Here is a 59,756-nt window from a genome sequence, read left to right as displayed (position 1 = left end):
GCGCCGAGCGGTTGCTGAAAACGACCACTCGTCACCCCTTGGGACCCCCTGACTGCCAGAACTTCAGGGCCCGGTCGCACTCGCGACCCCGGTAGTTCCGCCACTGCTTAAATGTCAGTATTTTTTTATTTTAGGGGGGCGGATATCTGTGTTATGTGGGTAGAAACCATCATATCAGTAAAGCCTTTTCCTAAAAACCTGATAGTAAAGAACAATTAATCCGATGAACCAGGGGTAAAGATGGATAATTCCATGCTTTTCAAATAAGGCAGGTTTATAATAACTATTTTTTATTTTATATATAGCACCATCATACATAGCACTGTGAAAATGGGTGAAGAGGACACATATTATTTGTTTTGGTTTGTAAACCAACGCAGGTTTATTGTACTGTATTGCAAAATGCATTAGATGGGAAAAGTGATCGAAACTCTTTAATATGAAAAATTAAAAAGTCCACAAAAATGCAAAATGCCATGACTGAAATGGTTAATGCAAATAGTAATACATTACTCAGGGATTTACAAGATGCATCCTATAAAGTGTCCCCACTGTGAGCCATTTATGTCATTAAGAGGGGAACACATGATGGCATTATGTTAAGGTTGTATTTATATAAAATCGTCTGTTGGGTTTATTCACTCTTCCAGATTGTAAACTTGTTGGTGCAGGAGTCTCATTTCTTACCTTTCGTTTCCATAAGTCCAAATTGTTATGTGAGGCACTACTTGTTATTTTTCTGTTTCCTCATACAACGCTGTGGAATATGATGGTGCTAAATAAATAAATAATATTAAAGTGGTAGTTGGCAGGCTGGGAAGGGCTGTCCCGGGTGGCGGGGGACAACTGCCCTGAAGCTCGGCCTCAGACCATTTAAACATTGAGGTCTGGCTTGGACGAGCCCACTTGTGGAGGCAGGAGGGCAGTGGGGCCACTAATATGATGCTCACAGTAGTATGGCGCCTGCACGCAACATTAGCGAAGGGAGACCTTCACAAGGTAAAGTGTGTGGTGATATGTGATAGAATGGGTTTTGGTTGTAAGTTTGTATGCGTGATAGTAAATGTGTGTGTAACGGTGTGCTAGTGTGTATGTTACAGGGGAGGGGGCCTGGTTGGGGGACCTCAGTTGTAAGTGTTCGCCGAGCCAGAAAGTGGCTGCCTTGCCATGTTGGCTTCACCTCGATGGCCACCATCCTTACTGCTGAACTCCAGAATAATACATATTATTATTATTATTATTATCTTTTATTTATATGGAGCCAACAATTTATGCAGCGCTTCTTACAATACATATATTCAAGGGGTACGACAAGAGGAGAATTGACAGACTAAGACAAACCGATACATTAGGTGGAGAGAGCCCTGCTCGCAAGCTTACAATCTTGAGATCATATCCTCATGATCCAGCTCTGTGATGTTGGGAGCAGCATCCTATGAAGGGTATGTGCCCTGATCTGGAGAAAACCTTTTATACATATATATATATAAATATATATACACATATATATATATACACGAGAAGATGTGCTTAATGTTTTACAAAGTGCAAATTACGTACCTACCACTAAGTCAGCTGTATGTGATGTCTCTCTCTGTTTGAGGATGAGTGTGAATCAGCAAGGCAGATCCGGAGACAATGCCTGTATTTAGCAACCTCTTAATAAGCGCAGCTGATGTAGGATTCCCCTCAGCAAAGTGTGCATTCATATAAAATGCTGACACCCATACATTTAGTTTTGGAGTCGAATAAAGAACCAGACTAGCCTTTACACTTATACAATGCACTTGCCGATCCAAAGTCATTTTACTGACAGCATAAGAATGGCAGTTGTTTTGTCCTCACTATCTCATGCTCAAAGTCCCACCTGTTGATTCAGGCTGGGGTGTAAGATACATTGCTAAAGGAATGCAGAAACACAGGCCTGTCCAGGCCCTCCCAGTGGGAAGACTTAGCAGACCCACCCTGTAATATTACTGCCCTGTAGTCTACGCACGTTCACACTTCTCACTTTGTAGTTTTGCAGTGGGTTCTTCTTGAATCCATATTCTGCTTCCTTATTATCAGGTGAAGTTTAACCATGTCTGAACCTGAGCCTAGTGGTGGGCATGGGGGTCTCGAGAGGTTATCAAGCACCAGATCGGTGCTCAGTATGAGCTCTTTGTCCTCAGACATGCTTGTGACTATGAGTACTGCCAACTGTGAGATGGCTTTACTGCCACTTAAACTACTGCTGGAGCTGCAGTCTCCGTACCTGACGATGGAGGATGACACCCTTACTTCTATCAATCACAACGGAGGCTACAACATAATCAGCGATGAATCTGTCCACATAAATGGCCGGCCGTGCAGAATCAGCAACTACATCGAAAGGTAACTTATTGAAGTAAGAAACTGTTGGAGAAAGCGAGCAGTGCACTATGTTGTTCCCATCTCTGGAATTATAAGGGTTAAAAATGCAAAGGGCTAATATCTCAAGATTGTAAGCTTGCGAGCAGGGCTCTCTCCACCTAATGTATCGGTTTGTCTTAGTCTGTCCATTCTCATCTTGCCATATCCCTTGAATTTATGTACTGTATTAAGCGCTGCTTAAATTGTTGGCGCTATATAAATAAAAGATAATAATAATAATATTGACCATAGAAAGCAAAGGGTTAAGTTCACTCCAGAAATTAAGCGGTTAATGTTGACTGTGGAATGACGAGTGTTAAGTTTGGCCAGATGGTATAGAAAGAGTTAACGTGGTAACTGTGCAGGATGGAAAGTTTACTTTGCAGTATTTTTTTATAATGTAAAGTGTTACTCTTAACATTTTTGTGTTCAAGAGTGTTACATTCTCCTTAGATCAGAATTCAGTTTGGGGATTATGTTATTCCCGCTAATATTTAATGTAAATAATGTAAGTTTTAAAGCATTATTGTTTGCATCAACTTTTTAAACAAGAAAAATGGATGTAAGCAGGCCCGGACTGGGACAAAAAATAGGCCCGGGCATTTAAGCCTGAGCAGCCCATATTTATTTATTTATTTATTGTTAAAGCCCACCCTTCATGTACATCTTTGCATTTAATCATTCAGACAAATCATTAACACATTCATTAATGCAGTCTCACAAATCAAGCAATTCATCCGCACATTTATTCATTAATTCTCATACGCATTCACACTACCCCCTCTCTTCATCTTATCTGCCCCTTCTCACTATGTAACCCCCTTCCCCACTTCTCAATATGTACCGCCTCTATCTATCCCCTCTCCCCCTTTCTCACTATCTAACCCCCCTCTGCCTCTTCTCACTGCACCCCCCTCCCTCACCCTACTTACCTTGTTGCTGGAGCAAGCAGCAACTGCGACCGGGCCCGCGGCAGGGCAGGATTGACTTAGGGGCTGATGGAGCTGCAGCTCCAGGCCCCCACCTTAAAATAGGCCCAGTCAGGACCGGACTGACAGGTCCTATATGGCCGCATTAACGCAGAGCCCCTTAAGCCCGCCGCAGTTACCCCCTCCTAACTATCTACCCTCTCCCTCTTTGAAGTTCACTTACCTTTCAGGAGTCCTGCGGTGGGGGTGCAAGGCCTCTGGCTCCCAGCTCTGCCACTGTATGGAACAGTATAGAGTGATGGGAGTTATGATGTACTTTTAGAGCATAATTAGATCATGAAAAAGACATTGGAAATGGTACAGCATAACACCCATCACTCTCACGCGCTTACCAATGCACACATATACCAATCCACACATATACCAATCCACACGTATACCAATCCACACATACACACCAATCCACACATATATACCAATCCACACATATATACCAATCCACACACATACACCAATCCACACATATACACACCAATCCACACATATATACCAATCCACACATATACCAATCCACACATATATACTAATCCACACATATATACCAATCCACACACATACACCAATCCACACATACACACCAATCCACACATATACCAATCCACACATATACCAATCCACACATATATACCAATCCACACACATATACCAATCCACACATATATACCAATCCACACGTATACACCAATCCACACATATATACCAATCCACACACATATACCAATCCACACACATATACCAATCCACACGTATACACCAATCCACACATATATACCAATCCACACACATATACCAATCCACACACATATACCACACACATATACCACACACATATACCAATCCACACATACACACCAATCCACACATATATACTGATCCACACATATATACTGATCCACACATATATACTGATCCACACATATATACTGATCCACACACATACCAATCCACTCTCACTTAATGCTTTCCTACCTTTCCTTTCTTCTTTCAGGTTCTTTTCCTCTTCTTCAGTTCTTCTGTCTTCTCTGTCTTCTTCCGGGTCAGAGGGCACGGACAGCGGTGGGCGCGGCTTCAGTGTTGTGCGCCGGGATCTGAAAACAAACCCCGGCGCACAGCAGCTGTTGCCGCGCAGACCACAAGGGAGCGGTATCGGAGGTCTTTAACAGACCTCCGGCTCCCTTGAGTGATTTTAAGCCGGGTTGAACCCGGCTTAAAATCACTCAAGGGAACCGGAGGTCTGTTAAAGACCTCCGATACCGCTCCCTTGCGAGCCTGCTTCTCCAGCGGCGGACATTACTGTCCGTCTCTGGAGGAGTGCCGGGTGCCGCAAGTTGGAGTGCCCCTGGAGTGTGGCGGCCGCACACCCCAAAGGTCGGCCCTGCCCTAAGGGGCCGGGAAGCCCCCACCAGGGCCGTCCTTAGGGGTCTGCGGCCGCACAGGGTTTAAATTAAAACATCGGGTTTTTTTTTTTTCAACTTTATTTAACATCCTCCATGTTAAATAAAGTAAAAAAAACCCCGATGTTTTAATTTAAGCCCTGTGCGGCCGCAGACCCGTAAGGCCGGCCTTGGTGGGGACTTCCCGGCCCCTTAGAGTGGCGGACCCGGTCGCAGTTGCGGCGGGCTTAAGGGGCAGGTGCCCCTTATGCCCTGCGTTAATGCGGCCGTAGGTAGGGTAGGGGCCTGGAGCTGCAGCTCCATCAGCCCCTAAGTCAATGCGGCCCTGCCGTGGCCCGGCCCACCGGGCAAATGCCCGGTGTGCCCGATGGCCAGTCCGGGCCTGGATGTAAGCGTCCAAGAGTAGAGTCTTTGTTCGAACTAGATACCTTTTGTTGGGCCACCATGGAAAAATATGTAAAGTTACATACGTTTTTAGGATCTTAGAAGTCTCTTGTTCAGATATAAACATCTAGAATTAACCAAACACCATTCAGCAGAAATTAATCTCTCCTAACATCTAATTTCCATCGTACTGTGGATGGCTGCACCAATTACCCTGTGGCAACTGTATTCCGTCCTCAACTCAGCCACCAGCACGGCTGGACTGGCGATCACGGCCGATCAGGTGGTTATTAGGCACCGATGACCAGCAGCCCGCTGGGGCATTTGCCAAATGGCCGGTCTAGGCCTGGCTGCCAGAATACCCTTTTCTTTGCAACACCTGTATTAAAATCTGCCCTTTTACCTTCAAGGCCCTCATCCGCATCCTAACTTAGTATGTTATAATGGCATATTACATAATAAGTGAAAAAATAAACCCTTACGAAAAATTACTGCAGTTTTTCTGAAGTAATACTGCTATTTTTTGGACATGAAAAAACTGCAATACTGCACTTTTACTGCAGTATTACTGCACATTTACTGCAGTTTTACTGCATTTGTACTTCACTGTACTGCAGTTTTACTGCACATTTACCGCACTTTTTTTTTTATATTGCAAACCTACATTTGTACTTCAATATACTGCAGCTTTATTGCATTTGTACTTCCGTACAAAAATAACTGCAGTACAACTGCAGTACAGTGAAGTACAAATGCAGTAAAACTGCAGTAAATGTGCAGTAATACTGCAGTAAAAGTGCAGTATTGCAGTTTTTTCATGTCCAAAAAATAGCAGTATTACTTCAGAAAAACTGCAGTAATTTTTTTGTAAGGGAATGCCCACATGTCTAACTGGTGTCACAATTGGCTGATGTGGCAATGCAGGTAATTAATTTCCAACCTATTATTATACTTGACATTTTAACATGTGCCTTTAGGCCTTTTACCTAAATAGTTGGCGTTGATGTCATTTGTAGATGATGTAATGGAACAGAAACCATGAACACTTATATAGCTCAGTGGTGGTTATTCAAACCACCAGACAATTACTCTTAAAGCAGCAGTCACATATTAGTGTTATCATCTAGATTGCAGAAGCATTCTTCTAGGGGTGAGCCTGTGGCTAGTGGAGCAGGAGTGGAGTGGAGTGGAGTATTTATTTGAGAATCCCACCTCCAGAACTAACACACACTCACATACTAACACACAAACTCATTCTAACACCATACACTTACACCTAGGCTCATCCCTGACACTCTTAACACCATACTCTAACACACACTCATGCAAAGACACACATTCATACATAAGGCTTAGTTATATAGCACCAGCAGATTACATAGCGCTTTACAGTCAGCAGGATAAATTTAAATCACAAACAAAAACAAACTGGTACAGCACCTTGCACACCAACACCCATAACACCAGAGAGTAACAAACACACGTTAACACCATATGTTCACACACACTAACACTAAATAGTAACATATAGATGCTAACAACACATGCTCACATACACTCTAATGTTATATTCTAACACACATACTTATGCTAACCATACACTTATACACATATACTAATTCCATGAACTAATACAAAATGCCATATAGTAACACACATAACAACATACACTAATGCACATACACATACTCTAACTCTATACGCTTCAATAAAAATAGCTGTCGATATATATATATCTATTTTGCAAACTTTATTTTTACATACGGTATGTAGTAGACCATAATTGTAAAATACTTTTTAAGTTTTATTGTGTTAGCTACCTTTTACTCTGATACCTGGAAACCCTCATACTGAAGGGGCAAAAACTACAAATATGGCTACAGAATGCTCACGTGGGAGGGGGTGCTATGTACAAAGTACAATTCTGCTGCAAAATGACAAGACAGTCAACTAAATGTCCCTGCTCCAGATTTACCACTTTCCACCAGAGTTGCATTTTACACCCACAGTGCATCGAGTTATACAGGGCCTGCCATGGCAGTATAAGTGTGGCTGACGGCTGGATATGCACAGCACGTAGCAAGTGGCCGGGCATATCCACTGCTGCACCCAATCTGCCACTATCGGCCAGCGGCCCACCAGTTTACCTGGGAACATCCAGCCTCCAACTACCTGGAGCCCTTCCTCATGTGAGTGGTCCCGCTGCCATTAGTGAGCATCAGAAAAAACTAACATGGTGGATGGGGAAGTGGCGGGAGTGGGGCATGCCTGGAGACCTGGAGAAGCAATGCTTCGCTTGGAATCTCCAAGCAAAACCCAGAGAGTTTCCAGGTATGCCCACCAGTCATTTTCCCGTTGTGCCATATGGCCAGTCAGGGCCTGCTGTTATACAACAGAAAGCATTGTGAGCACAAAACCAAATCAGAAGCATTTTAATCTAGTCTCCGAGGGGATATGATAACATTATATAAGTATATGAAGGGCCAATAGAAAGAGCTCTTTAGTGACCTGTACAAAGAACAAGACTTCACCCTCTGAGACAGGAAGAGCGGAGATTTCATAGATGACAAAGGAAGGGATGGAATTCAGTGCTAAGGGAGGTGGTGTTGTCAAATAAATTAGATGCCTTCAAAAGGGGTCTGGATATTGTTTTAGAAAGGCATGATATACAGGGCTAAAATCAGAATAACATTAATATTTTAGAGCTTCTTGATCCAAGGAGAAATCCGATTGCCTCTTGGAGTCAAGAAGGATTTTTTTTCCCCTGATGGCAGAATTCAAAGTAGCTTAATTAGGTTTTTTTTTGCCTTCTTTTGGATCAAGAATAGGAAGGTTAGGTAGAAGGGTTGAACTTGATGGACTTAAGTCTTTTTTCAACCTTATGAACTATGTAACTATGTAACATCTTGTCTGCAGTTTAGTTTGTGACCCGCTCATTTTAAAGTTTATTAAACATGTAATACCGGTAACATCAAGCATATTACAGCAAACTAAACTTCAAACTCATTGAGTTGCTAAATAAGCCTTAGTGACATCTTTCAATTATGTCCAGTGAGATGTTGGTGAAACTCCCCTCCAAAGACCAGTTGGACTGTTCATAGAGCATATGGAACTTTTGAAATTTTGGATGAAATGGTTTGCTACCCACTCTTAATATGGATAATGAATAAACAAATAATGGTTCAAGTGAAGATGGAGTATTTAATCAAAGGTGAGTCTTTGGATGAAAAGTCACACAAGTTTTGAGGATCTCATATGTCTTTTCAGATGAAAATATAGGGCTTAAATTGGATTCGTTTTATAAACATGATGGATTTTTATTCATAGTTACTTAACACAATATAAAGTATTACTCTCACCCTTGTTTCTCTGTTTTAGGAACGTCACCCTCAAAAGCCATTATGACTACAAAGATTACAGAGAAACTATTCTTGCAAAGCCAATGCTGTTCATTACTAACGCAAAGAAAATCAACAGCGACGCAGGTATGGGCTCTGGTACTCTGTACCACTTGGGTTTTAAAAAGGAATATTAACAGCTCTTTGGCATGGGGTGCCATGTACAGCATACTATGGAGGCTTCATAGTGTTAATGGGTTTGTTGTAGAGGTCTCCTTTGTAACTAACCTACTGAGTACTGAGTCCCACTTGGGATCAGGCATTATTCCCCAGGTTTTGTGGCAGAGGAGCTGTCACCTTCTCGAAGACCCTTGGTCTAGACAGCCTTCCATAAGGTTAACAAGCACCCTGAGTGCCAATCAATTATTGTGTTTTACTAATAATTGTAGCCAAATTATATTAACACTTACCATATAATATTGACTTACTATACAATAATTCATTGCTAAGTGTTTTTTTTTTTATTTTCTAGTAAATACCTTTGCCTTTATTGTAAATACACGTCATCCAAAAATGAAAGCTCAGATTGAAGGTGCTATGAATGATGTCATATCTTCAGTTATGGGAGAAAACTACCAGTTACAGGTACAGTTTAAGCCAGGGTTGCTTTAAGGGGGTTAGTAAAACTTTTTGGGACCAGTGAAGCCTTACACAAAAACATACTTTGGAGCAATGGGCTGGAGGATGCTGCTAGGCGACAAGTATAATAATAATAATAATAATAATAATAATAATAATAATGATATTGCGACTGTTCCTTGAAGACTCTGGTGGGCCCTATGCCATGATGTTAATTGGTGGGATCACCATTACATGTGTCTAGGAGACCAGAAGTCTATGTCCTGCCCTTGCTCACCAGACTAAGTGCTAAAAATATAGGTGACCTTTGAAGGCTGCTTTGGGATAAATTGGTTAAACTAGATATTTTCGAGATGGTTGTATTCATTTAGCAGAGCACAACATTGTGGGAATGCGAGATATTTTCCTCCAACTTTCTATATTAGCATATACAAATCAGTTTGGCTTCCCCCCCCCCCAAAAAAAAATTTTTAATCCCACATCTCACAGGAGTCAGGATTAAGGTTTAGGGGAAAAATGTATCCTGCGAGAGATACATCATACCTAGTGTCATTTCTACAAAATATCAAACAATCTTAGCCTGTAGCATAAACAGAGTGCCGTGCAAATCCAGTTGATATGTGGGACTAAGTAGTAGGGCATGCAGGTGCCCTCCCAGAGCTTCTACATGCATACTTTTGGGACACTTTTGGTTGACCATGTTCAGGAAATTAATGTGAGATCAGGAGTAGGTAAGAGAAAACTAATGGTTCCTCCAACTATTTATCCCCAATAAATGGGACAAGGATGTAAATTTTACCCCAAATTCTACTGCCAGCTTCTATTTTCTCAGGAGGACACTTAATGTTACTTTTGTCACAATGCCACAAAGACTGGTGGATGTTTGGGTCATTTTTTAAGCATTGCAAACACATTTCTAGGACTCAGTGGGCCCTCAGATCTTTGAGATTAAAGAACCAGTTATAATTTCTTGGTTTCTGTAGTGACTTTCCAAATTATTAAGTAACAAATATTCCAAATTGTTCTGTTCTTTTTCTATATAGTTTGATTTCCAAAATGTTGTCAGAGATCATCTCTTGAAAGAGAGGTTTGAGTTACCAGACAAGAGCCTCAGCTTTTTATATACATTCAAAGCGGATGTATTTATTGATTTATTTTATCTACTTGGCCTGAGTAAAAAGACGTGCAACGTAAATGGGATTGTCCTTAATCTGAACTGCACAACACCTGCAAAGAAAGAAAAGGTCAAGAGGTTCCTGTCAAACATGTCCAACCTCCTCATCCGAATGGGAAGCAGTGCTGACCGTAGGTTCAGTGCATTTTCTTTAGGTAAGTTTGGCTCATAAAGGCAATCAATTCTTACATGCAGGACGCAGACACTATGATGTCACAGGTATCCCCATACATACGTTTGCATGAAAACTACAAATCGCATAATCCTCAGGCATAATAATCATGAGGATCATTGGAGTAATCCCCTGGTATAATTGGGGAAAATACCGGTATACTTCTTAAGCCTAAATTGTATTTATTTGATAAAATGATGGCATGTAATGGGCATCTTTTATCTTTCTGCCTTAAGACACGTTTTGTACTGTCACCTACATGGGCTTTGTTTGCATTCTACATGTATCTACATATATTTACTAAGGCGTTAGTTATTTTGATTATTTACTTTGCTATATACTGGAAAATAACTGCTGACATGTATATGACATATATATATATATATATATATATATATATATATATATATATATATACATTTATTTATTTATTTATTTTGCATTTGTGCCATTATATCATGTAATGTGTTGCACAGTTGGTCTGTATAAAGTTGTCACTAAAATATAACCATGGTGAAAGCCTGGCCGCCCAGCAAAGCGCCTATCCTCTTGGGTTTGACAGCTGCCTGCATGCACTAAACGCTCTTTGTAATTCATATTTTTAGATGTAATCTCTGAAGATCCATTTCCGCCACCTGAGGGTCATCATGAAGAGTTCTCGCAAGAAATTCCTTTAACGCCATAAAGGCGTAAAGCCTTAAAGTATTATATATGAAGTCTTTGTACACTTTGTAACATTGTACACACTGATTTAGTAAAGAAGCCATCTTTTTGTACAGGGAAAAACAGTTATGTCTCAACAGTGCTACTGTAACAAGTCAAAATTGTAATATATGTATAGTTGGTATGGTCACCCGCACTTTACTTACTTGTTATCATACCTGGTAAGTCTCTGGGTTAGACCCGGAGTCTTGGATCAGTTTCTTCTTTCTCTGGGCAGGGACCACTCACATTTTGCCTACTCCCACCCACTTCTCCTGATCCCAGTGGCTCTCACCCCATTGTGTGTTTAGCCTCACTCTCGCATAGAGTTAGCCCCACCCATACAGAACGCCACTCCCCCAGAAGATGGTGAGCTCCATGAATAAGTTCACAGTTATGAATGTAAGGTGGTGATGTTAGAAATCTGTGTATGTTCCTATTGTGTCTCCTCGCTCCCTTTGCTCTTCTAGGGTGTATTTATTAAGCTTTCTAGGTATTTTAGTTTGTAAGACTACTAAGAAATTAACTTTAGTGGCATGTTGCTGAATGTGTTTTAGATTATTCATGAATGGATGGTCTCCAGAACTGGACACCATTTTCTAAATGAGGTGTCACTGGTGATCTATCTTGCAGAGTGAGAACATGCTAGCGGTACCCTTCCTATATAACCTAGCATCCTGCTTGACCTTTCCTACTGCTTCATAAGCTCAGTCAAGAACATACATGTCATGTAATGTATGATCTCTGTATTGTAGATATTCAGTTTATGACATTACCGTACTGAGCTTCAAACCTTTCTAACTGGACTTCTTTCACTGTAATGTTCCACCACCCGAAAAGGCTCCACTTTTTTGTAGTGTTTCTGAATACTCCATATGTGTGAGAATGCATGTCAAATGAGTTCATGTCCATTGCCAATGCCAGCCTATGATAGCATCCTCCAATAAACTAAGAAGTGTTCCTTAGCTGTAATTATTGCATTACTGCCCTTATAAAGAAAAAAAACTGTAATTGAAAACTAACTTTGTAAATATTAAAATAAAGTGAAGATAATTTTTTTATTATTATTACTATTTTAGCGGAGAGAGCTAGTGAGGTGCATGCTTTCTCTTCGGTTGTGTCTGATGTGTCATGGACCAGAGTAAACTATAAGACTGCATAAGAAATTTGTCGTTAATAATCCAGTTTGGCGATTTGACTGTAACACTGCTTTTTTTACATGACTTTTGTATATTTGACTTTTTAATAAAACTTTTGAAACCTCTCATTTTTATAAGGTGGAGTTTTTCATTGGTGTAGAGTCACATAACCTTGTGGGTCTTTTCTTCAGTGGAAAAAAAGGATGTTTTATCTGAAGAAAAGACCTCGAAGGTCCCAAAACTTTTTGTGACTACATAGTTTTCCAATACTGGGTATCGCTTTCCAGGGCTGGCCTTAGGGGCGTGCGACCTGTGCGGCAGCAGGGGCACCTGCCCGGGACTTAAATGAAAACATCGGGGTTTTTTTTTTTTAACTTTATTTAACATCCTCCATGTTAAATAAAGTAAAAAACAAACAAACAAAATAAACAATGTTTTAATTTAAGTCCCGAGCAGGGGCACCAAGCGGTCGCTCGTGAAGATTTCAGCAACCGTTAGGCGCCCCTCACTCTCCGTGACTCCGTCGTGGTGCCTGCTGTAACATGCGCACCGCAGCAGAGCGGGAAGACGGACGCCTCCCGCTCCCACCGCAGGACTCCGGCAACAAGGTAAGTAAGGATAATGAGAAGTAGGGAGAGGGGGTAGATAGTGAGAAGGGGCAGAGGGGGGCAGTGAGAAGGGGCAGAGGGGGGAGGCAGTGAGAAGGGGCAGAGGGGGGAGGCAGTGAGAAGGGGCAGAGGGGGGGAGGCAGTGAGAAGGGGCAGAGGGGGGCAGTGAGAAGGGTTAGGGGGAAGGCAATGAGAAGGGGCAGAGGTGGTAGATAGTGAGAAGGTGCAGAGGGGAAGGCAATGAGAAGGGGGGAGGGGATAGATAGTAAGAAAGGGGGAGAGGGGTTAGATAGTGAGAAAGGGGGAGAGGGGTACATAGTGACAAATGGGGGAAAGGCAGTGAGAAGGGGGTACATAGTGAAAAGGGGCAGATAATAAGAAGGTGAGGGGTAGATGGGGTAGTGTGAATGCATACAAGAATGAATTAATTAATGTGTGGATGAATTGTGTGAATGCGTAAGAGAATGAATGAATTAATGTGTGGATGAATTGCTTGTGTAAGTGTTTGTGTCTATCATGAATGTTTAAGTGATTTGGGGAAATGCAAAGATGGCACATGAAGGGTGGGCTGTTTGCTGACAAAGATGTCTTACACTGGGCTGTTAGGGGACAACCAGGGCTGGCTTTGGGGTGTGCAACCTGTGACCTATGCTTGTAATTTAGGGGGTTATCTATACCTTAATGCTGAGTTTATATGTGAATTCCAATTGATTTATACCTGCAAAAGCTGGGTGTGTGTTATGCTGTTTGTGTGCATATACCCAAATGAGAAGGAAAGAACGGGTTAAACGAAGATAAAAAGCAGTAAATAGCCCGTGTTCTAAATGGGATTAAGGGTGACTTTTAGTTTTAGGGGCGCAGTTAGTAATGATAGGGGGGATGGATTTTCCTATACTGCCTGCTAATAGCTTGGTATAGAAGAATCATGCTTTGGGGGATTCCAGCACACTTTAATGTATTCATAACCTGCAAACATTCTGTGCTCCTACAAAAAAAGGGACTCTCCTATTTTGAACAGGGACACTTGGGAAGTATAATGCACAGAGGCATATTATGATGACCCGAGGGTCACACAAGGCGAGCACCGGAACAGCCCCGACATGGTTTGCGTTGTACCTTCGCAGCCGGTGTCTGGCCTTCCGGACGTAGCAGTGCTGGGGGTAGACCGGATCGCCTGACCGGATCGCCTGACCTCACCGTCCGGTGCCATTTATCTCCCACTTTTGTCCGCTAAGTGTCGGATGAATCACGTGACTCCCGCGTTGCCTGGCAACTCACGCGTCCCGGCTCAACAAACTGAAACTAATCCGGACCAGACGGAACCTGAGCCGGACTCGGCAAGCGCCCTTCGTCCGGCAGCCGCTGAAGGGGCCCTTGTGGCTATCCAGTCACCATGATCTCCACCCAGGTGGGCAGCTACAGTACAACCCCTCTCTGCGTCCGGGCACCTGAAGGGTTAACCGTCTTGCTTTTAGTATTGTGTTAAATATGTGTGTTTTTTCAATGAATAAAATGCGAAATTTGCACCGAATTACTGCAAACGGATGCTGCTGGCAAATCCGATGAACCCTCATGTCTCAGTGTTCAGTGTCTTTGTGGCTAGATATTTCAGTGTTCTGGTAGATTCTCCGTGGCCTGAAACTTTTGTGTGTCTTGGACACAGCTTTACCGTGTTTAGTAGATATGGCTTTATGCTATTTCCTATTTATTTAATATTGTGTTGCAGTTCTGTGCTGTGTGTTCTGAAGTCATACTAACACCCAATATGATATTAGTTAAAGGGTTACTGTGAACCAGAGAGCTCCTATGGACCATCAAACACAGCGGAAACCGATCAACTACTTGTATAGGACTGGCCGGTAATATGCGTAATATGATTAGGTGCATGATATATCTGGGCAGGCTGGCATAAATTTAAGCCAAGATCAATCCCAAAACGCCCTTGGCTTGGCGTCCAAGCTCGTCAAGAGTGGAGTAGATGGAGCTGACCATAATTCCTCCAATTTTTTTTGTATTTTGGTCTTCATGTTTCCTTATATCGCCAATAAATACAGCATGTATGACCCTAAAAGTCCAGCCTGGTCCTGACTCACCCCTGGTTGATCCAGGATGTGCCTCCAGTCTTCTCACTCACCTGTAGTGCAAATAGTAGCCCATCACCCAGCAAAAACAAAATGCAATCGTGCAAACTCTCAAATGTACAAAAATAGCTTTACTTGTTACAAAGATTGAAAGCATCTGCCATATGTATAAGTATTATTATTCATTTTTTATATAGCACCAAATATTCAGTAGCGCTGTACAACGTGTAGGCAGGAGATTACAAGTAGTATATGACATAACAATTTGACTTACAAAACTGGTGAGAAGGGCCCTGTCCAAACAACCTTGCAATCTAAAATAAATCTGTATTAAAGTGCATATGACGGCTGGAGTATCCGTCTAAATTCAGCAATTTAGATGGATCACCTCTGTGTATGGAGGCAAACATGGAAGAATTGCTAACGTAAACTAAACAGAAACATTCTACAATAATTAGGGATACAGAAATATGTATTGAGAAGAACATTTCATTCCAATATATTGGAAATAAAAGATGTCCGCTTTCTTGCTTTGCCATTCTTCAGCTTGATGGTGATATTTTGAAGCCAGCGTTCATGGAGCAGTTGACGTATCTAAAAGAAAGAAGCAAGTGCATAGAAGACAAACAAAAATGTGACCATCTGGCTACCTGTTTGCGCCTGTCCTCCAAATTTGGTGAAACCCAACACTCAAGACCCAAAGATAAAACTCCAAGGCCCAAGACCGCAATGGCAGCATTAGGTAAGATTAATGAAGATATTGATTGGATTCTCCTGTATAATGCTTTGCAGAGAGGACTGGCAGCATCCAATATGGGGGCCCAAGCCAACCAAGTAACCTACAGCAGCCCAAAATATATCGGCTAGAGAATATGCTCTGTGTGCACTATCCGTTTCTGTCCAAAACACATTTACAGAAGGAGAATCCAGAAGATGATGCCACATAAATCTACTTTTATTATAGACATCCTGGTGGTTACTCAGAAAAAGCTTTAGGTAGGGGCCCAGAATCTTTATAGCAAAAATGCCCCCTTGCCAGCCTTCCCTTGAACCTTTGGCTGTATAGAATCATTTTTGTGTCTCCCAATTTCATTATGGACTTAATACATTAGAGAACACACAATTTGTATAAAAGTATAGAGACGTATCTAATGATTTGAAGTGATGCAATAACTTCATATACCACACCTAATAATTAACTAGAACATGAGATGACAGCATTCAGGTCACCATAGCTAGAGGCAACAAAAATTAGTTTTGCTAGTTAAATATCAATACACATATTAGTGAATTTTAACTAAAGAACATTCCTCAGGACATGCCATTGAAGGCATTAGAAAGCTTCATACGTAGAGAAGAAAAAGCCTGTGGTTAGTCGTTTTTACTGTTGCCATCTACAGTTTGATTGCTTTTTATGGGTGATTTTCTTCCCGGCACCCAAAAAGCTTACTGGTTTATAAAAAATTCTACACAAAACACAGCGAGAATTCAGCACATACCGAGCGAGTATCATTCAAAAAACACCTAAGGCATCTAAGGCTCTATTTATTTAATATGCCGGATCGGCTTGCCATATTAAAAATAAATAAATAAAGTATTAAAGTAGCGCCGGCCGGCAGCATCAGCACCCAGCGGCCGTTTAGATTTGATTTCCAACAATCTGATGGCCGCATAGTGATGGGAGCAGCGTGAGGGGTGAAAGGTGAGTGCGAGGGGGCGGAGCTTTCACCCCTCACGCTGCTCCCATCACTTGGCGGCCATCGCATACAGCCGCTGGGTGCTGATGCCGCCGGCCGGCACTGTTTTAATACTATTTTTTTTTTCATTTAATAGCCGATCCGGCTTGCCATATTAAATTTTAAAAAAAGGTATTAAGGTAGCGCCGGCCGGCGGCATCAGCACCCAGCGGCCGTTTAGATTAGATTTCGGGCAATTGCCCCCCTGCCCCCCGGCCTAGCCCGCCCCTGAACGTGGCCCTGTGGATTATGGCCAAACATCTCCAATTTAGTCTCGTCTTTCCAAAGGATATTGTTCCCGAAGTTTATTCAGATGCAATTTTTCAAACCTAAGCCGTGCTGCCATGTTCTTTTTATAAAGAAGAGGCTTTCTCCTGGCAACCCTTCCAAACAAAGCGTACGTGTTCAGTCTTTTTCTAATTGTACTGTCATGAACTTTAACATTTAACATGCTAAGTTACGCCTGTAGAGTCTAAGGTGTAACCCTTGGGTTTTTGCAATTTCTCTGAGCATTGACCTTGGGGTGAATTTTCTGGGACATCCACTTCTGGGAGGATTGGAAACTGTCTTGAATGCTTTCCACTTTTGAATAATCTTTCTCACTGTAGAATGATGGACTTTAAATTGTTTGGAAATTGCCTTCCCAGATTGATGGGCAGCAACAATTGCTTCTCTAAGTGTCTTTTCTCTTTGGCATTGTGTTAACACACCTGAATGCTCCAGACCAGCAAACTGCTAAAGGTGGTCACACTTGTTGATGATCAATTAATCAAGGGCATTTGATAAGCAGCACCTGCCTGCTACTCAGCATCTTAATTCCTATGGAAGCAGTAAGAGTGTTCTTAGTTTTTCACACATGGCTTCTCCATTTTGGCTTTTATTTTGTTGAATAAATCATGACACGGTGAACATATGCCAAGTGCTGTTGTTCATATGTATTGACCACATTTTTAGACCTACTAAGGAACAAATGATTGTTATTATGTCCTGATATGTGAAACCATAGTTTTCAAAGAAGATGTACTTTCTTTTTCACATGACTGTACATAGATGGTTTTTCTGCCCTGAATGTTCCTTTCAGTATGTGATTACAAGTTAACAACATGGATACGTGGGCACTGAATTATTCCGTTGAGGTTGTCACAGTTCATTTATTGTTCTTATATGTCACTCCTGTTGCCAAGTAACCATCTCATATAAAGAGCAGGTTTTTATGTTTTTGTGACATTCTGGGAATTTTGGAAACTCTTGAAAAGCAACTTTGAATGGGTAAGAGTGTCTTTTCTCTTTCTGCTTTATGTGTTATGCTTTATCTAATAAAATATGATATACCAAAGTTATTGCACTATTCATTTCATACTTTCTGTTTTATGTAGAAAAAACAATAATTGAGTTCTGTGGCATGTTATAGAGATGCATCTTAGTAGATTTTTAATTTTATTAATTTGTCTGGAGGAATACTCACAAACACACAGAAACATTTAAGAAGACTTTTTATCAGTTGTTGCTTTTGGGATACATGATAATTACATATTCGAAAAATATATATTCATTGATTTATTATATAGGTTTTTTTAATATAATATTTTTGCAAAAAAGGCAATCATTTGCAAAAACCCTCATTTCTACATTCCAAACATTTTTAGAATCTTAATGTAAAAATAAAAATAGTTTCTTGATGATGTGGCTATATATAAAAGTGAAACATGAAGTTCTTGCTACAAAATATTCAATTTCCATTTAAATTATGTATAATTTTGCCCAGTGAAGTCTGACAGAATACTAGCAGAGTGACCGAAGCAAACATTGAATATATCAAATGCTTCTATGTCATAATTTCATGTACAAATTCACTTACCATTCCTTTTTTGACTGTCATGAAGGAGTTAACATGTGGGACCCATATGAAACCTCAATGAATCGTGACTACACGTATAAGGATTGCTCACCTACACAAGCTGTACGGTAAGTTTTAAAACTCTCCATGGTTCCATTTTTGTAAATATTTCTTCCAAGCTTGCTAATACATAAGGATTTGAGCCAAGATCATCATTTTAGACCAGAGTAGTTCCTTAAGTATCCCTTAAATGTGAATGTTTCTGTGTTTCCTCATAAAAGCACAAGTAGATCAGATAGAGCAGAACTTTTTTTTGACATATCTGCGCTAGGAAATGTCACTATGAGAAGTCCATGAATAATGGCTGGGTCAGCATGTAAGCAACTAATAAGGATGCCAGTGGCGCTGACCTTTGTGTCTTCCACCTGGCACAGTCATGAGTTATCTATTTTTTCCTTTCTGAATCAGTTGTTTCCTCTCTTCCATGCTGAGACCTTTTGATGTCTGTGCCAACTTCCACTAGTCATGTCACTGATACAACTTGACTTACTCAAGTGAAGGGCACATGGATTTACACATTGTATTGTAACTGAGGTTGGATTCCTGATGGCTACTTTTATTCCATCCTTCAGCCCCAAAACATCTAAAGGTTACAGGAACCCGTATCATCTATCAGATCCTGTTGGCATAAGCATGTACAGTGATGATTTCTGTTGGAAACCATTTTCCAAACCAGAATTGATCAGGACAGCAACATCTTCAGGGAACAGAAACCACAAACCGAATGCTGATAAGGTAATGTGTGCCACGCATGATGGTCTTTGTAATATGGATTTGAACAAAAATCACAGCTAACTATTCACACCCCACCTCCACAACTTTATCTTTATTTTCAGCCTCCGACTTAGTCAGGCTTGGTAATAGACAGTGTGCCAGATATCACATAGGGGACACTGTGTATAACTAAGCCTGACTAGCACCTAAAATGACCACCATACCCGGTAGTCTTTGCCTGGCCTCTATCCTGGCTATATTTCCCATTAAATGAGCCACACAGTTGTCTCAGGTCTAAACTAAATTTCCCCGGGCATTTATTTTACTTATTTTTTTCATAAATATAAATAAATCTTAAACCATCCTACTTTGTACATATTTTGTTTATCTCAAATACCTCCTTCTGCTTTTCTACCATTATTTGAATGATTTCACATATTTTTCACAGCTCCATTTTTCACTGTGATCTGCGTAACAAAAACCTGTAATTTATTAGTGCAGTGTGTGTGAACATTACATTTTCATGGTTAAACACCAGTGGCTTGTAGACATGTTTCTTCTGTAAGCACAGGATCCAACTTTTATTACTTGGCGGCTTCCTCGAGGAGAACAAAAGGTTTTGTTTGACAGATGTTCATCAACCATTAAACCACCATCAGCTGAAGAAATCCAAAGGGCTCTGAAAGCCCAATACTGCTCTACATATAAAGGAGACTACTTAGGAATACCACAAGGTAGGTTGTTACAGTGAACAAAACAGCTATGAGAATCTGAAGTCCATAGATATGGACACAAATTTGACTAGAAATGATGTGGCTACTTAGGTTAGTTAATTACATGATACAGAATAAGGGTAACAACATGTAACCGTATGTGCTTTTTATGTTCGATCGTGAGGCATGTAACAAACGTTTACTATTTCTATCAAATTTACAGTTGGTAAAAATATAAGTTCTCAGTGATGGCTTTATTTTTATTTCACAAAGAAATCTTATGATAAAGAATAATTGGTTGATAAATAACGCAATACATTTTCACTCGACTTTCTGACTCCATTGGGGTCACACGAATTGTCCATGGATAGCCCAGCTGTTGAAATCAGCCTTAATTCTCATTTGCCCTTTACTGTCTATCATTTTTAAATCATATTTTTCTACTTCAAAATAGATGATGAAAAAGATTATAACAGAGAAAAGAGGGCAAATATTGTGATGGATTTCATATATTTACTGTAAAGAACCATTTCCATTGCTAGGTTTTCTAAAGTGTTAAGAGACAGCTCAGTGTTCTGTAGATATTCCTTTGCTGAACAGATTCCTGGAAAGGTGTAGGTATTGAATTTGACATATTTGTATAAACGTATTATATACTACATATGATTTGTAATTATGCTTTCATGTGATTTAAATGCTAATCGCAGGATATCAAATTAAATATGCCATAAATGTCCCATCAAACTGGAAAAAAGAAATACCTCGACCACTTTGTACAGAATCCAGATTTAATTATCAGGTTCAACCAAGTGCTCCAGAACTTCGGGATTTCACCCACAAGTATGGATGTTATTCAAGTCGCCATGTTCCTGCTAAAGGAGTTGGTAAGTTTGTAATTTGCACAAATAAAATGTATGCCTCTGTTTATGGCTTTGTGCATAGACTACTGATTATACCATCCCCTGGGCATAAGTAGTACACACATATTACTTAGTTACTGATTGTTTTTGTCATTAACATTCTTGAGAATTATTAACACCCAGCCTTAAGTATATCTCCTTTTGTTTTCTTTTAGTTCCTACTGTAGTGTTTTCTCATATTCGTAACCAAGAGAATAAGAAGCAGTTGACCACCTACCAGAGGCATTTTGGGAAAGAATATATTAACTTCTCTGCTCTAATGAATTCTTTTACTCCAGAAGAACTAAAATGTTATCTGAAAAGTATGCCAATGGAAGGTAAAATGAATGGATGGATATGTACTGCATGCATAGAAAAATGTAATAGACCATTACACTTTAGTAACTCAAAGCTTGATGCGTCTCCTCTAGTGGCTTGTAAATCTCAAATATGTATGGACTACCCCACAGAAACACACGCAAGGGAACGCTGCATTTGTCTGTTTGACATTTATGGGCAGATTGGCAAACCCGTAGCAAATATAATACATTCCAAGAAAGATTAATCTAGTTTTCCAGAATAATATTTAAAGTAATAATCCTCTGTGTTGGCCCAAATCATTTGGTCGTTTGTTGATTCTTTCATTCCATGTATTCTGATGTCTAACCCCCCTTTTTTTTTAAACGTATAGAAAGAAGATCGCTGGAGCAGTTTATTAAAGCCCACAGTGGTGTTTCCAATCTAGAATCAAAGTCATGCCTGAAGAAAGTCTAAGAAGATGACAAGTTTCATGTTTGATCTACATCTTAAAAATATGCTCAATTAGTACTTCCTGTTGGGTTCAAATTACCTGTGTGTGTGTGTGCGTTCCAACAGTTCTACTTCTGAAAGGCCTTGGTTTAAGTTTTCATTTTCGGCTACCTCAATTATTTTGTATACTGCCTTTGACCGATAACACGCTGTAGTTTGGTAGTGATTTAAAGTATTTCAACGCTAGTTCCTTGCGGGAACAGGGACTACCGCTACTAGTCATTTAAAGGCAGTCTAATAAAATGTGTTTTTTGAAACCAAAGGCATGCAGTGAATTCTGGAATTGGTTGTAAATATTTTACAGTGAAACTTGATTATGGAGAAAATGGTGTAAGAATATTTGTACATTTCATGCAGTAGAGGTTTCCCTATAATAGTTGTGCCTTGGCCTATTATTCCCCTGCTCCTTGTTACATTCATTCGTCTTTGGCCTACATCCTTCCAGCCTGACTCGTATTGGTTCTATCAGTTCTCTCTTAAATAGTAACATAGTAATTAAGTTTGTCAAGAGCCACAAGTAGATAAAGTTCAACCTTGCTGTTGATCCAGAAGAAGGCAAAAAGACCCCCCCCCCACTCACATTGAAGCAATTTCTAATTGTGTCTCAAAAAGGTGAACAATTCCTTCGTGACTCTGAACATTTCTAACTAATTCTGTCCACATAACCAATTACCGTATTTGCTCGATTATAAGACGAGGTTTTTTCCAGAGCAAATGCTCTGAAAAATACCCCTCGTCTTATAATCGGGGTCGTCTTCTAATCAGACCCCAAAAAAATGGCTGGGGCCATGCTGCTTACCGGTCGCGAGCAGCGTCTCTTCCGTTAGAAGCAGGAGGACAGGAAGCTTGTAGCTTCCTCACAGAACTCTATCTCCCCCTCCCTCCTCTGGGGGCGGGGCCAGAGAAGTTGCTGGTACAGCCGGTCCCCTGCAGAAGTCTTCGAGTGAGAGATCTGCAGTTCAGGTAAGGGGGTGGGGGAGGGTTTTTGGGTAAGTATGTGTGATTAATGTGTGAAGTATGTGTGATTAATGGAATGAATGAGTATTTAAATGTTTGTGAATGTGTGTTTGTGTGTGATAGCATGGATGTGTAAGGGGGGTGGGGGTTGTAGCATGGCATAGGGAGGCTGTAATCCCACTACTATCATCCCCAGGTTCCAGCATGTACTGGCTGCCTTGGCTTGATAGGAGTGTGATTGCTGTTAGCAGCAATCACACTCCTATCAAGCCAAGGCAGCCAGTACATGCTGGGTTAAAAGGCATATCATGGGGCTGAGTGGCATATAGGGGGTTAAAATGCATTTCTGGACCTCCAGAAATGCATTTTAACCCCCTATATGCCACTCAGCCCCATGATATGCATATATACCTCCAGAAATGCATTTTAACCCCCTATATGCCACTCAGCCCCATGATATGCCTTTTAACCCCCTATATGCCAGAGTGGCATATAGGGGTATAAGGCATATCATGGGGCAGAGTGGCAAATAGGGGGGGTATAAAGCATTTCTGGGGGCAGAGTGGCATAACTGGGGGGGGGCAGGTTGGCAAATAAAAGGAAATTTAAAAAATATATTTACATGAATTAATATTTACTGGTAAAACTTTTTTTCCTAGAGGGTCGTCTTATATTCAGGCTTTTTGTTTTTTTCCTAAATTAATATTTTGATTTTGGGGGGTCGTCTTATAATCGGGGTCGTCTTATAATCGAGCAAATACGGTATATGCCGCTAAATTTTTTGCTAAAAGGCCTCTTGCCCATATTTAAAGGCATCTATCAAATTTGATAGAACATCATCTGTGGGTAGTGAATTCCACATACTTATTCCTGTTAAAAAAAAACACCTTTTTCACTACTACAATTAATGAACAGGTCATCACAGAGAAGCTGGTATTGTTCCTGTATGTATTTGTATAATATCATATTCCCTCTAATATAAAAAAAATACTTCTCTAGCCCTTCTTCATAAAATGTATTGTCTACAGTTATCCCAAGTCATTTTCATCTGATAATTTCCCTTAGACAACCCAATTTAAAGTAAAGATTACACACTTATTTATTTTCCCAGAATCCACAACTTTGCATTTTTCCACATTAAAACCTGTGATAGATCATATTGAGAATCTTTTGGTACATCTCAACCTGCAAGGAGATGGAGGAAAATGACCCAGGTTACCCAGGTGACCCTACCATTGTAGAAAGTCTTTTTTTCTTATGGATTTATCATTTATTTTCTTTGATGTAGAGATGATCTTATATATGAGGGCTAGAATCTCCTTTTCAGTGGGTGTTCGAGCCCACTTTTTCAGTTTTTCTTCTTCATTTGCTGTTTATGCAATGCTGCTTCCATTTCCGCTCTTCACTAGGTAGTATTTATTACGCTTTTAAGTGTGTTGTAGTCAAGCCACCGTATGTATTTATTTTAATTCTTTGCAAAGAAGAACCGTAAGCATTGTGGTAACAGAACAATTAGCCTTAGGTGACCCATCCCTGGATTTAACATCAGAGGTATTGCATTAGAATGTGTTTTTTGGCAGCGACAGTGAGTCCTTCTGTTATATTAAACACGTGGCCTTTTTGCTCATTAACACCACAACACACATTTAATTTGTATAGATTGTGGATTGTTTAGTATTCCAATTAACTGTTGGCATAGGGACAGCATCTTTTCGGTGGCACAATAAGGCTTTCATCTGAGCCAAACATTACTATAAAATGTTCCTTGATATCAGATTCCATGCAATTTTGTGAACTTGACATAGTATTAGAGCTTCACCAGGTACACATTATTAGGAAAAGGGCCTTAAGCTTTCCTGCACCAGCATATAATAAATCTCGATTGACAAGTCAGTTGGCCATGTTGCCCGTAAATTGTTTAAATGTGGTGATGTAAGTTGGAACCAAACTTTATTTTGCACGATTAGAAAACAGTCCTGCTAATTAGTATATAAACCAGGATGGAGAGGGTTCATGTTTAATTTAATTGTACATCCACATACACTGCGTTAATTGCATTCCTATTAATTTTAAAAAATTACAATTACAAATAGGTTTTCTTTAGTGCACATATTGGACACAGAGGGATATTACATTTTTTTTAAATAAAAGATGCTACCCCCTTTCATAAAGTGAGCCTTGCTGCTGATAACAATTAGCAGTCTCAGTAATGCAAGTTTCAATAATCGCGTTCAATAATTGATGGGAAACTGAGACTTCTAGCTTAGACAGCAGTTAGACCAGTTAGACAGCATGTTACCTATAAATGGCTGTTAGACAACCGCTCCCATCAATCTATTTCTTACATTGCTCTCTGTTTTTCATAATATTAGAAGTTGATGACCCATGCCAAGTCTTGCTCTTTGGGCTTGATTCAGCGACACATTAATGGTGGTTGAAAATGCATGGTTTGCGATTAAACGCAAAAAGGCATCGACTGTGGTATATTGAAATGAATTGGAAACAGCTTCTACAAAGTGAATCAATGAGGGCAATAAACGTTGTTTCAACTTAAACGAATACAACTTTACATATATGTTCTAGACCATAAAACACATCAAGGATACTCAAGTCATGTCTAAAGAAGCTGTGCATGTGCAACCACGCAAGTAAAAGTATACCAGTGACAATGCCAACACAAGGACTGTAGCATAAAATCATGACAAAATTATTCTACTACATCCAGTTATATGACACTTTCTCCATTATTTATATAGGAATGGCTTTCAATCCAATGAAATATTTTCATGCTGTTTTAAAAACTTTAGTATATTGGTTGACGCCAACATATAATAATCTTCTTGTCTTAATTTGGAAACCACTGTATATGCATAGAATTTAAGAGCAGATAGGAACTGTTTGGCTTATCTAGTCTGCCCATTGTTCCCACCGAAAGACTCAAACTAAAGTCAGTCCTTGGTCCGGTCTTTGTCATGCTCAGCATATCAGACGAGAGGCTATTGCAGGATAGGACACGGTTTCCCCTATGATTTCAGAAGAGTTCGTCACCATCCAAACAGTTCTGATGAGCCTCCGAGACCGAGGACAGACTCTAACAGTGTACAGGCAGGCTATACAAGATTATCCATGATCCAATAATTAAGATCCACCCGTTTGTACAGCCTGGCATTCCTTTCATAAATCACCGCTTAATAACATAGAGAAGAAACTCTGTTTTTGTATGTAGTTCAGGTTAGAAGCTAATGCACTTTCAGTGTTTGGCAAACTGTGACACTGTTACAGTCGGAGCCAGAGTTCAGGATAACAAATATATCAAAGCGAGGTCAGGATGCCAGAGTTCAGTCTAATCGATAAATCAGATAATCAGGATCAAGATGCATAAAATACTTTAAAAAGTTCAACAACGATATGACATTTACCGGTATGACCATCAGAAGGCAAGATGTAGCAGTTTACTGGGGTGTGTATAGGGCTAGGAATTAGAAAAGGTGCCAAATTCAGGTTTGCCATCTAAGAAAGAAGTGCTGCCATGCAGGAAACAGAGCAGAGGAAGAGGACCCATCGGAGGAGGCAGCTGTCGAAGGATCTCTTATGCTGTGTGGGACAGTGGCAGAATGGACCCCCCAGTCCCAGCCGGTGGTCTACACCGCTGACGCACCTTCAGGTATATAACAACCTTACCATGTAATGCCTAAAAGAAATATTAAAAAGTACTGGTCCCTGAGGCACCCCACTACAAACAAATCCTCCCTACGACTATACATCACTATACAGCCTTCTGTTTCTCACTATAAGACTATGTTTTTTATGATTTTACATAAATACGAAAAATACAATGCTGAATACTAATGAATCTAATCTAATCAATCTAATGCTAACCCACATCCCAAATAATAATTAAATTAATACCCATAAATCAGAACCAACTATTCAGCTAATACACTAGGGATGGGTGATCAAGGAGTTAAGTTTGGAACAGGGACATTTTATTTCATTATATATACCGATCAGTCATAACATTATGACCACCTGTCTAATATTGTGTAGGTCCCCCTTTTACCACCAAAACAGCCCTGACCCGTCGAGGCATGGACTCCACTACACCTCTGAAGGTGTGCTGTGGTATCTGGAACCAAGACGTTAGCAGCAGATCCTTAGCAGCAAGTCCTGTAAGTTGCAAGGTGGGGCCTTCATGAATCGGACTTCCCGCAGATGCTCGATCGAATTGAGATCTGGGGAATTTAGAGGCCAAGTCAACAACTTGAACTTGTGTTCCTCAAACCATTTCTGAACCATTTTTGCTTTGTGAAAGGGCGCATTATTCTGCTTAAAGATACCAATGCCATCATGGAACTCCATGTCCATGAACGGGTGTACATGGTCTGCAACAATGCTCAGGTAGGTGGTAGATGTCTAAGTCCCTTCCACATGAATGGCAGGACCCAGCAGAAGATTGCCCAAAGCATCACACTGCCTCCACCAGCTTGCCGTTGCCAGACAAAGCCACCTTCTTCCATTGCTCCGTGATCCAGTTCTTATGCTCACGTGCCCATTGTAGGTGCTTTCGGCAGTCGACAAGGGTCAACATAGTTAACCTCTCAGATATACCACTGTCTTAAGGGAGATGTGCAGGCAAACCCAATATTTAGTATACAGAAATGTAAAATGTAGAATTTGAGCAAAGTGACATATCAAACATTAATTATACACTGCAAAGAACGACTTCATTCCAGATATAAACATTCCAGATAGAAACTTTTGTGCTATAGGTTACTTGAGTTCAAATTACAATACATGGCAATACACATACTTAACTTTTATAGAGAGTGGTAATTTTGATTTTAAAATCAATACGAGAGGATTATGGGTAAGCGGAAGAGCTTGGCATTAAAGGTTAAACATGCACGGAACAGATGTAATGGCCATCCAGAACATAAAATAACTACAAGCACAAAGTAAGGTTTTATGCCCTACAGGGCACATTGAGTGAGGCAAATGGCTCTTACCTGTCACAAAATGCTTTATTTTCTGTATAAAGAATAATTGTCCAGACTAAGTCCCAGAGGGCTGAAATGTCCCTGGTGTTAAGGGGGCTATGTAGCACATTACTTGGTGATAAATATAGTTATGTTAATGCAGCCTGAGGATTTTCGCTTGTTTTCCCTTATTTCAAGCCAGCACTGCCAGCATTTGATGAGCAAAAAGGTCTTTAAAACCTTTTTTTTTTAATTTTCTTTCAACCGTGCAAAATATCACCAGGAAGAACATGTTGACACATAACTACGCGAAAAAAGCCTCTAACAATGTTGCCAAATGCTGATCTGTAGACTTACCAAAGCCAAGTTGCCCTTACTTAATGTGCCCTGTTTATCACCTATTTGAAAAGACATTGTCAGGCTGTGTGTTGTGTAAACATTTCTGTTGAGGGCTACTTGGAAACAGTTACTAGTTCCTAGCTGTAAAATGGAACAACAGTAGGAGGGCCACTTGTATCGCAGACAGAACAAATGATAATTAAGATCCACCCGTTTGTACAGCCTCGCATTCCTTTCATAAATCACCGCTTAATAACACAGATAACGTACCGATCGCCGACAATTCCAAGAAACTCGATTTTTGTATGTAGTTCAGGCTAGAAGCAACTGCAGTGTTTGACAAACTATGACACTGTAAATATATTATTTAATCCCTTAGGTGGCAAGTGACTCCGAAACATCTTGCAGAACATGAAAACAACAGATTATACCTGCTAGGAGACCAGAATGAATACTTACTTACATGAACTTTTTTGGTTGCCAGAGCAGATTCCTTTTCCATTTATGTCCCTGGAGCATATGTGACCTCATATGGTGTGCCTGAGTTTTAAAGTTGACAAGTTGGCTTATTTTGAACACTAAAACCTTTCAATTATTGAATTTGTATTTTTATTTGGTATGGATGTAAAATAAATGAGTACTGAGGTCCGAAATAATACTGGACTAAAATTCCATTTTAAGGACAAACTTTCCAACAGCATCAACCTCCCCTAATCAAAAGCATTTTTGGTTTTGGTATAGAAAGCTGAATAAAGGGTTGGGAAACTTTGATGGCCAAATTGTATGCAAGGTAGACAAGTACATAAATGGTGGACAAACTGAGCTTAGTCCTGCTGAATAAAAAATGTGAACGCATTTCAACAGGGCTTAGTGGTTGGGTGACCGCATCGGTTGTTTTCCAGGGCTCATAATACTCACCAGCAGTATGGGGTCATATAAGCTGATGAAAGGGATTTACTCAGTTACATAAGCCACATACTCCAAGGCAGTAGTCTACCCGTGCTGATCTGAAAAAAATGCGATAATAATGTGTCCTAGAAATGAAGGCTGACTTTTACGCTCATATAGCATATCCAGTGGCTGGCTGCACACTGCAGCACCTGACCTGCCCCTGGAGTTCCATATTGGGTATGTGTGGCGCTCTTGGCTTTGCCTGGTGTGCCAGATGTTCAGTCTGGGCGTCATCCCAGTTACCGGAGCCATTTGGTCACTTTATCATGACATGCGCAGACCACACTAAAGAGGGAATTGGTAAGAGAATTTGGGGCCGAGCTATAATTTGGGTTTTAGGTCCCCCAAACTGCACAATTCTCATTTTAAAAGACGAGCTATTTTCTAAATTCACATGTGCCCATACTGGCACGGCCATCTCAACAGCATTGTAGCCCCTGGGTTAGCAATGTACCGGGCCCCTATTATTACTGTTTTATATAGCTCCATCATATTCCAACGCATCCTCCCCCAAACAAGCATTATGTGAAGCGAGGATTAATCAATTTAACATTATTATAAGCCTTGAAAAATAACTTTTAAAAATATAAATAATAATTCATTGGTAAACCATACAGGGAGAGGCTGTTTATGTGGTGCAACAGGAGACCTGGTTCACAGGGAAAAGAATACAGAAGACAGGAGAAAGAATACAGAAGAAAAAGAAGGAAGAAGCAGTGTGCCCCCAGTATATCTGGGCTCAAGGCTGGCACCTACCTTGCTTAGTGCTGGCCATGATGGGGCCCCTAGAACTTGCACTGCACACTGGGGTTTATGTATGTACAAACATAGAAACCCTAAAAACATATATGAAAGACTAAACTGAGCAGGAAATAGTTAACTATAAATAAAATATAAACTTTATTTAATTCATTAAAATAAAGGCTTTGACATTTAATCCTGCCAGATCGGGCCCGAAGCTTCCAGTCTGGCAAAAATTAAAGTCTAAGGCTTTATTTTAATGAATTAAAGGTTATATTTTATTCATAGATAGTTAACCCTGTACTGCTTAGTTTAGGCTTTCATATCTTATTTCTAGAGTGCAGCCCATCCTTATCTATAGCAACTGCTCCACTTTTAGAAATGCTCCAGAATACGCTTTGACATTTTACTGACATTCAGTATTTTTCAGAACACTTAAGGGTAACAGCCTGCATATAATTAAATACATGATACCAGGCTGAAGACCTGTTTTAACCCTTCGTGCTAGCTGTGTGAGGTTTGTTTTAGTTACAACTAACAATCTATGCTTTAAATAATTAATACCCTATTCCTCTTAGCTTGTTTAATCCGATAAGTGAGGTGGAGAGAACTGGGAGCTGTACTGAGGGACCTCTTTTGTGGTTTAGTCCCTAGAGGCAGGTAGACTGGAAACCAGGAGCAACCTGGTGTGAGGATAAACAGTAAAGCCATGCAGAGGGAGGGGAGACTGGTAACTGCTGGGAGGGTGTGAATGGTAATCACAGGCCAGCAGTGCCCAGAGACCACACACAACCACACTGGGCACAGGCTCTGCTCCTCCATGATTGTCCCTGGCACCTGTATGAACTAACTGCACATATGCTACACATGCCACCGCTCCACAAACACAGCCTGACTGCCGCACATATCTAACCTGACCATGTATACCAGGAGAAAGGCGAGACCCAGCTCAGCCCTGGGCAGGCTAGAGACCTACAATGTGTCCAGGTAAGCAAATGAAGAAATAATATGAATTCTGCCGTCATCTGAGTTGGCTTTGAATTATGATGTTGTGCAGGCTGGTTACTGTTACCAGGGAAAGCTGATCAGCATGTTATATGTAGCACTACAGTTGTACTTGTTAATATTATACAGAATATATGTGCTGCCCCAGCTTGTTAATATTATACACTATGAGGGTGCTACTCTATGCATTATACATGGTACATATACTGTTTAGTTGTAGTTGCTAATATTATGCAGGCTAGAAGTTGAGCTGTGCATGATGCTATACATGGTAACGGTGTGTATAAAGTAATAGTATACAGAGTATAGTGTTATACTAATATCTAAGGGTGATGTTGTAGCTGATACAATTATTCATCGTAAGGGTAATATGATGTTAAACAGGGTACTATTGGTAATATTGTACAGCACTTTTATATCTGACATTATTGCACAATCCAGGCCAACCACTGTATCCGACAACATGATTGTAATATGTATCAAAATGCACTGGGAAGCTATTATACCGCTGCAATAAACTATTTTATGACAAAGCGTATTGTGGTAAAAGTCTGAAAATGTACAATACATTTTTTTAGAAAGAGTGGCCAGCGATACATTTCCGCTAAGGGTATTATCTGCCGCTTTTTATATACCACATTGCATAAAAATCCCATATATGTGGCTTAACCCCTTCAATACTGAAGGTTTTTAGTACCCCAATTACAGTATGGTTTTTACCACGTTTAACATATGTGGGTTTAATTAAGATTCCCCTTTTCCGCGTTTGATGTACCCACGCAGAAGTCCATGATAAAACCATGAGCCTTATCTGCAATTTTTATAGGGGAGGTGTTTGGGAGTATTTGTCGCAGGACAACAAAACTCATTAACCATGCAATTTATTTATAACTAACAACATGCAATTGATATTTAATATAAGCCTAAGAAAATATATAATTTATGAATATATACTTGCATCCTGTCTATAAAAGATCTCTTTATAAAAGAGAATAGTTTTTAACACTTTGCCTTAGAAACCAACCTTTAAATATTAAAAGTATTCGATTAGCATTGTAAAACTAGGGTCGCCCTACGCATAAATGGGAGAGACAGTGTTATATTGACACTCCAGACCCCAACATGCCAGGTGCCTGAGTGATATTGCTATTCAAATGCTTTTTTTTTGGATAATGTAGACAGCATTGCTTTTGTAAAAGTACCTCTAATAATCAACCTTGAAGAAATGAGGCTTCTGTTGTGTTGTTGAGTAATGAAAATCGCTACGGTAAGTCAAAGATTTTGTAAACTTTATTGGTTTCCTTTTGCCTTTTTAGCAAGTATGTTATTTTTAAATGAGTAATATTGTCAGTACCATTCTGTATGGGAATTGTGTTGGCGTTCTCTACAAAGTTGTAGGAGTCCATGCCACAGACTCCAGCATGCATTTAAGTGGTCAGTTCTCAGCATCAGCTGCCCTCCTCCTCCAGAGTCCGACATTCCTTGTCACTGAGTGGCTGCTTCAAGCAGCCAATCACAGACAGTTAGGTGTTCCCACTGAAATAAATGAGGGTGTTTTTCATGCATGCGCACAGGAGTCTGAACGGACCGCTACATTCACCAAGCCAGCACTGGAGCTGACTGGTGGTGAGTATATCATATGCACACAATATAGCTGGGGTCTATACAAGGAGCAAAGGCATGTAGTCCCTTCAAATGTTCATAGTGTCCCAGGGACCATGCGGATATCATACCCTTAAAGTGCATAGGACAGCTGGTGTGTATTTTTAAAAATAATAAACCATTTTGGACTGCAGGGTCCCTTAGGTCATTTTGGTTAATTTATATGTATTTTTTAGGCTTTTGTTAGGTTTTTCAAGTTAAAGAATTCACTTAAAATCCATCAAAGAAAAAACAAAAAAATACATGTTTTGCATGATAACAATTTTACAAACTTCTTTTTTTTAACAATAGTATTTTTAGTGAAATAAGAAAAACAGCTGTAAAATCCCAGCTCACTCATCAACGAGCAAAAACTGCAGTGGGAGCTCCGAGATTCCAGACGCTATCTCCAACTTGTTACATCGAAGAACCTGAAGAGCAGGAGCAAAGCCAACCGGAATGGCTGCAGAAGGCTCTGATAAAGGGCCAACATAGAAGACATTCACTGGGAATGGTAAACAATATAACAGATAAAGAAAGATGCTCCGATCCAGCCAAGAGTCTCAGAAAAGAGAAGGTAACAATCCTACATGCATTAAAACTAGGATTTCTTGTATTCTAGAAAGTACATGATATGATTTATAGTTTCTCTAATAGTACCATCAGTCAAACAGCATTGGGGCGGTTTAAAAACAGAAAGGGTCTGGACACAAATAACCAACATGTTCTACCCTGTGCCCTTTGCAATAAACACAAGTTCATTTTTTTTTAAAGTTCAGACACAGGTACGTTTTGTTTCCCCTTTCTTCTGCGCATTTTTCATAAGAAACAAAACTTATCCTCTCTTTTACAAACACATTCTGTAATGTCATTTACCTGCGTATATTTCCAAATGACGAAGAGTTGAAATATTTTTCTTGGTCTATTGTGCATGCAAATGTTAAACCTACACTACCATTCACAAGTTTAGAAGCGTCCTTGATTTTGAAAGAAAAGCAAGAATTACAGTGTGGCGGTTGTTAATGTCGTAAATGACTATTGTAGCTGGAATCTGATGATTTATCTTCATATGCGTCACATATGTCCTTTATCACTCCCATCACTCCTGTGTTCCAATGGCACATTGTGTTCCCTAACCAAGTTTAAGTTTAAAAGGCCAATTGATCATTAGAAAATTATTTTTCGTGAAAGCAGCTAAGTGACCCCAAACTTTTGAACAGTAGTGTACATTTATTTTGCATATCATTATTGGCAATACATTTCTGTAAAATAAAATCCAAACATTTTAAAAGGTTTTTTTGTTTACAGATCGAACACCAAATGACATTAGAGCAGCTACAGAAACTGAAGAATGCTTTTGAAGTAGGTACATAATATTTCATTCTGCTTTTATAAGTAAAAAAACTAAACAAAACAAAACAACAACAAAAAAAAAACAAAAAAAAAGAAAAGAAAAGAAAGAAAGAAAAACTACCAGCTCACAATACCAAAACTAAGAATTGGCACGTTAAATTATGAATTAATACATCTCTTTATGGTTTAGGTATTGAGACCTGGTGATATTCTACAAATAAATATAATGGATTTTTCTCCCTGTGAACCTGTGTTATAGATTGAGGTAGACTTCAGACATTACAAACATTATGTTTGGAAACAACTCAACTGAGAATGGACATGTCTTGGTGTGTGACCATGGTGTGGCCAAGCTCAGGAGCGGCTCAAGGTGTCCCTTACTTGTGCCATCACAGAGGAAAAATCTCCACCACCACCATGTCAGTCTGATCCTTTCCCAACAGGCAGTCCAAAAACAAAATCAAATGCATATTTCCTATGTACAAGGAAACCAGCAAAGCCAGATGCACATTTGGGCCTTCATGGACCTCGTCAGTGGTGCCAGTCTAGGCACAAATGAGGAATGAGGTCAACATCTTAAGTCTTTGTGTATCTAGTGAGCAGATGTTGCCGCTTTCTGTTTTACTGGAACGCAGAGCTTAATCCTTTCACTTGAATTAATATGGAATGATGATAGCTTCATTTTATTTCCCCAGTACCCCTATAGGTGCCTTGCTGTAGCACCCAGTGGCATCCCCGATACCTAAGAAGTCTTTACGTTTCTGTAATACCAAAATGCAATGCAGTGTCTTCTTGTACTTAGCACCTAACTTCTTGTTACATTATTCCCAATTTCATCAGGATCTGTTTGGGTTTCTAAAGTAGTCATATTAATAGGATGTGTTTTAGATTTTAAGGTTGTGGGTACATACCTGTATATACTGTAATACTAGAGGATTGAATGAATAGTTGACATTTAAAAAGAATTTTATCTATTGTGTGCATGTTGCAAGATAGAGGATAAGCACCGGTATCTTCCGAGAGAATAACTCATCTTATGTGGATATTCTACTGTTTTTGACATAAATAAAGGAGACAGGCCTTTCACGCGTTAGAGATTCACGTGAAGAATAACAACCTTACTCTGTGGCTAAAGAAATGCATAAACAGCATGCTGTCTAACTTGAATTTCAACCTCTGTACAAACACAACATTTCATGACGTACTCCTCTGTTAACAATGTTTAAGTCATCTTAGATGGTACGTTAGTTATCCTATATTGCGGCAATCACCTGTACAGACTTGTTGTGGTTAAATGACAGATCAGGCTGTTTTAAACTTAATTTATTTATCAACCACGCCAAAAACCATTCAATGGGTAAAATAGCCTTCCAACTATAGTACATCATGACTCGTATCTTGGCACGTTGTAGGTGTTGTAGTTTAACAGATGGAGATACACAAGCTTACCATGTGTGATTTGGTGAAATTTAAACTTGCATGGAGTAGGCATATGGCTATCCAGAACACAAGACAACACATTTTTAGGTTTTTACAAGAAAAATGGGCAGAATAGATGGGCTTAACATTTTTTTCTTTGTTGTCAAAATCTGTGTTTCTATATACCGTATATATTCAAGTTGTTCAAAGATGAGTACAATTTCTATGGTTATGGAGTATTTCTCAACCCTGGACCTTGCCATGTGCTTTAACATGAATTAACAATGTTGATTTGGTGTTTGAATGGTGAATAAACCAATAATAGCCTTTATCCAGGTCATTTAGATCTTCTTGCCATGACTTGCTCACAATACAATTGAACGTGTGGGTTCACTGAGCACAACAAAATTGCTACAATGGTTTAATAGGTTGTTACTATTAAGTAATTCAGTAGTTTTTCTTAAAATGAATGCATAATAATATCCTTTAATAACCATATTTAATTTACACAGCAATAAATGTTATATTTATCAGCTGATGTATTGATTTTTTATCTCAGGAGCTTGAACAGAAAGGGCAAAAGTCAATTGATGTAGAGAAGTTCAAACAGATTGTAAAGAAATGTTTAAAATTACAAGGAAATGTGAGTATTGCCTGGAAAAGTAATTTTGACATATTTATGCATTAAGTATATGAAATAATATCATGTATTGAAGGTTGTATTAAATATCATGTATTGAAGGTTGAACTTTACAACAGTTTATTAAATTATGTTAACTTTTAATTGGTGGATGGTTTCCAGAAAATCCGGTGAACCATAGAGAAGCCAATGGTAATCCCCCCTGACTTTTATTCTTTATACAGGGGTGTAGAGTATAAGGGACCTCTTGACCTCTTCCTCAATGTACATTGGGATGGAGGGTTATAAAATATAGCCTTTGAGCCTCCCCTCTTTTGCCACCTGCATGCAATGAGGTGTTGGGATAAATATAGAAATAATGGTGATGCCTATTGGCCCTTTGGTATATTAATTTCTAGCTCCCCCAAACACTGTGTATGACAAGGATATCACCTGTTACATTTTATATATATATATATATATATATATATTTCCCAGTCCTTGCATTGGTTTTCCATCGTGACGTCTCAGGACTCATGACTTTGACACAATATATTCTTTTCATTTTTCAGAATGATGAACTGATTGAAAAACTCTTTATGAAAATAGACTTTGCAGCCAAGGGCAAAATCCATTGGGTAAGTTACAAGACATCTAGTACAGTGCTGTCTAGATTTTAAATAGTGTGAGATATTTAATGTTTTGAAGCATAGGCCTGTGGGAGGCAGGCGATAATAATTTGGTGACACAGTTGTGTGGAACCCATGTGAACTTCCCAAGCAGGCCATTGTCTACAAAACCGACGCACAAGTGTCCAAGAAAAATTGCCATTATCTGTACACATTTCCAATGATCTGAGATGCTGGTTGTATTTTCAGGAAGAATTTTGCACCTACCTGCAGCTAGACTACTCTGAGCTGGAGGAATTACATCAGAGACGCAAACAGATAAGCTTTACATTGCCTGCTATGGTCCAGCAGATCATTCATGGCAGCCCAATCCTCCGGGTTTTCCCAATGCCAGATGACACCTTGATAGTAATGAGGGACGATGGGCATATATACTTTTGGTCTACACAGCTCAAACTGAAACGTGACAAAACAGTCTATGTAAGTACCATTTAACATTACTTTTTTGCTAGAATCACTTTGCAACCTTTAAATTTCATTATGGATCTTAAATATGCAATATTTAATTCACAATAAGGCTAAACTCAATTAGTGTTGTCCTCTTTGGCAAGCACCAGGAAATTGTCATACCCCTGAACTCATCAGAAGAAGAATGTACAGCACAGGGTAAGAATGCTGGACAGTAGAGGCTGTGCCTGGTAGGGGCCTGGTCACCTATTAGGGCAATCTGCCCCTGTTTTTGTGGCCTGTCACCCCCTTGACCTGACAGCTAGGTTAGAATTTACCACTAAATACTTTCATATTTTAAATTTGGCCCATATTGACGTATATACCACAAGTATTATTGCTAATAGAATAAGAAAATATTTACATAAAAACAAGTGTCTCCAAATCCTGATCATATTTTTTTAACACACTGACCCTTGCAATTCTGAAACAACTTTCTGCTGACGTCGGCTGTTTAAGGAGAAAATGTCAGGAAGGGTCAGAATGCCACTTCTCCAACATGGAGTTGTGACAGATTTCAAAGAAATGGAGCATGTGTATCTTCCTTTGAATGTTCTGCAGTTTCTCTAATAGAATGAGTAATCAATCTATAAGCCAAATGAGTTGCTTTGTAATTAACTTATTTCTATTTTGAGTTTTTTATTTGGGGTTCCTGGAGTAGAAGATATAGAGGATAGGGTGTGCTAGTGATCCACTCAGATCCACAGTTTTTATGTGACGTATGCACAGTGAAGTGCTGCCTAGGTTTGCCCCATGGCAATGTCCTCAGCAGGGCCGGCACTTTAGAAGGGGCGGCACTTTTCCGCCCCAAGCGTTTTTTTGGTTGTTTGTTTTGAAGCGGAGGAGAGAGAGAGGGGCGCGGAGTGGTTTTCGCTTACCCGCTCGGCGCCCCTCTCTCCTCTGCGGCGAGTCTCCCTGTTCAGTCTCGGTGCCGGCTTGTAATGATGAGCGCCGGAAGTGGCGTCAATTTCCGGCGCTCAGCATTACAAACCGGCACCGTGGCAGAGCAGGGAGACTCGCCGGCATAACTCTTTAAAGGTAAGTACCGGGGGGGGGGATAATGGCGTCAGCGAAGTTTAAAATGCCACGCCCCCCCCTCCGCGTCGGCGGGGGGGGGCGGCATTTTAAACTTCGCCCCAGGCGGCGTAAAGTCTTCGGCCGGCCCTGGTCCTCAGCCTCATCCACCATGGACGCTGTCACCTCTGGTTTTAAAGTAGTGCGTGGAGGCTATGCAGTCATTGTGTAAATGGGATGTTTGGGGAGATTAAAGATCTGTCTTACGTTATTGATTACTTATAAGTAAGTGTTTTTGTGGAAGTCGAGTCCTACGAGTGCCTCGTTTTTGTGGATCAGTATCTTAATGGTTCGGGAGCAGCACCAGGCATATTACACCTCAGACCTGTGATAACAGTGAGTGGAGGACACATGGACTATCTCTGTCTCTGTCTCTGTCTCTCTCTCTCTCTATATATATATATTGAAATGACGCAGCCACTAGCCACTGAAAAAGATACTATTAGTATTATTTTTTTGTATTTATTATTATTATCTCAGTATATATTGTACCTGTGTATACTCATCCACACTCTCTCAGTAAAGTAAATCAGTAGGATGATTAGATTACAGTAAAAGGTTCTGTAAAGAGTTAGTGGCTGGAAACCTTGAAGGTTGGTAGAACAGAAATTCTCTATTAGAATACTGATACGAGACAGACAGATTGAATGCCTCTCTGAATGGGTGGGCTTCGAGTATTTAAAGTGGGAATATGTAACAAGTAACATCTTGGAGACATGCGTGGGAGAAACTAATAATGGCTAGAAAGCATCTTCAATTGTAGAAAGAGCAAAGGGGGCAGTTCGGAGAGTTTTTGGGGATAACAGTGGAGAGATAAAGGGTTGTTAAGGGCCCTCAGGAGTTTAGATTTTATTGTGGACAGTATGGGGATCCAGTGGAGGGACTGGTAAAATAGGGTAGCAGAAAAAGCAGCACGACTGGATGAGGTTGTTAAAAATGAATAGGTCATAAACAGTGAGCTTGTTGCAGACAGTCCATGCATTCCAAAGGAATTTTATTAGGAACCTTATTCGAAGAATGTAATTTTGATCATTTTCGGTTCTAATATAAACTAATACATAACTGCTCATGACTTGGCAGACTAAAGGTTTGGTTATGTCATGCTTTGAAACAGAATCATAGGATACTCAGCTGTGTCTCTGGCACCTACACAATGGTGTAATTTGTAACATAGTGTGAGGACTGAGATCAGAATATAGTTGTATCTATTCACAAAAGTAAACTTTTTAACCTCACAACTGGCATGTTCTATCGTTACCATTAGTTTTGCTTACACCATATGAGAATGCTATCTAGCAAAAGCGGAAAAAAATAGTCTTCAGCTTGAGTTAATGACTCATTTAAAATATAGACAAACATAGACAAGATTAAACCCACTAAACCCGTACTTACTAGTCAGCACTTCAACCGCCAGGGCACAATTCCACAAAACGAATGCTATGCTCTCATAGTCACAGAACAGCATGAAACCACTGTGAAGTACAGGTTGTTGCCACAGATGAAGCTCATCACAGCTAGAAATGTAACACTGTGAGGTTGAGATTTACCTCTCTTAGTTTTTGTTTTGCAGCAAACAATATACAAAAATGTAATTGTTAAATATATCAATTTAAGTTGCACTTATACTCGCAACCCATTCAATAACAGCTTTCTTTCGGTTTCCTGTGGATTTCAATGTAGCTTTTTTAACCAGCAGTTGTCTAGAATCCATGTTCGCTATTTGTAGATAAGGCAGCTGAATCTCATACCATGCATTATCAACAAATGTTTAAGGATTAAGGTTTAGATTGATCTTTGCCCTGACCCTGTGTGTGTGGCCCATGGCATGCAGTTTAGCAAGACCTGCAGTGTGCAAAACAGTTTGGTGTCAAACAGTGAAAGAAAATGACAAATAACTTTATATATATGTTCATAGATTTTTTGCCAAGCACTTGTTCTCACAGCAAATAATGTAATAAGAAATGAATACATCAATGCAAATCTATTTCATTTTTGATCCTTTCAATTAGTTCTGATGACAGCACCTTGATTATGTTTCAGGAAAAAAGTGTGAAAAAGATGCCGAAATGGGTGACTGATTTTACTATAATGACTCAGTATAATAAGTTGGTTTTGGGAACTGGGTAAGTAAAACATAAGTGTTGTTTATAATTCCCAGATGGCCTGGTGGAAATGGTTATGTCACTGGAAAGCCTAAGCTTTGGCCTAAGCTTTTGACTATATAACCAAGAGCATTTGAGCATTTGTTATGATGCAGAAAGTTATGTCATAGATTTTGTGAATGCAGATTTCAGGGCTGATTTATAGCAGGGTCATGTCAGGTTGACAATCCTGGTTCCTTTTTTGGTACAACCTGGTAAAGGCTGAAGATGAAGTAATCCTTGCTTTCCCCACAAGCTCCTAGGCTTGATTATAATATAAAGTAATCGATGAATCTAAGCTTACAAAGCACAGAGTAATGCTTCAAAATTAGGTGACACGATTTCATAAAATCAACTCTTATAAAAGCCATGTTCATCTTTAATAGTAGACCTACAGATGCTCCCCGTGTACCTTGTCTGTTCCATTGTCCCTGACATCTAGGGAGCAGAGTTGGAGATATGTGCCTGCAGTTTTATAGTTTTCTTTTATCTGATGCCACTATAGGTGACAGATAGTAGAAGGTAAATGTTTAAAGGCTATTCTACTGCCTGCTGAGGGTCCCAGCATTGATTTGCATTCCTAAGAACTTCCCGGGACAGGACTAGCACCACATTAGGGAAGGATTAGCTGGGCATAGAGATGGTGCTAACTCCAGACATCCTTTAGAAGGTGTGGAGAGGATTAGATTGGCATGGCCAAACGCCACCCGATTACCTGAAGAAAGAAGAAACTGATCCAGAGAAGAGCTTTACCCTGAGACTCAATGTTAAAACTGGGTAGTTCACAGATATGCGGATCATCTTTTACCTCAGAACCAAGAACATGATGGCCAGCCAGTTAGAAATTAGATCTCTGTTTTCTAACTCACCAAACTCACAGACTGTTGAACAGTTAATCCATACAAAACATAATCTCCCCATAAAAATGAGTGTAGGAGGAAGAAAATGGTGCCTCAAATGCCAAGACAGTCATGTATATTAGGTGATAATGTGTTTCTAGGCAACATCTTGCAAGTGTCCACTTTAAAAGAACACTATGTCCCTCCTGCATAAACTCTAGATTTGGGACATCGACAAATTTATCAACAAATTTTACAGTATTCTGTGGGGGGGTTTACCTGTAGGATATATTAATTGTTTAGTGGGAAGTAACGGTTTGCAATATATATCTATGCACAGAGACCGAGAGATCCAACTCTATGAATTATCAAACCTGGAACCATACTGCCAAATCACCGGGCTGGAGACTCTACCTTTAAAACTAGACTACTGGTAAAGTATGATTGCAGTGTCTCTTCTCTTGATTTTATAAATTAGGGGAACATCATTTTTTTAAAAAGGGGGTCAATCTCTTGCACAAACAAAGGAATTATGAATTATATATAAACCATCAATGTGTACTTTAAGCATTCTGTAGAATATTCATAGGAAGTGCACAGGACAATGTATTTGTCGTAGTGGAAATGGCACCAGAAGAATATTATTCCAGGCTTCCATTGTGGTTATATGTTGAATTGCAATTAAAGCTTAGCTAATGACTTCTTGAAAATCAAACAGCCCAAGGTCAATTCTACACTTTTACCGATGCCAAGCAAATCAGAAGAAGGTGGACCTGCTTCTTAGTGTGCAATAAAACTTGATTTCTAATAGTTTACAGTTTCTTGACAAAAAGAGGCATATTGGTTGCATCATTGAGGTGACCTCTCCGCTTCACTGTAACTGATTGGTGGTCGACACTGGTGAGATTCTTATAAAAGAATGTCCAAGGTGGCACTGCATTATTCATATTTACTCTGGAACATAACCTGGAACAAAAGTTTCCCGACATTTAGCTATGGACTATGCAAGCTAGCTGAGATTGGAGGGGCCTTTCATAACGTATAGTGAAGACATTACATTTATTTATAAAGCGCCGGCAGATTCCGCAGCGCTGTTACGGTCAGAAGAACAATTTAGAAACACATACAATAACAAACTGGTGCAAAGGAGAAGAGGGCCCTACTCATTTTAACTACTTAACTGTTATTACATTAACATTTTCCTGCTTGTTTTATAAAACATAGTAAGAAAGCTCTAGCATGTGTAAATATATACTTTGTAATTTCTACCAAGCAGGTAGGCATACTTGGCAGAAGGTTTTAAATGCATTAATCTACCAGTAAAATTACTATTACTCCGGCAGATTTATATTTCAACTTCTTGCATTCACATCTACCCAAGTGCCTCTATGGGCTTATTGCATTGTGAATCCCATTTTACTTTCAGGATAGATTTAGTAAAGTGGCATATTAAAATGGTTTAATATTTTTCAAATAGAGAATTTAAATAAGAATATTAATGCTCTTTACTTCTCTTTTAGTGGGACAGACACTGATGAATGTATGATTTTCTATGGTGATGACCAGGTAGAGTCCCTTTATAAACATGGTTAAAAAATACTGTATTTTACTTACTAAAGTATTTAATTAAACCTTCCAGTGAACATTTTCAGATGTTCTTAGTGATATCAAAGTCAGGACATTCTTAAAATTCCACCCTTTTCTGAGGGTTTTTCCCCTCAAACTTACTTTATGTGGAACCTCACTGAACCAAGCTGGTACTGAAATTGCCATTAGATGATGTTAATGTGTTTTGCATAGGGTCCACACTGGCTTTAGTCCTCAAGTAGGGCTTGTTTTATGGCATCCTCATAATGATTTAGGTTTCCCTTTCTGAAGATGCATGGTTCCACCCACAGGACATTGCATGGTCAGGAGTATGAGGACAGCAAACAGCCCTTCTAATTAGTAGATATTGAGTAAGGTCTAGGGGTTATTTCTTATATATATATATATATATATATATATATAATTTTGTAATTTATTTTGTTTCTTCATCAGGGTTGTGTGAACATTTTACATTTAACATCTGTAGGAGAAACACTGAGGTAAGAAAAGTCTACAACAGAAAACACTAAAAAATGTACCAAGCTTTCATAAAGTCTAGACTATAACTAAATACTTAAATTTAAAGGAGCTATTGGGACTTCAGATAATCCCTATTAAAGGAATATTTTTGGTTCTGCTAAGGAGGTGATAGTTTGAGGGAACCTAACAAGGAATACCATTATGTGATAGGACAATGATTAAACTGGTTTCTGGAGGATATATACAAATGATTAAATGCATATAATTTATAAGCAAAACTGATTATGTCATTTCATCCCTAGAATATGGAAAAAGATGCCAAGGCTGGATAGCTGTATGCCTACCATAGGCATCGACAGTACAGTGCTGTCCACTCATGTATCTTTCATCCGTTGGAAAGTACACAATGATTGGGTAACACAGGTATCAGAATGTTGCTATTTTTCCAAGATAAATCATAATAATTGGTAAGGTACAATCTTACTGTAACCAAAGGTCATACGCCTGTCTGGTTGTATATTTGTATTATTGAAATCTGGTATTTTCCTTAATTACTATTTTTAATTATCTCTTAATTGTATAGCACCAGTAGACTCTGTAGCACAATGATCTAAACCATTAAAATGACATATTACTATAATACAATGACTGGCTGGGATGTCAAAAGTGTATCATTAGTGTTGTTAATGTATCATTGCGGTCTCTGCTGTTTTTCTTCCTCAGATGAAATACTACGACTCCATTAAAGCTGTCATTTCAGCGTCCAATGATGAATCTACTGCTTTAGTAATAGGTATTTTCCACGTTAACCTTTATATTTCTTCCATAAAATATCATGCAACGAATGCATTCTTTCTGAAGCCAGTGCAGAAATAAAGATTGCATCTCACAGACATTTTTAAGACAAACTTAATTACTGACAAAAATTATAAGGGCAAGAGACTGCATATTTTAAAAGGTAACCAACCCTTAATGGCATTTGGGATACATTTTCTGGAATAATTTTATTGTATAAATGTATCCAGGTTGCACCATCGGGACAACAAATATAGACCAGCAGATGAAAGATATAAGAGAACTTGCAAAGGATACCAAGAGCCGACGTACACAGGTCACAGCTGGACCACCCCAGAAGAGGGCTGCTGGAGATCAGACTGTGTTCCACGTGTACAAAGGAGTGAAAACATTCGCCTTTTGCAAAAAGAATAGTCTTGTTGTGACTGGGGGAATGGACCGAATAATCCGCATGTGGAATCTCTATGTGCCAGAGTAAGGCTATTACCTGACTTGAGGGAAAATCATGTAAATTATCATTTTTTTTCTTCATTTTGTATCTGCGATAATACTTGGAGGGAGTTCTCAGGATAGCAGCAGCGCCTCTGCTGAATAACCAGAGGCAGATAGCCCTATTGGGAGATCAGGCTCCCCAGCATGCCACTTCTTATTGGGCCAGTTGGGCCTTGTAACTGGCCCATATTCACTATGGAGCATTATGCCGAGTCAGCACAGCCTCCATGGCGACCTTACGCTACACCACACTGCATGAGTGCACTAGGATATGATCTCAGAATGATAGACAGAGGGCATGGTGGCAACCGTTAGGGGGAGGAAGCTGAGGTGATGCCCTGGGTCAGGCCAATGGCAGTGCCCAGCCAAGATACGTCTCTCCTTACTGCTGAGTGCCAGCATATGACACCTTAAGTATGTGTGGTGCCAAGTACAACATGCAATGGAGAAGACTGTTCCAGCTCAGCACAGTCCTCCACTTTAAAGCCCTTAAAACGGCTATCATGTATGACTACAAATGAATGCTTTGAATAAAGAAAATACCATTCTATTATATGTGCATCTTGACTATAATGAAAGTAACAAGACAAAATATTGTGTTGTAGACGATCGACGGGAATGCTAAGAGGCCACACTGCACCTATCTTTTCCGTTGATATTTCTCCAGAGGAAAACAAGATATTTTCCATTGCCATGGACTGTACTGTCAAGGTATGTTAGTGTGTGTGTGTGTATAACATTGCAATGTGACATTTTTATTCAAACAGTGTGAGTGAGACTGTGTACAGAATGATGGCAGGGTCTGAGTGGTTTTTTTCTTGCCCCTGGTCAAAAGGTACCAACCCTCCCCTGCTATTGATTTGATTTTACTATTCTTGATATTTGTGTGGATGAGCAAAACTATACTTAGTAGGAGCCATGCTGAATGCTACCAGTAAAATGTGGCAATTCCACTCATTTCAGGCTGATTTTTAAAATGTTGCACCAGAATCACTCTTTTTTTATAACCCCCATGTTCAAGAACTTCAGCCTTTTTGCCATACATTACTCAGTCCTTGGCACTTCCCTCTTGCTTGCTGTTGTCCCATTCGGTGACAGTGTAGTCTACTCTAGAATAAATGTATCTGTTGTGTTGTTTAAGGTGCTTACTGACCTACAATACCATAGTTTTTGAATGAATTCTCCATGAGCTAACAGCACTTGCAATTTGTCCGTTCCTAACCTTGGTTTCTGGATTATTTCTGGTCCCATGGATTGCTTATTGGACCAGTTGAGGTCTAGAACCTTGGAAAACTATAGTTCTTGCAAAAAGTCCAGTGAAAGGCCTTGGAAACTTTTACCATTGGTCTTAATTTGTGTCTGCATAGAGTTCCTGTAAACAATTATTTATTCACATTGGGCTCAGATCACATGGTTTTATTCTTGCTGTGGGTCAGAGCAGGGATCTCCATGTTGACAGCAAGTACACGGTAACCTTGTGTTGTTTAAAGTAAGTTTTTTACTGGTGTTAATTAGGGTATAGGGACAAATGAGACCCTTTTAGCAAACTTCTACAGCCATGGAGAAAAATGAGCAGGGCTTTTCTATTGATGACAATATTTCATATTTTGCTAGCGGACCTTAAAAAAAAAAAAAAAAAAAACATTCTAAAGCTTTACATAGATTTGGTGCTCTCCCTAGTGGACATTTCTGTGGTTTTCTTTCTAAAGCAAAGGGAAGTAAATAAATGTAATTAACCCTTCATAACCAAGGGTATTATGGACATTTCATTCAAAAAGGTGACCGTGTTTGGTCAATAATTAGTTATTATTTAATGCACCCATATAAATGACAGACTACCTTATTTAGTGCACTCATACAAATGATATATGACTTTATTTGGTTTGCCTATCTATACACATTACAACTGCTGCATCCAGGAAAGGAGCCTTCTTCACATAATATATATATATATATATATATATATAGCGCATACAAAGAAAAACACCCTTCAAATATAAATGCAGCAAATGATATACTGCAAAAACTGTACTGATCACATTGATATACTGTTAAATGCCCCCTACAGTATAACATTTAATGTATGAAGTGGTATATTTTGTTGTCCCTTAAATCAACCACCTTCTACCAAAAGATTAGGTAATTTCAGTGATCACGTGACCAGGGACAGCGCTATAAGTTCACACCGGGCTGCTCCAGTGGTGGTGCAGTCCCCATCACCAGAAACCAGTCCCCATCTGCATTATGTTCCATGCCGCCATGATGGATTTAACATAATCACAAAACATGGCACCATTAACGTCATTAGGCATAAAACTGGCTTAACGGGATTATTTTGTAAAACATTTTTTGATACAGGTATTATTTACCAACCAGATAGTCCTAGGCACTGCATTCAATGAAGTTTGTTTTACAGTTTTATTTTTTACTATCTGCTGGCTTTTCAGAAGGCTCTGCATCCATCATACCTAACAGGTAGCTTTCAGGCTGTTAAACTGCAAACACGTTTCATTTTAACGTGTACTCTCACATCTTCCATGTTTTTTTAGATCTGGGATATACAGAATCAGACCTGTGTGTTCACTGCCAGCTCCAAATCCAGTGGGATTTCAGGAGAACTAACTGCTTGCGTGTATATACCGAGCATCAAAGCACTTTGCGTTACAACAGATTCAATCAACCTCCTTCAACTAAAGCTCAAGTAAGATACATCTATCTTTTCACCCAGGCTTTTAAGAAGCATATACTAATGTACACAGTATGGAAGCTGCTGGATGGTAAATTTATTTATTTCTAAATGTCTGATATGCTTAACTACATTAGGCAATATTTTTTATGTTCATTTATATGGTTAATTTATATGTAGACTATACGATGTATATTTTTATAATCATTATGTGCAAAATAATCTACTAAGCAATTTGCCTTCTGGTTTTGCTTTTTAAAAGCATTGGATCTTTTAAAGTCCATATTTTAAAGTATCTTATTTCAGATCAAAGTAATCTTTTCACTTACATAAAGTGATGGCCATCAAGAATGGGCGAATGGACATAGCCCTTGGCACAGCCTGCCTACACTGCAAGCAGGGTCATTGTAACTAATTCTTGTAATTATTCATGTCGCGTTCTGAACATTAGTTGAAAACATTAGATCCCCAGGCATGTAAGAAACAGGAAAAAATAAAGTATTTATTTATTGATTTGCATAGAGCTATCATATTCTGCAGCATTGTATAATGGGGGAAAAAAGTAATGTTATGAGCAAGAATCGATGAAAAAAACTTCTAATTGTAATAGATTTTTCCTTTTCATTCTCTTAAAGGTCAGCGACTCAGCCTCATCTAGACATCTCTCACAAAGAGCCCGTTCTATGCTGTAAATATAACAAAGCCTTTAGACAAGTGATAACCTGCTCAGAAGGATCTGTAAGTCTGTATGAAGACGCTGCCTTGTAAATGTGATAATAGCACCTGTGAGACAGTTTAATGTGACTGCACAAAAGAGACCGTTTCACACCAGCACAGTGGCAAATGCCTCAGAAGAGCCGTTTTAGAATGGGTACAAATTCAGAAAAGAGTTCCCCTTCAACAAAGATGTGTGCCGGCCGACATAGCACCATGTAGAGACACGGCAGATAAAGAGTAGGAAGTGTTAGATCTCCATTAAGGGCAAATACTTCTAAACTGCTGAAGCAGTTAACAACATAAGATTTACCTTCATGCCCAGATGCCTCTATTCTTCATTTATTGCAATGTATTTTTTAGGAAATCGTCTAACTCATGTCCTAGTTGCCTCAGGGAGAGTTTCAGCTCCGCACCCCCAAGTGCATTGAGTTCCAAGAGAGGTAGACGCAGATCTATTATTGTATTGTATTGTATATTGTAACCAGTTCAACCACTTTTAAAATGTTTATTACACAACAAGTTCACATCAGTTTATTTTAACAGATTGAACGCATGTTATGCGTTGTTGTGACCTTTTTGTTTGATTTTTTTTTCATCACGAGTTGTAAAGTACACTGCTATCTCGGTTTAAGCTTCCTTTTGTGTGCATGAAAAAAAATATTTGCAATTCTTCTGAAAAAGCATGCCCTTTATTTATCTGTAGATGGTAAAAGTGTGGGATTTCGAAACAGGCAAACAAGTGTTTGAGTTTAACAACGCACATGGTGAAGCAGGCATAACGTGCGTTGACTTTGACCCCAGCGGGAGAAGGTATGTAAATATCAAAGATGTCACTTGTTTGTGTAGGCAGCCTAGAAATGCAAAACAAAACAAAAAAACATGGAAAATCTAGGATCTATAACCTTGGAATAGAAGCAGATTAGGTGTTTTTCAGAGACCGTTTACTGCAAAAACTTTGCATTTAGACAAATTGCTCTTATATATATATATATCTATATATATATAGATATATATATATATTGACATGTAATGTGACACTGTACATCCCCAGGTAGGTGTTGTTGTATTGTATCGTGTGCATTGTCATATGTATCATGTGTGGGTCATATGTATGGGTTATATGTAACATGTGCAGGTCATATGTATGAATCATATGTATCATGTGCGGGTCATATGTATGGGTCATATGTATCATGTGCGAGTCATATGTATGGGTCAAATGTATCATATGCGGGTCATCTGTATGGGTCATATGTATCATGTGGGGTCATCTGTATGAGTCATATGTATCATGTGCGGGTCATATGTATGGGTTATATGTAACATGTGCAGGTCATATGTATGGATCATATGTATCATGTGCGGGTCATATATATGGATCATATGTATCATGTGCGGGTCATATGTATGGATCCTCACAATCAGGGAGACAGCTGAGGGGAGAAAAAGTTCCTCTTCACTCTCAGGGCAATGTAAGGCGCAGGTTGATATTACCTGTCTGGACCCCTGTGTTTTTTCTGGGAGGGGGTTTTCCGTAGCCTGGCTTAGCTGGGTCTGGCAGGGAGCATGGGCCAGCAAAGTGTAAGCGGAGAGAGCTAGGCTTTTATTTTTACGCTTACATGTTAACTGAAATGTTGTAAAAATGCTAAAACAGTTATTTTTAATGCAGTACAATTAACCAGCTAGACTGTAAGATAAGCAGAATAAAAGTAAAGTTTATAGCTAGACATGTAGTGTATGTGTCAATGTCTGTCTATGTGTATAGGTGTGTGTAGGAATGCTGAAATCGATGTTCTATTCACATTATAGGTTAATAACTGGAGGAAGAGATGGTTGTTTGAAAATCTGGAATTACAATAATGGACAATGTCTGCACACGCTAAAAAGAGGTAATGGCTGCCCCAATGTTACTTGCTCTCAAAGCAAATCATGGGAGTGGGTTCCATATTTCCCAACAAGCAGAAATTGGTAAGACCTTATCCCCTAGTAAAGTAAGATTAATGTATATCTAAAATAAAAAAAAAGATTGGTTCTAATAGTTTGTAGCTACCACCAATTCTGTGTTTTTATTTTTCAACCGAACAGCAATACCCTAACAATAAACTATTTTACTTTTTAGGGAATAAATCAGAGGAGATCTGTGACTGCATATATGTGGAAATTAACAGACACAAGTAAGTGTTATTCCGGTTTATTCACAAGACTCCCGTGGAAATGTAGTCAGTGTGCACTTGGTGATGACAATTTAAATAAATCAGCCATAGACATGATGGATGTGACAGATATACTGATGTTTCACATTGACTCAATTAATGTCAGCTGGAGCGGATGATATAGAAAATAGAAAATGCATCCTCATCTTGACTTATTTCTGCACTTAGAAGACATGCTGATTTTCATTAGCCCCTAGGCACTCCTATGTAAGAGTAAAAATTAATTGGAAGTGGAGCTCAGACAGAAATTTGTAGAGCACAAGGAATAAAAATATAATAGCCAAACGCGGGGATTAGTTGAGCTATATTTCAGATCCTCTTATTTTACCTTGCCTGCCTAGGGGAATTTAACCTTGAAATCCTACCTTTCTGAAACCAATTTAACTGTATCTGTTACTTTTCCTTAATAAAGCACAGTTTCCAGTTCTTTACACTAAATAAATCCATATAATGTAAATGCTGTAGAGCCCACCTTCGCTGTATAACATGATATCTGCATGATTATTTCTCCCAATTAAGTTATTTCTCCCTTTTTATTAAGTTTGCCGGAGGTCCATTAGGACAGGTTGGCTGACATGTTATTGTCCCCACTGGCTTTCTTTTAAGGTAAAAAAGCCCCTTAAATTTAAGATAAAGAGCTTCAGAACAATTAACAACCATTACAAAAACGCACTATATCACAAAAGCTTACTGTGTGAATTTGTGGATACCGGCATAGGTTTTATAATCGCGATTGGATGCAATCCAAGCTGAAAGTGTTGTGTTCCATTAGTATCTGCTTTATGGCTATTTTGTATTTCAGATACATTATTTCAGTTGGATGGGACAGAAGAATAAACATGTATTTTGTGAGTATATATCATCAGATACAAGAGTTCATACTGGTAATGGCGATAAATATTTATAAGACACAGCTACAAAGAGTTTGTCTTCAAAGGCATCAGGTTCCTCAGGTTCTGGTGCCATTTGAGCATAAAGTCTAATATAACCAGGGCTCCCTACATCTCTTGGCTCTCTTTGATAAATTGAATTCCCTTACATGACATATCTCCCAAATCTCCAACAACATGGATTAAATGACAAAAACTCTTCAAAATGAGAATCTTTATATCCAATGGGATTTGAACATGTCATCCAAAAATAATGTCAGCGTTTTTTGCTATGTGTTTTTTCAACAGTAAATCAGTGCAAATTATACACTTTTGGGTACACAATGGCCTGCATATAAATGCATGGAATAATGATTGATATGACGATGGCAAATAATAAATGTCTACAAATATGTATTGTTTCTTCTTCACAGGATTCTGAAGATGACTTGCGTCACTTGCAGGAACCGCAGCCTTGCTGGCAGGATGATTTAGTAAGGACGGCTTATTGTTTAATAGTTAGAACATACCATGCAGTGCAATTTCTTTACTTTCTCCAACCATATCTGGCTCATCTGCAAACTCGTAGTTATGAGAATATGCCGTATGAGAGCGTGCTATGTTGCTCCATTATAATTAATTGCCAGAGCAATCTTCAAAATTATACATGATCTACTACTTAGCGCTTTTACTGTGTATTAAATTTGGCTTTGGCTTGAATCTTGCACTCCTTTTTTGGGTCTCAAGGTCCTTATGACCCCTAAAATAATTGTTTATCAATAACATTAGGTGTGTGTCAGATTTAACTGCTAATTCAATAATTGAAATATGCATTAACAAGAACATTCACAGTGTTAGTTTTAGCGTGAAGGTTATTTAATGATAACTAGAATTGAATGCAAATTCTGTTTCTTTACATCATATTGTTCTGTATGATTGGATGGTAAGTCTGTCTGTACACTCGGACACAGCCATGCCAACTTTGTGTGAGCAGTTTGGGGAAGGCCCTTTTCTAATTTAACACGACTGTGCCTCATTGCACAAAGCAAGGTCCATAAAGACATGGTTGGATGAATTTGGTGTAGAGGAACTTGACTTGGAGATTGCGAGCTAGGCCTTCTCATCCATCATTAGTGTCTAACCTCACAAATTCTCTACTGGATGAATGGGCAATAATTCCCACAGAAACACTCCAAAATCTTGTGGAAAGCCTTCCCAGAAGAGTGGACGCCGTTATAGCTACAAAGGGGGGTCCAACTACATATTAATGTCTATGTATTTAGAATGCAATGTCATGAAAGGACCTGTTGGTGTAATGGTTAGGTGTCCCAATAATTTGGTCCATATAGTGTATATGATCTCACCCATGCATTCCTTGTCTTCTACAGATCCGAGGTCACGCTGAAGATATTCTGTGCATTGCTCAAAATCCACCTAATCTCCTCGCCAGCTCCAGTTACGATGGTGAAATAATTATATGGAACATGGTTTCAGGTCACATACACTGCCGTATTAATACCCCTGCTCATGTTAAATCCTCTGGAGGAGGTGAGTGTATCTGCTATTTTTCTATTTGACTCCATATCAAACAACAAATTAAATAGTGTAGGATTTGCACTGCATTTGACACACCCCAGTCCTCAAAACGGAAGCATCGTGATAAAAAAAATAAACATTAATACTTGATACAATGTCACTCATCAACACCAACCTGGTAATCTATAAAATGCAATATCACACAACTATCTTCTTTTTATTTCACAATAAGCAAAATCAACTTTCAGATCTCGAACCCGGTGAGAAATAGACCAGCAATTGGCCAAGAATATAATGACCCAATGCATATTTGTCAGTCAACAAACACAAATGCACACTATCCAGTCCTGTCCGATATGTATTTCCTGAGGAGATATGCATAGAACCCCCTATATAGAGCATAGGAAGGATCCAATAATTGTGTAAAGTCTGCTTACAGACATACTCGGTTCATACAGTCCGTTTAAGACCAGATGTTTGTTCCAGATGGTTTTTTTGGGGGGAGCACATCCTATAAGACATTTTTCACAACTGTTCACTGTTGTGTTAAATCTGTAATATGAATCACTTTAAGACAGTGGCCTAAACAACTAGACTAAAATTCTAGACAGCCATATTCATAGTCATAATACCCCAGAAGCAATCGAAACAATGTAATTTAGCCACTTTTGCACTAGATACATTTGCAGTTCGGAAAGACTGCTCCATTTAACCCTCTGCCGAAACTCTCCCCAAGCCAAAAAACACACAGTCTGCCCCCGCCTGTAATACCGTAAATGTATATATTTATCTTAGTACCGCACAATTATGTGAACATAAATATGTATAACACACCTGTGCACATTACCCATAGAAATCCACTCTCTGAAAACATATGAACAAAGAGATTTTGTGTTTGCCATGCTGGAAACCTTTTACATGAAATGATTGTGTTTCAAAACAGTGTTGCCATAGGAACAGCATGTAAAATAATTCAGCATGAAAACATTTAGGTCTGTTTTTTTGGAGCCATGCTGTTGACTGTTGTTTTTGTTGCCATTACATCTGGATTAAGAATAATCTTTGCTCAACGTTAAACCTTAAGAATTCCCTTTCATGTTCCTGTTTGTGCATTTTGAGAAAATAATTAATAATCCATTTTTGGCGTATCTAGTTTTTTGCATGCGATCATAGTACGGGAATTAAAAATAGCTCAATGCATCAATTTCAATCAAGAAAAGATCAAATAAAGACAAAGGAGAAAAAAAAACCACTTGAAACAAACACTAAATATATTAATAAATATCCCCCACCAACACCATCTTGCTCCCCTTATTGCTTAAAAACATGCTCGTTCATACTGACCAAGCTTTGCAGAAATGACACAAACTGAGCACCCTCAGCCATGCTGATAATAACTCAAACTCACTGATATGATGATCGCTCATGGTATTATCAACCAAATAACACAAACACACACATCAAACATCTCATGCACACACCCAACATTCTGACGCACACACAACATATATGTGTATTGATAGGTTCAGTATCCCTTATCCGAAAATCCTTTATCCGAAATGATCCGAAAATCCTTTATCTAAAATGATCCGAAAATCCTTTATCCGAAAGCCGATCTTTTTTTCCAGATAAAGGAAATTCAGATAAGGGATACTCATGACTTTAGGGGGGGGGGGCAGGAAAGACCTGTAGTCAGGAGATCCTTTCCCCTCGTTTTTTGGCTTCTCCCTGACTCCCTGCTGTCAGCTCCATTGTTCAGGCTTCCCCTTTTCTGGACCTAAAGTGCTCCAGGTGAGCTTAAACAATGAGCAGGAATCACTCTTGTTCTGCGGGGAGAAGTCTTTACAATTGAGCGGACACACAGGTGAGAAGATAGGGGATACTCAACCTGTATATATGTCAGAGGAAGAGTTGTCCTTCAACTTGCATGCTTTCACCTGATACTTTACTGGCATGCACTTCCAAAAAATTCATATATTAATGTATATGTCATTTTTAAGAATATTACCATGCAAGGAAGTGCAACCAAAGCTGAGTCTAGTCACGCAACTTAACCCACCATTTGAATAAACCCAAAAGTCACTGAACAACAAAATTTAGCTTAAAATTACAATTGTTATAATTCCCTTAAAAAAGGCCACCAGTTTCTTCTGGAAAGAACGGTACCTTTCACTTTGTTTTGTCTTTTGTTACTTAGCTTTCAAAAAGAAGAACAAAGCTTTGTCACCATTCAGTATTCCATGCTGGTAGTTGTCCTTCTTCTTTAGAATAAACTGTGATTATTTTATCTAAGATATCCCATATGCAAAATAACCTGCTGATGATTCAAAATTACTAATCTCCATGCACATTTCTTGGAACAGCTACAGACAAAAGTGTTAGCCAGATTGTGTTTCTCAGAAGCCGATCTAAACTTCAAGCTGCAGCTTCACTTGTTTCCAATGGAGCTCAAGGTATAATGGGAAGGCAGTGGGAGTTTCGCAGTCTGATTATTTTTAATCTGATATTTTTGTTAACTTGAACCTAATCAGGAGACTTATGTATTTTCCAGGTACTGTCAATTTTTGGAACTTGTTACACGGGGGAAAGCTCTTGGCCAGCTTTAAACCAGTAAGTTCAGATATGAGTAAATGTGTTGAGTGTGTTTTGTTTTTACTGATTATATACTGAATGTAACCTGCTGGAATCAGATAGTAACCACATAAGTAATAAACTAAAGTGTCTGCTTTCCACCTCTTGGTAGGCAGCACCTCCGGGTCTGCTGTCTATGACCAGGTTCAGGTATTGGAGGATAGGTAGAAAATATATTGAAATATGCTGCGGCCTCCTTAATGCGAAAAGGTTTTCAGATCAAGTATTGTTGGAATTAAATAATTAATGTAATATAATTTCTTTTAGTCACAAGTGGAATCACAAGTCTGCTGCATCGCTGTTAATGAAGACAACACGCTCCTGTTTGCCGCAGACTACGCTGGCTTTGTGTACGTCTATGACATCAACGATTATGCAATACATGGAAGTGAGAAAGAACCGGCAAAATGTACGTTACGTTCCACATTCAAATGGAAAGCAAATTATTGTTACTTAAAGCAACTCAGCAGCAGTAACCGGTTACTCTCTTTATTTAGCTTGTATAAGGCATAGAGTAGTCTAGCCACGGAGGTGCACCCAGTAATACAATTATTTATGGTGCTGCCCTGGGCCTGACCCAGGACAGTCCACGGAACCCCAACATGTGGTGGGGGTTCCTCCGTGGCCATTCAGCAGCGAGGCTGATCCCTACTGCAGGCTGACACTAACCACAGGCCTTCCACCCTTGGCCTAGGCCAAAATACACCACTGGGTGCACCAGAAGGCAAGTTGGTACATTTGTCATTCAAACTATGCACCATTCCACTTCCCACTAATGTCCTGCCCTTAAATAGTTTTTCTGTATTTTTTTAAAAAAATGTGTTGGCTTCATCTAAATGTGTTCTTGGTGTTAGTTCAGAAAACAGTGTGAGAACCATCAAAGCTGACCCAAAATGCATTATTTTAGCATCATTCTAGTTTGTGAAGGGATAGTGTTGCGGTTACATCATCTAGCACTCATACCTATTTCATGTGCTTTTTGTTGGTGAATCAGTGTGTTTTGGGGATTTTTATTTTATAATTTCAGTGACGGAATGGAGTTGATGGGTGTGGGAGAATTTGTGTGTGTGCCCCTGAGACTCAAATATGTTTTGACGTAATAGTCTTCAGGATGTTGATAGCAGAGTGGGTTCTGGGGCCTGGGTGGAAGCTCTTAAACATTGAATGTGATTATACTATTATTGCGATGTTGCGTCAATAACATTGTAAACTCTTCACATTTACTGTGTTTTTTCTTAATGGTTGGTTGCTAAGCAAAATAAGAAACTTCATCTCATTTAAAGTGTATTTCTTTGTATTTGCATAGCTGTGAATTGTTGGCGCGCTCACGTGGACATGATTACACAGTGAGTAATGTGTGTGTTCCTGTCTACTGTCTCTAAACAGTGGGAAACATTTTTATCTGTTAATTATTGCTTAACAACATCTTGATTCAATAGAAATATAAAATGCCATAATTCTCCACCTCTGCTTTTTTCTCCTCTGCCCTACAAACTCTGTGCACGAAGAGCTGCCTTTAATGAAGGTGTAGGCAGACATGACTCATACTGTTGTCATTAACTACAGCTCCAATAATCCTCCAGAAACCATAGTTTATAACAACAGGAAAACTGAAGATTCCATCTAGTTCCTCCAATTTAGATTAAATACTAATAACTTAACCCCTAAATGGCAAAGCCCGTACATGTACAGGCTCAAAATGCATTGTTTTCAATGGGTTTAGGGACCGCCCATTGTCCTTAAGGGGTTAAATAGAATGAAATAGTCCTACTGTGTCATTCAGTCAATGACCCAAGTTAGATAACAGTAACAGTTCCTGGATTTGGTTATATGTAGCACCCAAACACCTATTGCTGTGTATTTGGAACACTCTTACAAGGAGGCCTGTCGTAGCCTTCAAAATATTCAAGGATGGTGCTGGGTACCCATTTTCCCAGGCTACGTGCACAGACACTTGTTCTTATGTTTTCCTTTTCTTTGGTATTTACTCCCTAACAATATTTCCATTTGTTGCAGTCTGGAGGTAATAGATGTAGATAAGGTCATCTTGTCGTCATCCCTGGACTGCTCGGTGCGGCTCTGGAGTTTGGAAGGACAATTTATTGGTAAGTCTGTTGTGTCTCCCACTATTTGAGAAATTACATAGGAGATTGATGTATCTAGATGGGTGCGCGTGGCCTAAAAACTATGCGGACAATTTTTTTGCTTTGTTGTTGGTCCATTTGTTTTTAGACAAGGAATTTTGTTTCCTTCCCTTTTGGTTCAAAACTCTGGAGGGTTTTTTCAGAAACAAAATTTACTGTTTTTACTCACTCACTCTCTCCCTACTTTCTGTGGCATGTTTCCCTGCCTCCACGTCCCTATTTCTCCATCTTCTCTTCTGCTTCACCTTCTCCACTGCTCAGTCTCCGATTATGCTTCTCCTTCTCTGATGTGTCGCTGCTCTGCCTTCACGTCTCCATCTGCATTCTTCTCTCTCTTCTTCAGAGTACTTCAGCGACGATGACGGAGCCTCCATGCATACCATGGGGACAACCTCTCCCCCTTTTGCTCTAATTCTTGGGGTTCTCTCCTGACATTCACACAAACTAGCAAATTTAACAAAATTGGTTAAATATAAATTCATACAAGTCTAACATATTATATACTTCTGTATTTCCAGGGACATTTGGTCAAGTAGATCCATGGGAGGTTTTAACCCCTGCATCCTGGAAACACCCTATGGTGCCATATGAGATCCTTATTGATCCAGAAAGCATGCCTACTCATCGTATTCTAGAAGAAGATGTACATAGTCCAGAAGCCATATCATGTGGGGGAAAAGATGGTACTTCAGATGCTAAGGTTGGAAACCAGGATTTGATAGATGTTAAATGATTTCAGTGTTTCATTGACTACATAGAGCTAATCCAGCGTGCATGCAACAATCATATGCCTATTTTCCTGAAACACATCAATAGTCCTCTGCATTTGAAATATACCATAAATGAATGTGTACATTATCTCCGGTTTCTTACGACTATTTATTGTGACTCTATCTTACATTTTTGGGCCGCTAAAAGGTATCACTAATGTACACATTATTTTTAAATAAACCTATTGATATACTATCCAACCTAATTATTTTACAATAATACTTATCTTACAGAGTGAAGTAAACTACGCTGCAATTTACTTACCAATCACTGTTACAGAAGAGGATATCAAAGAAGAAATAAAAAAATGGGATGTTTCACATATCATGGGGAAAAGGTAAGCCACTACGGGAGTAACCCAACCAGCCTCTGGCTATGACCATCAACTTTACTAACGTATCACCCTTTTACTAACAATCTAGGGGTAAACCAGGAAATAGTTTGGTGTCGTTACACACCATGTAGGTTACCTTTCAATCAGGAATACAGGAAAGTAACTCTGGATATTTTTAAGAAAGGTCTGGATGCTTTTCTGGTTGACTGATTTTCTACTTTTGGAGATATTTTCCTATCGTCATCAAAACTGATGTTCAACTTACATAAAATATCCCTGCCTGCTTACCGACAACATTATGTTTAATTTGACTTTTTAGGTTGCGTCACGAGAAAAATAAGAATTCAAATAACCCCATGGATCATGGTGGACAAAATGCCTTCCATAGTCTCAAGTACTTTGACCTTGAAAGCAGCTCTCTCAAGTTTGAAAAGCCAGACATGTCCGCTGCAGGCACCGACCCGTTCCACAGCTACGTCCACTCATGAATAATGCACCCGTTTACGAAAATACTGCTTGTGGAAGACATTTGACCTTCAGAAAATAGCATTATTTCCAACATTTTAAGTTATAAATATTTCAAACCCGGTTTCAGTAGTGCTAAACTCTGAAAATCATGTAAAAAGGACAAGAGAACGCAGAATTTTAAAAGTGCTGCTTTTTTATCGTTTATTTAGCGTTTATTGTTTATTCTCACAATGACTTGAGGTTTCCTGTATTATTTATTAAAATTGTCTCATGCACATAAAAGTTGTTCTTCCGTTGCATTTATGAAAATACTGATGATGATCCTGGATGTCTATTTTAACACGATACAGGTTTTACAGACAATACTTTATTTTATAGTAAACAATATAAAATGGTTCACATTAATGAACCTCTGCTGTTCATGGAAAGGTTTCTTATATTTACTAAATATTATGATTGCTTCTGCACAGGTTCCGTTGCGATATCCTAATGGGGGGCGATGCAAATAGACTTGCTATAAAGTGAAAAAAAAACTATTTTGTTTCCCCAACCATTAGTGACACATAGCGACAATCATGATTTCTGGCGATCGTACTTGGATATTGTGAAGATTCTTCTTTCATTAAGAATCCCCAGTCTTTGGCATACACATTTGCCGCTTCTGAATTAGAACATTAAGATTAATCACATAATTACAGCATAATCATGAAGTGATAAGACTGAACATCTAGTGTGCTTTTGGCTTCTTGGTGTTTCGATCTACATGGCAAAGGTTTACATAAAGAGAGGAGGGAAAAAATAAAAATGATAGTAAATAGGCAGCTTCAAATGTTATTGAAATCTCATCTAGAGTTTTTTTTTTTTTGTTATAACATAGGAAGGTAATCGCCACCAGTAACATTCTTTGTAACCCTTGTCCGATCTTTCGGTAGTAGCTTGCTTACGGAAAGAGTGGTTAAAATACACGGACAGCACCCCGTCACCGTATATACCGACCGCTTTCTGCATTCCATTCCAAGGGGCGCAGCGAAATACTCAAGAGGTTCCTTGTGGTCGTGCTAG

General features: G+C 39.2%; 3 protein-coding genes across 4 annotated transcripts; all 3 read left to right on the top strand.

Moving 5' to 3' along the window:
• Positions 1 to 2,002: 2,002 nt before the first annotated feature.
• Positions 2,003 to 11,558, top strand: MEDAG (mesenteric estrogen dependent adipogenesis). Its single transcript, XM_053456375.1, has 5 exons — positions 2,003 to 2,373; positions 8,537 to 8,643; positions 9,029 to 9,141; positions 10,179 to 10,464; positions 11,087 to 11,558. Exons 1-5 carry the CDS (start codon positions 2,081 to 2,083, stop codon positions 11,164 to 11,166), a joined length of 879 nt encoding a protein of 292 aa, XP_053312350.1. The 5' UTR covers positions 2,003 to 2,080; the 3' UTR covers positions 11,167 to 11,558.
• A 2,647-nt stretch (positions 11,559 to 14,205) lies between these two features.
• Positions 14,206 to 22,042, top strand: TEX26 (testis expressed 26). 2 transcript variants are annotated; one of them, XM_053457786.1, is made up of 8 exons: positions 14,206 to 14,338; positions 15,558 to 15,753; positions 18,631 to 18,712; positions 19,217 to 19,379; positions 19,930 to 20,092; positions 20,779 to 20,955; positions 21,147 to 21,308; positions 21,662 to 22,042. In XM_053457786.1, the coding sequence occupies exons 1-8, from the start codon at positions 14,324 to 14,326 to the stop codon at positions 21,742 to 21,744; spliced, it is 1,041 nt and encodes a 346-aa protein (XP_053313761.1). In that variant the 5' UTR covers positions 14,206 to 14,323; the 3' UTR covers positions 21,745 to 22,042. The 2 variants fall into 2 exon arrangements, with proteins under 2 accessions (XP_053313761.1, XP_053313762.1); XM_053457787.1 differs by lacking the exons at positions 14,206 to 14,338; positions 15,558 to 15,753 and adding an exon at positions 17,888 to 18,016.
• An 8,523-nt stretch (positions 22,043 to 30,565) lies between these two features.
• Positions 30,566 to 58,976, top strand: LOC128475306 (WD repeat-containing protein 64-like). The gene is made up of 30 exons (XM_053457785.1): positions 30,566 to 30,731; positions 32,703 to 32,967; positions 33,699 to 33,752; positions 35,722 to 35,805; positions 36,354 to 36,419; positions 36,660 to 36,890; positions 40,032 to 40,114; positions 41,312 to 41,404; positions 42,492 to 42,537; positions 43,012 to 43,058; positions 43,341 to 43,461; positions 43,762 to 43,831; positions 44,064 to 44,307; positions 44,931 to 45,036; positions 46,875 to 47,026; positions 47,647 to 47,749; positions 48,432 to 48,538; positions 49,538 to 49,617; positions 49,848 to 49,902; positions 50,744 to 50,789; positions 51,245 to 51,304; positions 52,199 to 52,358; positions 54,710 to 54,799; positions 54,898 to 54,956; positions 55,245 to 55,386; positions 56,284 to 56,323; positions 56,994 to 57,082; positions 57,640 to 57,821; positions 58,126 to 58,229; positions 58,546 to 58,976. Exons 1-30 carry the CDS (start codon positions 30,664 to 30,666, stop codon positions 58,712 to 58,714), a joined length of 3,216 nt encoding a protein of 1,071 aa, XP_053313760.1. The 5' UTR covers positions 30,566 to 30,663; the 3' UTR covers positions 58,715 to 58,976.
• Positions 58,977 to 59,756: the final 780 nt, after the last annotated feature.

This window comes from Spea bombifrons, chromosome 2 (genome assembly GCF_027358695.1).
Source record: "Spea bombifrons isolate aSpeBom1 chromosome 2, aSpeBom1.2.pri, whole genome shotgun sequence".
Taxonomy (NCBI): Eukaryota; Metazoa; Chordata; class Amphibia; order Anura; family Pelobatidae; genus Spea; species Spea bombifrons.
This window is presented reverse-complemented; position numbering and strand designations above follow the sequence as displayed.

Coding starts and splice junctions, on each gene's coding strand:
- MEDAG (XM_053456375.1), top strand. CDS start 2,081: ATGTCTGAACCTGAGCCTAGTGGTGGGCATGGGGGTCTCGAGAGGTTA. Junction 8,644..9,028: donor GAAAATCAACAGCGACGCAG/GTATGGGCTCTG, acceptor TTTATTTTCTAG/TAAATACCTTTGCCTTTATT. Junction 10,465..11,086: donor GTTCAGTGCATTTTCTTTAG/GTAAGTTTGGCT, acceptor TCATATTTTTAG/ATGTAATCTCTGAAGATCCA.
- TEX26 (XM_053457786.1), top strand. Junction 15,754..18,630: donor GACCGCAATGGCAGCATTAG/GTAAGATTAATG, acceptor ACTGTCATGAAG/GAGTTAACATGTGGGACCCA. Junction 20,093..20,778: donor CTACTTAGGAATACCACAAG/GTAGGTTGTTAC, acceptor TGCTAATCGCAG/GATATCAAATTAAATATGCC.
- LOC128475306 (XM_053457785.1), top strand. CDS start 30,664: ATGTATACCAGGAGAAAGGCGAGACCCAGCTCAGCCCTGGGCAGGCTA. Junction 40,115..41,311: donor AAGTTGGTTTTGGGAACTGG/GTAAGTAAAACA, acceptor ATCTATGCACAG/AGACCGAGAGATCCAACTCT. Junction 47,027..47,646: donor CTCCTTCAACTAAAGCTCAA/GTAAGATACATC, acceptor ATTCTCTTAAAG/GTCAGCGACTCAGCCTCATC.